Source organism: Lactuca virosa, chromosome 4 (genome assembly GCF_052849685.1).
Source record: "Lactuca virosa cultivar CGN04683 chromosome 4, Lactuca_virosa_CGN04683_v6, whole genome shotgun sequence".
NCBI classification, from domain to species: domain Eukaryota; kingdom Viridiplantae; phylum Streptophyta; class Magnoliopsida; order Asterales; family Asteraceae; genus Lactuca; species Lactuca virosa.
The window spans coordinates 417,473,569-417,545,657 of NC_136429.1; the positions used below are offsets into that span (position 1 = coordinate 417,473,569).

Sequence of the window (72,089 nt, forward strand, 5' to 3'; positions counted from 1 at the left end):
ATTACATGTATACCTCTCAGCTTCAAATGAAGCCATCTCCTCGGTGCTGCTAGTGGAAAGGGAAGGAAGGCAAACTCTGGTCTATTTTGTCAGTCAAGCCTTACAAGGACCAGAGACCAATTACTCTATCCTCGAAAGACTGGTGCTCGCACTCATCTATGCAGCACGACGCTTGAGACGGTACTTCCAAGCACACCAGATAGAGGTACTGACAAACTGCTCGATTAAACAAATATTACTCAAACCATAAATGTCTGGACGTCTGGTGAAATGGGCAATCGAGTTTGGGGAACATGTCATGTAACATCCCAATTTTCAATGCCAAAAATTTCATTTTTGATATAATATTTTAGAAAACATTTATAAGAAAACGTCATCAAGTCATATCATTTCATAAAACTACAATCACGTGTCTCAAAACCATATCATGAAAATAGTAATAATGTCAGAGTACAATCCCAAGAATCTCATAATGTGGAAAACTGGTGTGTGAGTGTGTGTGTGATGCGCTGCTACCGTGCCGACTCCTTCCCCTTCGATGAAGAGGTACCTGAAAACAAAATTGAAAACTGTAAGCACGAAGCTTAGTGAGTTCCCCCATCATACCACATACCACATAATGTATGTCCCTCGGTATCTTTCAACCGGTAACCAGGAGCTAACCTCCCCTTCGGTATCTTTCAACCGGTAACTGGGGACTATCCCGCCCCTCCTACTACTAACACATATAGCATCCTAGCACAGAAAGCGTAACAGATAGTGGCATACCAGATAATTATCACAAAGACAATCATCTAACTACAATTTCTGCTTAGTGGGCCGTCATTGTGGCCTTAGACCCACTTCTACTGGAAGGTAACTCACCTCAAAGTCGTGTAGTATCTGAACTGTCCTCAGCGTTGGAAACGACTCCTCTCAAACTACTACACATAACAACCTTCCTTAATTACCATTTCCTACTCTCAACCCTTTCAAGGGTCAACTCAGGTCAAATTCAAAGTCAAGGTCAACACCTTGGTCAAATTCAACTTTTGGTTGACTCAACTCGCCGAGTTAGTCCACCAACTCGTCGAGTTCCATAACCCACAAAATACTGGAACTTCGATCCTACTCGTCGAGTCTTTCAAGAACTCGTCGAGTTCTTCTTCATATACAGAATCGAGACTTTTTGCTCATGACTCACCGAGTTCATCCCTGAACTCGTCGAGTCCTACTTCATATTAGTTGAAGTGTTTAGTCCTTGACTCACCGCGTTCTTCATGAACTCGTCGAGTTCTTCTTCATATAGTTGGGATATTGCCTTGAACTCATCGAGTTCATCCTTGAACCCGTTGAGTACCTTGATCTTCAGGTCCATATTCATGATCATCTCGTTGAGTCCTCTTCTAGACTCAATCAAATTTCTCAAAAACAGAAAAGGTTGGCGAACCATAACCCGACTCACCGAGTCCCATGAACGACTCGTCGAGTCCCCCAAAGTCCATGTCCATATAGTTGATTTCGGTCGGGCTTAATGCATCCAGAACATAGATCTGACCTCCTAGGGTCCATATTAAATGTAAAGTCACGAACTCCACGTCCATGCATGGGTCTTCAAGCTCAAAAGACCCAAAAATGAATTTCACAAGGTGTATGGGACTCCCATGGCCATAAAGTTGCACCTTTATGCCATGGGAATCCTTAAGGGTTCGAGATCTGAATATACCATCCCAAAGAAACACACAATCCCGAAATGGCTCCACTATGACCTAGAAAAGGTAGAAACTAACCCTAACTAGAGATCTAAGAGTTAAATGGTCAAGGTTGAAGCTTTTTACCTCAAACAAGCTGGAAGTGTGACAAAACCTCTGGATCAACTTGCTTTCTCTTGATATCCCAAGCCTCCTCCTTCTTCTCAAGCTTCAAGGTTGAAGTTTTTTACCTCAAACAAGCTGGAAGTGTGACAAAACCTCTGGATCTACTTTCTTTCTCTTGATCTCCCAAGCCTCCTCCTTCTTCTCAAGCTTCAACCACACACCCAAATGGCACAAAATCTCAAGAACACTCCATAATCAGTTAGGGTTTCGTGAATAGAGTCTGAGGGTGATGGAGGCTGGAGTGGAGACCCTATAATATGTTTAAATAGGGTACAAACCCTCAAACTTAGGGTTTCATCCAGACAGGTCTACTTGTCGAGTTGGGGCCTCCGACTCGGCAAGTAGATTCTTCCACCCGCATCCAAACTTTGCCTCGACTCGACGAGTTGGGACCTCCAACTCGTCGAGTCCCAGAGTAAAAGTGCAAGAATTCATATTTAAATTACGTACCAAGAACCGGGCGCTACATGTCATCAGCTACCATCTATGTACCAGCATCAAAGAGCAAGCGTTAGCAGACTTCCTCCTCAACATCCCAGGAGAAGTGAAAACATCCACCCAGAGGGAAGAGTTACCAGGCCCAAGTTGGCAAAAGAGCAGTCAGGGATGGACCCTATACACCGACGGGTCATCTAGAAAAGAAGGATTAGGGTGAGCCTGATCCTAACAAGCCAAGATGGGGAAGAAATCACCTATGCTCTCCGTTTCAACTTCCATACCTCTAACAACGAGGCCAAGTACGAAGCCTTGATAGCCGGCCTGCGATTGGCAAGACAGATGGGCACGGACACAGTAACAGCCCTGACAGATTCGAGGCTAGCAGCTAACCAGGTAAATGGAGAGGTTGAAGCAAGAGACAAATGAATGGAGAAATACGTAAAGGCCGTTCAGAGGCTCGTCGAGCCTCTCAAGATGTTCACCATCAAGTAAATTCCAAGAGGGGAGAATAGAAGAGAAGACGTCCTCAGCAAACTAGCATCGACATGCTTCGGCCACCTATCCAAGAAGGTTTTGGTAAAGGTACTCAAGGAAAGGAGCATATACGAACAACAGGTGCACACCTTGACACCAGCACGACACACCTAGATGACACCAATAGTCGAGTACATGTAGCATGGCGTCTTACCAGATAGCCATGAAGAAGCCAAAAGAGTAAGAATTAAGGCACCACTGTATACGATCATATAAGGGGTGCTATACCAAAAACGGTTCATGACGTCGTGGTTAAAGTGCATAGATGAAGCCAAAGGTAAAGAAGCGCTCCGGGAGGCTCATGCAAGTCCAGCTCGTGTGCATGAAGGAGCAAGGGCCCTCATGGGGAAGACACTTCGGATGGGTATTTACTGGCCAACCACACACCAAAACGCATTGGAAATAACGAAAACATGTGTGGAATGCCAAACTTATTCTCCGGTTCAATGGGTTCCCCCGGCACCCCTGACGAGAATTTCTAGTCCATAACCTTTCTACCAGTAGGGAATCAACATTGTCGGACCATTCCCAGACTCCCTCGGAAAAGTGAAATTCCTAGTGGTCACAGTTGACTACTTTACCAAGTGGATAGAGGTTGAACCGCTAGCATACATATCCAGAAGACAGATGATCAAATTCTTGTGGAAGAACACCATGATAAGGTTCGGAACACTCAAGGTACTAATCAACAACAATAGGTTACAGTTTACCCAAAACCCATTCCGAAGTTGGTGCACTGAAAAAGGGATTGAACAACGGTTCACATCAGTGGCACACCCCCAAGCCAACAACCAAACCGAAGTATCCAATAGAACATTGCTAAACGAAATCAAGAAGTGCCTGGGTAGAGCTAAAGATAATTGGGTCGAAGAACTATCGGGAGTACTTTGGTCATATAGAACCACACCAAGAACGAGCATGAAGGAAACACCTTTTAGCCTAACTTAAGGCACATAAGCAATGTTACTGGTAGAACTAGCAGTTGGTTTACCCCACATGACCTACTTCGAAGAAGCAAGAAATGATAAGGACCTGAGGTTAAGCCTAGACCTCATCGAGGAGAGGCGAGAGCAATCGAACAATCGTCAAGCGGCCTACAAAAACGTCGTGGAAAGATACTACGACCAGAGAGTCAAAGAGAAAGCTTTCAAGAAACGGAATTACGTCCTAAGACAAAACGAGGCAAGCCATGCCCAGCCACAGGGAAAGCTAGGCCCCACATGGTAAGGATCGTACAAGGTCATCGAGGCTCACCGGAACGACGCATATACACTCGAAATGATGGAGGGGTGGAAAATCCCCAGAACATGGAATGATAGGAACCTAAGGAAATTTCATTTTTAGAAAGAAATTCGTCGCCCGGACTGATCATCCGGGACACCATTCAATATTCAAGGCTTAGCGTACCTTTCCCCCTCCCACTCTTTCTTTTTTCAAAAACAAAATACTTAGTGTATTTGTGAGGCTCATAATAGCCACTTTATCAAAATACTTAGTGTATTTGCGAGGCTCAGAATAGCCATTTCATTAGAAATACTTAGTGTATTCGTAGGACTCTGAACATCCATTTTATTGAAATATTCAGTGTATTCGTAAGGCTTGGAACAACCATTTTATTAAAATACTCAGTGTATTTGTTGAAATAGTCATTTTTAATACTAAATGTATTTTTGGGCTCAAATTAGCCATTCTATTAAAATACTTAGCGTATTTGTTGCGCAGAATAGCCACCTTATCAAACACTTAAAGAATTTGCTGGGCAAAATAGCCATTTTCATCCTCAGTATGCTTGCTAGTTGCTAGGTCCAACACAACCATCTCAAGGGAAGCTACTTAATGCAGACAGTCATTACGAAAGCTTAGCACATCCACATAACTCAAAGTAAACAGCTAGTGCTATAAAATCGTCCTACACTCGAAAGACGAAAAGCGACGATGACAGAGGTTTAGAACCAAACCATGAATAGAATGCAATGAATCACAAAAAACAAGCATAGGCAAACACATATTGCATTATCAAGTTAGAGCAAGTGATCACAACCAAGGCCAAATGGATATCAACACCTGATACTACCAAAATCCATTCAAAGTAAACATAAGCAAACAGGTGAAAGAGAACAACCTTCACATTTTTCTTCAGACCTCGAAGGGAAGCACACGGTACAAAAGTACCTTAAGAACCAACGACATAATCACCACCACTAGCACTTACATCAGCACCACCAACTTTCACACCATCGCCGCTATCGCCAACGTCCATACCACCACTGCCCACCACTACATCATCACCACTATCATTGCTTGCGCCACCCCTACTAGTCACACCAATCAGGATGTCATCAGAAACCTCACCTACATCCTAAAAAGCATAAAGTTGCCGCATCCCATCCATATCCAGATGCCCCAAGCCCAGGAGAGAAGCATGGTCCATTGTGGCAAAAGCAAGTAGTGCATCATTGAGGCTGGTAATGTAGATGAACCGAGAATTGCTACTATTCGGATCATGAACACTGGAGTCTATTTCTGCCTTCAATCCAGCACGGTCGGATTCTTCACGGGAAAAAAAGGTAGCATGTCGGATTCGGCTAATTCCACTGGTAAACTCCGAGTGCTAAATCAGTTTGTCCATGATACGCACGAGCCCCACTTGTAAGAGCCAGTCCCGGTCACGGTGCAAGGCCTCTGCTTCATCTCGAACTTTCCCAAGGAGTTTATCACCATCACTAACATCCCGCTCCAAGCTTTCATTCTAAATCATTAATCCCTCATTAGCTTGGGTCAGGGAGTCCAACTTAAATTCCAGGTCAGATCGAACCTTCTCAACAACAGCCTTCTCTGATGCAAGCAAAGCATACCTCTGGTCGGAGCCATAGATGTCTTTCTCAAGCTCAAGGTAGCGCAACCAGCATGGGCGACCTCCATCTCATGCAACAGCTGGATATGGCAGGAACCGTTGGCCAAATAAAACATCGCCTGAGCAGTGGCATACGACATGTTGTGGGCTAGTGCAGGACTTCCCATGGCATCTATATCAGTAACAACGGCGAGTGGAAAGGCATGACGGGCAAACTCCATGGAGTTAGTACGAATAGATAAGCAGGAATCATTTCACAAATTCCAGGTGGGAACAAAGATACCAGAACCAGGAACGTTTATAACTGAGACCCCCCGTTTGGAGGAGTCTGATGAAGTAGGACCCCACCGGGGCCCCCAAGGGAGGAAAGATCAGGATTGTATTGTGGAACAACTTGAGCTAGAACAATGAGCTGCTTAGTCTCCCTCTGATCCCCATCAGACTATTCACTATTGCGCGTCATGATCAGGGATCACTATAATGGCCTCTGGTGTGGAGGAGATCAAACTCAACAGACGAGTAAAATTACGACTCAATTGAACACGCCTAACGATGTTGAAAACATCATAGGAGGTCTCCCCCATGACCAAGACAACTTTCTCTTAGCTATGGCTTGTCGGACGTCTGAGATAATGTTGTCTTTCTATTCTCTACCATCTCAGCATCGCCAGGATCAATGACCAGAGGTGGGGAAAACGTTGTAATAGGTTTTGTGGCCAAAGGCTGTTCCCCAACGGTTGCAGAATAACCCTCTAAGGACAGCGTAATCGGAGGAGAAGTCACAGTGAGCTGATCAGCACGGCACGACGGAGGAAGAGTTTCGAAAAGATCTGTCTCCTGATGCTCCAGTTTCCACCGATACTGCTTCCGTAAGATGTCGTCCATGGAAAGAGGGGACTTGACACCTACAAAAACAAAAGAAGACAAGAACTCATGAGAAAAGTAACGATCGTCTCTGGACACAAGTCCCCCTCTTTATCAAAAAAATGGGGGGGGGGGGGAGGAGCAGGAAGGAAATAAAAGCAAAACCGCTTACCATCAATAACAGTATAAAAGATAGGCATCTTCCCCCGGTATCTCCAAGAAGGGTTCATCCAACTCCGGCAAGCAAAGCCTCTGACTCCTCAGGCATGACCTTCAGAAGATTAGCGATAGCCTGATTATGGGGAAACATATTGGGAGTAACATCAGAGAAGTTATTTGCCTGGTAGTTCCCGCGACCGACTTGATCCTGATTAACCCATAGCCACTTGTCTTTCCAATTCTTCGGGGTCTTGCCGTCAGGAACGAAGACATGACCACCACATCGAGCAGAGAACGTGTACTTGTCACCGGTTGCGCTGAACCGGAAGAAGAACTTAAAAACAAAGAAGTCAGGGAGCACGCCATTCGCCCGACAAATCATCTCGAACGCCACCACCTTGTTGACGGTGTTTGGGGTAAGCATCTGGACACTACAACCATTCTTATGAAGAAGCTCCTCTTGGAAGTCAGTGAGAGGAAGACGTAAACCAGCATCGAAAGTCTTCAAATAAATGCCGACCTTACCGGCAGGAGGAAAAAGAATCATCGAGTCAACCATCAGAAATTCCACATCGTCGACCAAAGAGAACCCATAAGCATGGCTGAGAAGTTTGAACTCAACTTCAGAAGGAACAATGTCGGGTTGAGCAGCCATTAAAACAAGAGGGAAGCAAAGAAAACCCTAAACAAAGAAGAATGAGAAATAAGAGGAACAGGTTGCGCTGATAGGAAGGACCCTCACCCTTATAAAGAATAAGGAAAGGCGGGATATTCAAAATCCCTGACACAATGATACAACCAACTGTCATAATGGGCAGCCACGTCGCCGGAAAAATCGAAGCGACGATTGAATAAGAACTCAATGTGTGTACCAAGCAGTTAAGTCCAGAACATCATAGCTAGTCTAGCAAAGCTACAACTAATGGACTAGGGGACTTGATGATGTGCCCTTGGCACGAGTGAAGAGTCGTGTCAGAAGCACCAGAGAACTCCCCAAGGCAAGTCGCGCCTAGCAGAGCAAGCCCAACGGAACCTCGTGCCCACGGACGCCCCTAAGAGCAGAGCGCCCGCGAAGAAGGCTCGGCCCTGCCAAGGGTGCCTTCTACTCCACGAAAAAGTATAACGGGTCCATACGACAAGGAAGATGCTCAACGCATTCCAACCGGAAGGTTGTGGCCCAGGGGTAATCCAACCGGGAGGTTGTGGACCCGATATTTGTTTGGTTATACGTTTGTTTGGTGGTACTTTGGTGGAACTTACTAAGTTTTGGCTTACAGTTTCAGTATATTGTTTCAGGTACTTCAAATGATCGTGGCAAGGTGAAGGCGTGATCGTGCACATCTTCCAGTTTTTATGATATTGAACCTGGGATACTCAGATTTTGAATAATACTTTTGAAACAATGGTTTTGTAAACATTATATGAATGAAATGGGTTGTTTTTGAAAATTTTAAATTTTTATGATTTTGAGATGTTATAGAATACAACCTAATTTTTACACATCTGGGAGAAAGAAATGGAATCTTGACAAAGAAACATGTTTTTGTGCTACATACCGATGGGGCTACAAGTAAGGAAGGGTTTGGAGCAGGGCCCATACTCATCGACCCTGAGGGTAACGAAGTAACTTACGCATTGCATTTCTACTTTGAAACATCCAATAACGAGGTTAAGGATGAGGCGCTAATGGTAGGTTTAAGGATATCTCGCAAAATGGAGATAAAAAAAACCTAAAAGTAAGGACCGATTTAATTTTGGTCACGAACCAAGTCAATGGAACATACGATATGAAAAACACAAGATGGAAAAAAAATACGCAGCCATAGTAAACAACATGGCAGCATCATTTGAAAGCTTGACGATAGAAAAAATCAAGAAAAGCAAGAATAGATGTGCAGACGCGTTAAGCAAGCTAACAACCACAACGTACAACCACCTGTCAAAAAAAGTGCTCGGGGAAATACTCAATAGCAAAAGCATAGACGAAACATGTGTATATGCTATCTCCTTAGAAGAAAAAGGATGGATGTCTCCTTTATACGATTATCTGATGCATGGCTTACTACCAAATGACCCAATTGAGGTACGAAAAGTGTAGGTCAAAGCACCACAGTATACCATCAGAAACGTCCAGTTATAAAAAAAGAGGGTACTTAATGCCATGTGCATAACAACAAAAGAAGGAAAGAAAATCATTAAATAAACACACAAAGGTGAAGCGGGAGCACATGAGGGTGCAAGATCCCTAACATGGAAAGTATTGCGCATGGGTTTCTATTGGCCAAGAATGTACAAACAAGCATAGGAGATCACGCGGAAATGTTTCGAATGCCAAACCTTATCTCCAGTGCAACGAGTACCATCTACAACACTAATGAGCATCTTCAGCCCTTGGTCATTTCACCACTGGAGAATCGACATCGTAGGATCTTTTCCAGAGGCCCCAGTAAAGGTAAAGTTTTTGGTAGTAGATGTTGATTACTTCATAAAATGAATAGAGGCAGAACCGGTCGCAAGTATCACAGGAAGAGCCATGATCAAATTTATGTGGAAAAACATTCTGACTCGCTTCAGAACACCAGAGACTCTAATCAGTGACAACGACCTATAATTTATTGAAATCCCATTTCGAGGATGGTGTCAAGATAGACATATAGAACAATGCTTCTCCTTGATGGCTCATCCACAGGCGAACGGGTAGACAGAGATATCTAATAAAACATTGGTGATTGGAATTAAAAACGGTTGGACAAAGCCAAAGAAAACTGTTGACAAAAATGCGTACTCGCAAGTATACGTGGTTGTGCAAGTAATATAGTTGTAAGACCAGATATCGTACCCACAGGAACTATCTATCTTAAAGGAAGATGAATCAAGTAATTGTTGGTTAAAATGATTTGGTTTCGTTAAACTAGGTAAACTAACTAAAAATAAAAATAAAATTCAGCTAACCAACTAATATTTATAAAACAAACTCAAAGGGATTTCAATGACACAATACAAACATTAGAGTGACTATAGAAACATACACAAATTAGGATTTCACAAATAAGAGAAAAACATGGTTTAGTTGAAATTTACGGGTCCATGATTCATCTAATGCAATTAAGTAACTAACACAAATGTCATGGTAATAAATTTGCTAACACCATCTAAAAATATCAATTACCTATTGGTCTTATGATTCAATTTAAAATCGCTCATTTATATCTCTATACATGTGACATCCCAATTTCCAGATATAAGATTTATAGCTTGAAAGACAAAATTGCCCTTGGAACTCATCGAGTTGATGGCCTCAGACTCGACGAGTAGGAAGTTCTCTACTCGATGAGTTTTAGAGAATAACTTGACGAGTTGAGGCTAGATGAGGAAACCCTAATTTTTAGGGTTTGTGCCATATTTAAAGGACCTTAAGTCCTTCCCTCTAGCCTCCCTTACCACCTTCTTGTCCAGAAAGAAGCCCTAATCGAGGCTAACCCTATTTTGAGTGTGTGTGAGGCTAAAAGTGTGTTTTTGTTGCATTTGTTGAAGAAGCTTGGAACGAGAAGGAGCTTGTAGATCTAGCACTTACATCGTCTTGGCTTTCATTTGAAGGTAAAAAGTCATTACCTTGACTTCTCATTGCTTAGATCTTCCCTTGTGAAAGAAAATGGTATTTTCTAATGCAAAATGGAGTCACTTTCGGATTTGAGCTTGTCACAAGGGCATGGTTTCAGATCTGGACTCCTCGAGACCCTTATGGACATAAAGCCTCAAGCTTTATGAAGCTTTGGCCCTCCTCCATATCCAAAACCTCTTCCTAAGGCTAGTATTGAGTGTTTTAGCTTCTTGGAGCGTTGCATGCACGTAAAGTTAGCAACTTTACATTGTAACTACACCCTAGGAGCCTAGATCTACAGGTTGGGGCCTTGGTTTAGCTTAAAAGTGTCTGAATGAGAAAATGACTAAAGTAACTCGAAGAGTTGCATAGCCAACTTGACGAGTTGGATGAGGATTTCCTGCTTTCTGGATTCTACATGAACTCGGCGAGTTAGTGAGATAACTCGACGAGTTGGTTAGGGTTTACCTGACATTTTGGACGCTGCATGGACTCGACGAGTTGTCTGGAAACTCAGCGAGTCAACTAAGGTTTTCACGATTTTTTGAGTTCTGAAGGAACTCAATGAGTCAGCAAGCTGGATTCGATGAGTTGGGTTAACATGGATTGTTGACTTGGACTGTTGACTTGGACTTTTACCATGGTTAACCAAGTTTGACTTCTGAGGGTATTTTGGTAATCTAGGTCTTGACGGAATTGGTTCTATGGTGACTATAGGTGGTTGATTTTGGAGATGTGTTTCGGGAGCTTGATTTCTTTAGTCCAGTTCGACATTGTGAGGTGAGTTCTCCTCACTATATCAACAGGGTCTACGACACCAAGGTCGGCCCTTTTTGGATTGTTATCCTGGTTATTGCATGATGTTATGATAGTGACCTGTTAGGTCGGTATCTTGGTATATAGGATGATGTCATGTTCATGACCTGTTAGGTCGGTATCCTAGTATATAGGAAGATTCTATGATTGTGATCTATTAGATCGGTTTGACAGTTTCTACATGCTATCTAGCATATTATATTTATGTGTTGATTGTGTGATTGGGGGTGGGTTGAGGCGGTCCTACTTTGTGCTGGAGGCCAACAGACCCAGGGCGGCCCGGATATACTGAAGGCCCTGTGAGACGTACCAGTCAGGCTAAAAGGCCTGGCGAGCGGTCCGGATAGGATGTCGGCCCTATGAGGCGGTCCAGACGTGCCGAAGGCTCGGAGAGTGGTCCAAATAGGTTGTAGGCCCTGTGAAGCGTTCCAGTTAGGCTGATGGCTCAGTATGCATCATATTGTTAGGATATTGATCTGGTTTGTATGGTGTTGGTATTTTGGGGGTAACTCACTAAGCCTTCAAGCTTACATTTATCGGTTATTGTTTCAGGTACTTCTCATGATCACGGGAAGGCGAAGGCGTAACCGTACACATCCTCACATGTTATGATTTTGATTTCTAGGATACTCTGATATGAAAACTATTTTGAAAACATTGTAATAAGTAATGATTTTTGAATGCTTAAAAAGTTTTAAATTGGCATGATTTTTTATGGATGTTACAAGTTGGTATCAGAGCCTTGGTTTAAGTGAATTTGACGAACGCTTGTGTGAATCCGATCTCAAACTAAGGAAAGAATTTCAAAATGATTTTCAAATGGTTTTTAAAATACTAAAGGGGGGATGCGATGTGTAAGATCAGCCGGAGCCAGTAAGTAGACCCCAAAATACCATACGGTTATTTGACATTGTGATGTGTTAGAACAACATGCTAGTGATAGGCTAGGGATCATCAGGAATTTCATGATAGAATTGTCTGATTATATGATGTCTGCTAGCCTAGGGTTTTTCTTATATGAGATTGACATCATTACTGTAGTTGCCTAGTGTATGCATCACAGTTGTACATAACTAAGATCTTATAGCCTGAGAATGCTTGGTTTGGCCTTATTTCATGTTCTTGTTTGATAAAGGGCTTAGGGTAGGATCAGATATTCAAATGTCTATAGGGTTCAACGTTATGTATGGCTAGCATACACTAGTGTTGCAGGGTTGGTGGAAGTTTCACGGATGGGTTGTACGAGGGTCAGTCGACCAGTTGGGAGATATTTAGCCTCCCTCTAGGAGTGATGATTGAGCGGTCGTCTATGTTTATGTATGTGGTTAGGGTGTTGTGATGATACTTGAGACAAATATGGGTAGGTGTGGAAGGTAGTATGGCCCATACTACTAAAAGCACAGGACTCATACGCATAGCAAGGAAGTCACAACCCCTAAGGTTTTGTTGGGAGTGGTTCCCGTTATATATGAGATGTCTGATATCTTACTGGTATATTTTCAATATGGTGGTTACGAGGCAATTTCTGATCGGATCTGGGTCTGGATCAGGAGAGGGAAGCCAGGGTGGATCAGCGGTGCCCGAGACTATTGGTCAGATGACACCAGCCGACTTGGATACCAAGATCCGGGAGATCCTGCATGGTGAGGTTGCTACACTATTTTGGGAGGAGCTACCGGAGATGTTTGGGTATATCAAGACCGCCATGGTTGAGTACTTTGATGAGCGCTACACAGCCCTTACTAAGGCGGTTGTTGCGGCAGGTACTACAGCTGTAACAACGATAGGGGGTGGAGCCAGTCGGGCTTTTTAGTACTGGGACTTCGATAACATGAAGCCCCTGACTTTTGATAGGATTCAGGACCCGATCATAGCCATGAGGTGGCTATCTGACGTGGAGGGATGTTTCTTCACATGCTCATGTCCTGCTAACCAAAGGGTCAAGTGTGCTCTGAACCTGCTGAGGTCCGGAGCAAAGGACTGGTGGAGGTTGATGACAGGGTCGTATTCGGATGAGCAGAGAGTTGCGGTTACTTGGGATCAGTTCAAGGAGATGTTCCGTACTCGTTATATTACACGGGTTAAGCGGGAGAGGCTGTCATAGGAGTTTTTGGATTTGAGACAGAGTACGGAGTCGGTGACGGAGATCACCCGCATGTTCACTGAGAGGGCGATGTTTTGCCCGGAGTTTGCTTCTGAGTAGGCTCAGATGACACGTTATATGAGCATCCTCAAGACTGACATTAGATAGTTTGTTTCTACCCAGCACTGTGATACGTTACTGGAGTTACAGGAGGCCGCTAGGGGGTGTGAGCTGGAGATTGAGTTACAGTTGCGAGAGCAGAGACAGGCCCCGACGCAGTCACAGCCGGCACCGAAGCGATCCAAGACCGTTGATCCTAGGTCTGTAGGTCAGAGCGGCCGCACTTGTGAGAAGTGTGGGAAGGGTCATTCCAGAGTTTGTATATCCGGTGGTGCGTGTCGGAAATGCGGAAAGGAGGGGCACTTTTCGAGGGATTGCCGCCAGTTAGCCCCGACTCAGGATATGAGGATCTGTTACCACTGCAATCAGGTTGGTCACGTTAAGACCAACTGTCCATTGCTCGCTGCCCGGCCGGCATAGGCTCCAGCGCCGGCTACACGGAGGATTACGGACGGGAGGCAGGGTAGAGCAGAGCCCCCGAGGGCTCAGGGACGCGCCTTCCAGCTTACTGCCGATGAGGCCAGGACAGTACCTGATGCAGCGACTGGTATGTCTTTTTCTCCTATCTTATCATTTATGATTGTATTATGAACTTTTGTTTGCCTTTTTCATGAGTCGTTAGGACATAGGAGGTGTCAAAGGAATTTGTTGTCAAAGGATGGTAGATGATTAGGATCCAGAGTTGCTTTCGAGGATGAGAAGTTAGGGTAGAGAATCGTCGGTTCAGGGTAAGTAGTTGTAATTCGGAAATTCAGAGGTCTTCAGCTGGAATTCGGATTCTTTAGAAGTTCGATTACTCTGTGTCAAAAGAATTATTTTGCATGGGTTATTCATTCTATGGTGAATTATGGTAATACTTGGTTAGGACGGTTAATTCGTGTATTGGTTTCGCCACCAGAGGGTAGTGGTTGGTGTTCTAATCAGGGGAGAATCGGGAATTATCAGATGGGGCGTTAGCCATTGAAGGTGTTGTCTGTTGCGGTTCGAATAATGGTTTCCGGAATGGTTGGGCGATCAAACATGAGGTTAGGGTTGAATCGGCTCATGGGCATGGTTAAGCCGGGATTATAGTCTGCGGATTGGATCAGGAGTTTGAAACCTCAAATGGGGGAGAACTGGCTATATGGAAGAGGGCACTAGGATGGGTCCCGGGTTTTGCTCAATAGACCTAGGGCGGGATGGATAGATTGAAGGCCAATAAGGCATACCAGTCAAGCCGAAGGCCCGAAGAACGTTCCAGACATGTTGAAGGCCCGGAGAGTCGGTCCAGACATGCTGAAGGTTCTGAGAGTGGTCCAGATAGGCTGAAGGTCCGGTGAGGCGGTCCAGTCATGCTGACGACTCTCTATGTATTTTGTTACAAATACATTCGGGTATTGAGTATGCTGCTATGCTAGAGCAATCAGTAGGTCTGTCTTATGGTATTGAACATGTTGCTAAAGGATGCTGAAGACTCTGGTAATTTTTGTTGTTCACAAGATTGTTGTTAGGGGATCGGATGAAATACGGAAGTTCTTGGTTTGATCGTATTCTTTCGTCGATTCGGAGGATGGTAATGGCATAGCAGGGAGTCAAGGGATTGCCAATGTTTTGGTTCATCATATGGCTCGATTTTGGGTTAAGTGAGCAGTCGGAGTGTTTCGAGGATCATTCTTCTTGGATTTGGTAATGCTCCAGTTGGGGATTGGAAGTGGATCCGAATGGATATTCATCAATTTTAAGGAAGGTTTCGTGAGAAGCCATCTTGGGTAGCCGCTTTTAAGCAGGTTTTAGTGGAAACTCGCATTTAAAATCGTGAGCGTATTCGTACAAGGTCCGTGTTCTGGGAGACTATGACGTAAATGGAGGACCCTTTGATTTGTGGCGCGAGACATGAGTTTCAGACAAAGGGTGTAGTGTCATTGCGATGACGTAATCAAAGGATTGTTTGGGTTAGAATGTCCTATCGTTCAGGGTTTGGGAACCTAGTGGCTGGACCAAACGAGAGATTGGTAGTCTCAGCAGCGGTTGAGAGAACCTCTACACCCAGGTTAGTGAGAGGTTGCGATGAATCAGAAGATTTTGGATGAAATGCAATGGTAGAACCTTGGATCTCGAGTCGTGAGTTTAGAACCGAGTTGGATTTTTCTTCGGGTATTTAACATGTTGCTTCGTGGTATCGCCTACAGGATTGTATGTTATGGGGAACTAGTAGGCGATAGGGAGCGGTATGACTGCTGTTGGCCGGTATTATGTGCATACTTGATCTTGGTTGTCTAGCTGAGGACATATTGTGTTTGGTTGGGTTGAGGCGGTCTCGCTTGTTACGGTAGGCCAAAAGACCCGATGCGGGCCGACGGTAAGTCGTAGGCACGGATGCTCAGGAGGAAGGATAGGATTGGAATGGAAGGCCAACGGACCCAGGGCGGTCTGAATAGACTGAAGGCCCTATGAAGCAGTCTCGTCAGGTCGAAGGCCCGACAAGCGGTCCGAATAGACTGAAGGCCCAGTCAGGCGGTCCAGTCATGTCGAAGGTTCGGCGCACTTTGGTTTGAGGAGTTAAAGGAGGCAATGAATTGTCGCAACAGCATGTAACCTGTGATTCTATTTTCTGGTGGGAACCACAAATGATCAGAAGTTAGATAGTCTGTCTGAGGGATAAGTGGAATGAAGTTAGCAAGGGTTCAATACGAACAGTCTGTTAGGGAGTCAGACTGGTTTCGAGATTTCAGGCTTCAGATTTCAGATGAAGTGGAATTGGTTGCTACGTGGAATTATGGATTTGGATGTCTCTGAGGTGGAAATTTTCTGCTAGGATTGATCGTCTTGGGAAGGTCGTTGTGAGTACGAGTTGCGGAGGTGCCCCTCAGGGTGTCGGGCTTGCCAGGGATGGCAAAGGATAATTTCGAGGACGAAATCAAATTTAAGTGGGGGAGAGTATTGACATCCCAATTTCCAGATATAAGATTTATGGCTTAAAAGACAAAATTTCCCTTGGAACTCATCGAGTTGATGGCCTCAGACTCGACGAGTAGGAAGTTCTCTACTCGACGAGTTTTAGAGAATAACTCGACGAGTTGAGGCTGGATGAGGAAACCCTACTTTTTAGGGTTTGTACCCTATTTAAAGGACCTTAAGCCCTTCCCTCTAGCCTCCTTTACCACCTTCCTATCCAGAAAGAAACCCTAATCGATGCTAACCCTATTTTGAGTGTGTGAGGCTAAAAGTGTGTTTTTGGTGCATTTATTGAAGAAGCTTGGAACGAGAAGGAGCTTGTAGATCCAGCACTTACATCGTCTTGGCTTTCATTTGAAGGTAAAAAGTCATTACCTTGACTTCTCATTGCTTACATCTTCCCTTGTGAAAGAAAATGGTCTTTTCTAGTGCAAAATGGAGTCACTTTCGGATTTAAGCTAGTCACAAGGGCATGGTTTCAGATCTGGACTCCTCTAGACCCTTATGGACATAAAGCCTCAAGCTTTATGAAGCTTTGGCCCTCCTCCATGTCCAAAACCTCTTCCTAAGGCTAGTATTGAGTGTTTTAACTTCTTGTAGCCTTGCATGCATGTAAAGTTAGCAACTGTACGTGGTAACTACACCCTAGGAGCGTAGATCTATAGTTTGGGGCCTTGGTTTCGCTTAAAAGAGTCTGAATGAGAAAAGGACTGAAGGAACTCGGCGAGTTGCATAGCCAACTCGACGAGTTGGATGAGGATTTCCCGCTTTCTAGATTCTGCATGAACTCGGCGAGTTAGTGAGATAACTCAACGACTTGGTTAGGGTTTTCCCGACATTTTGTTCACTACATGGACTCGACGAGTTGTCTGGAAACTCGGCGAGTCAGCTGAGGTTTTCACGATTCTTTGAGTTTTAAAGGAACTTGACAAGTCAGTAAGCTGGACTCGACGAGTTAGGTAAACATGGACTGTTGACTTGGACGTTGACCATGGTTGACCAAGTTTGACTTCTGAGGGTATTTTTTTTAATCTGGGTCTTGATGGAATTGGTTCTATGGTGACGATAGGTGGTTGAGTTTGAAGCTATGTTTCGGGAGCTTGATTTCTTCAGTCCAGTTTAGCATTGTGAGGTGAGTTCTCCTCACTATATCAACAGGGTCTACGGCACCAAGGCTGGCCCTTTTTGGATTGTTATCCTGGTTATTGCATGATGCTATGTTAGTGACCTGTTAGGTCGGTATTGTGGTATATAGGATGATGTTATGTTCGTGACCTGTTAGGTCGGTATCCTGGTATATAGGATGATGCTATGATTGTGATCTGTTAGATCGGTTTGACTGTTTGTACATGCTAGCTAGCGTATGATATATATGTGTTGATTGTGTGATTGGGAGTGGGTTGAGGCGGTCCTGATTTGTGCTGAAGGCCAACAGACGCAGGGCGGCACGGATAGACTGGAGGCCCTGCGAGGCGTACCAGTCAGGCCGAAGGCCCGACGACCGGTCAGGATAGGCTTTCGGCCCTACGAGGCGGTCCAGACGTACCGAAGGCTCGGAGAGTGGTCCAGATAGGTTGTAGGCCCTGCGACGCGTTCCACTCAGGCTGATGGCTCAGTATGCATGCTTTTGTTAGGATATTGATCTTGTTTGTATGGTGTTGGTATTTTGGGGGTAACTCACTAAGCCTTCGAGCTTACATTTATCGATTATTGTTTCCGGTACTTCTGATGATCGTGGGAAGGCGAAGGCGTGACCATACACATCCTCACATGTTATGATTTTGATTTCTAGGATACTCTTATATGAAAACTATTTTGAAAACATTGTAATAAGAAATGGTTTTTGAATGCTTAAAAAGTTTTAAATTGGCATGATTTTTATAGATGTTACAATGCAGTTCATGAAATTAAAAAGCATTAAGTTTAGTGGTTTTGTTAGAAGTTGATAGCTTCATTTTATTACTTCTTTTCCTAGTTTATTTTAGTTCATTCCATCTCATTTTAGTTAATCTATATGGATATTTTCCCTTTTTGTTATTTTTCACCTTTATCAGGTACTTTCTAGTCTTTTAAGCTTAATTGCAGGATTTACCGAAGACTATTCAACCTAGAGGTATGAAAGGAGTGCGGGACCTTTGGAGGCTTGCGGTTTGCTTATGGAGTTGAAGTGGTGCGATTGGGCTTGTTGTCAACATGATCAAGAGAGCGAGTTGGACTTAATTTTTTTGATAAAGAATGATGATGAAGTGAATAGAAATCGAGCTATGGAAGATTAATGGAGCAATGGAAAATATTGGGAGAGTCAAGAAGTCACAATTGGGCTATCAAGAACCTTTACATGTGGGTTGGACCAAGAAATAAAGGAGCAAACTAGAAGTCCATTCAAATGGGCCAAATGGCCCACTCAGCAGAATCCACGCGGTCCGCGCGGATTTACAAATGGTCTGCGTGGATCGCACTGTGAAGGATCCGGATTTTTGCATTAAGCCTCTATTTGGGGAAAGTTGGTGGAATACTTTTGGGCAACTTTTGGATCCGAGTTTGGTTGAATTTTTACTAGAGTTTTTTAGGAAGGAAAAAGAGAAAACTCGAGAAAGGAAGAACACACTTTTTGCTCTCTAGAAGACCTTGAAGATTTGGAAGCTTGGAGCATTTTTCTTTCATCTTTACATCTTGAACAATGTTTTGTACCTCTAAACCACTTTGTATTTCTTTCATTTTGGCCATGATTGGCTAGATTTATGTTTGGTTGATTAGGTTTTGACCCATGGATGATTAGTTGCTTTGAAGATTTCATCTTATCTTGTGTTTCAAATTTATGGAAATGTTTTCTAGTCAAAAATCCCCTTGTGTTTATTTATCTTTGGTCATGAGCTTTGATTAGTAAGCAACAAATGGTTTCTATGTTTGTTTTCATTTCATTTAAACCATGGAAATGTTTCCTCCATAATGATAATGTAAGCATTTGATTATCTTTTGGACTTAGTGAATCTTAAAGCTTAATGCTAATTGATTTTCACAAGACTATATGCTTCATTGGTTTTGTTGCTTCAATTAAGGAAATGTGTTTTGAGATCCTCTAATCATTTTAATAACAAAGAAGAGTTGAGGTAATTTGTGCTTATGAATTGCTATAGCCAAGTTAAATTAAATCACAAGTGTTGTTCCATTTAGTCTAATGATAATTCAACTAAGATATCCATGTGGTGTATTCCAAAATCAACCAACTTTCCTTCATTGTTTTTAAATCAAATCATATGCTTGTTTATTTGTCATCTCTACATTCTAGCATAGTTTTAATTTTCTCAAACAATCAAAAAGATTTAAACCCCCATTTTACTTGTATTTTTGTTTTAAAAGTATTTGGACAAGTGATTTTCATAGAGATATAATTTGAACCAATCTCCATGGATACGATCCCTTTACCATTATACACTATTTTAATGTAAAAGATTTAGGGTTATTAATTTTGTTGGCCTTGACAACCACCAAAAGTGCACCAACACACATCTATGTTGATTTTAAGTGGGATCACGAAATCACACACCCATGTTTAAATGATTTCCCAACTAAAGCTTCTCTCAAAGCCAGAAGTTGCAATTAATTATAAAATGAAATTCAAATTAACATCTAACATCTATTATTAGCCAGATAATAAACATTCAATTAGTTAATTAAATTTCATAAAATAATTTTGGCATCAAACACACATTTAAACATCAAATGATTACCACACATTATGCTAATTAAGTTAAAGCATAAAAATTTACCATTTTTTCAAGTTAACTAAACCCCAAAAATAAACTACTCTCTAAAACTAAAATTGATAGCAATCAAGAAATAGATTTTAAACATCGTCATCTTACTTAATTATAGTTAGCACAAAATGATGTTAAGGGAAATAAGATTACTCCCCTTAGTTTTTTCGTTTGAGTGTAGCCCAACAAAAAGAAATACACATCCGAATATTTAGCCCAAAAGAAATAAGATCAGCAGCCCACTCGTGTATATGTTAGTGCGTGTGTCTTATCCTAGTAACAGGAGGAATTCGAACCCTCTCCTCAAACTCAATCGCGCCTTTCTCTTTTTTTATTCTTCCCGCTCTCGCTTCAAACGACCATAGCCTAAAAAATCCACCAGGTTCACTCCTAGAGGGTGTTTAGGATTACTTTTTAAGCTCAAACGTTCTTTTTGTAAAAGTTCTTTTTGATTTTAGCTTTTGAGAAGGAAAAACCCAAAAGTTGTTTTTAAAAAGCGTTTGGGTTGCATTTCTTGACTTTTGAGTGTAATTTAGCTTTTAAAAGGCTAAAAGTCACAAAAATTCATACTTTCCTGACTTTTGAAAACCCATCTTTTTCTTCTTTACAAAAAGTTACTTTGAAAAGAAATTTTGTATTTCCCAAACATCTTTTTTCATTTTTTGATTTTTTGGAAAAGTTAAAAGCCAAAAAGTCATTTCAAAAGTAAACCTAAACACCCTCCTAATTCTTGTTGATTTCTTGAAATCGATCACACCCCACCAAAATTTGCAGCTCTCCTCCTATCTTACAATCGATCGAACACATCCCCACCCCTACTCTGGATCGATTAATAGGTAAATTTTACTGCTTTATTGTTCGTTTCTCACCCTTTCTTCTTCCTTTTCTGATTTAAATCGCACCAAGCTACCCCCTTTTCTTCTTCTATGTTCTGAATCGAGACTCGTTTTTTTATTTGCAGGTGTGCTTTTAGTGGAAGCGGATCAGTGATTTTAGTGGTTTATATGGATGGATGGAGGTGGGAGATATGGGTGGAGAATGGTGGAGTTGGGTGGTGTTTAACGGAGGTATAAGGTGGTGAGGATATGGTGGATGCATATGTGGAGGTATAAGGGGTTGGCTGTGAGGATGGATTGGAGTGATAGATGATGGTTGGGTTTTGGTTGTTAAGGGTGGTGGGATCATGAATAAAGATGGCTGATTTGGGTGATTATGATGGTTAGGATGAATGGTGAGGTTGGTAACTAGTGAGATAAGTGTGGTGTTTTTTGGTGATTTTATATCACTAATGTTATTTAAGTGAAATGGGGTTAATTTGTTGATCAATGTCACTTTGACAATTATTGAACAAATCGGTATGGTGCGGAGTGCATATTTGTTTAATTTTGTCTTTGTTGAAAGTATACTGCTATTTAGGGGCGAAGCCCCTGAACCAACGGGGGTCCAGGGGAAGCTCCCCTGGGAGCGGGGTGCAAGGGGCGGCAGCCCCTGGTGGGGTCCAAGGGGCAGAGCCCCTGGCTGGGGTTGAAAATTTTTATTTGGGTTATATTGTTGTATTAAAAATGCTTCAGAAATCCGAATTTTTGGTAAATGTACTTGGTTTTGTGATCTATATTTTAGACCCAGATTTAAGTTGGTTTATGACCGTTTTTGGATAGTTTTAGGACATAAAACTATCATGTGGCAATTTTAAGACAGGAAGTCTTTCTGGTTATATGATCATATTCGAAATCAGTTGTTGGTACACTTATTCTTCATAACATCTTGAACATTCTCTCTTTTGTTTCTCTCAATTTTCTGAGTCTTATCCGATTAAATATTGGGAGTACCACCCAAATACTTTAATCTGAAAGTGTAAACACGATTCTCAGAATTTTCAAGCCTTTTATTACCCCAAATTTCTAATAGTGTTTGGTGATAGAATATGGATGAAGATGGTCACGTGGTGGATTGCTCAAAGCTAAGGCTATGGTGGTAATGGAGAAGGATTGTGAAATAGGGAATGGTGGTCACGGTGGTGGAATAGAGAAGAGGGTGATGGTTTTTATGCAACCAATAAAATCACAAGATCCAGTCAAAATCTCCTTTAATCTTCATTATTAGATGCAAACTCTTGTTTATTTCCTATTTTCTTGAATGCACATGTGTAAGAAACCAAAAGATGGATGAAGACTTTCCTTTATGAATTTTTAGATTTGACCTTTCAATACTCAACTTTTGTATGTCTCTTTTGTCACATTGTTGTGTGATTAATCAAATGGACTTGAACTAGGTTAAAACAATGGACTAGCATTTTGTTGGGCTCCTTTATCTTGCAATATGATAAGCTAGCCTTCATTGTATGTATTTGTGGAATGGTTGTAAAATAATTTTATTTTAATCACGTCTTCAACCAAACCCGAAGATCTCCAACATGAAATACACCATTGATAGAATTTTGAGCGTGTGAACCAAATCCGTTAATTCCTTATTAAAAACATATTTGGACTTCATAAAATGAAGACCACCGCACCTTCAATTCCTTAGAAAATTTTGGACTTTATAAAAAGAAGTCCAACTTCCATCATCTCGTCGAATAGGATATGGGGGACCCACCAAGTAGGTCGCACTTGCTTTAACAAGTGAAATAAATTTCGTCTATTCGTTATAAAAAGAATTTGGACTTCATGAAAAGAAGATCAAATCCTATCAAAATCTGTGGAATAAGCAGTTGGGAACCCGTGAAACACATGTTTTACTTGCAATAACAAGTGAAAGAAAACTGTCAATTCAATTGCAAGCACAACATTTTATATTTTGATTTTCATAAAAAGAAAACCAACTCCCACCAACCGGTCGAATAAGCGGAGGGGAACCCGAAAGACTTGGGTTGCACTTATGATGACAAGTGGTTATCCAAGCCGTCAATTCATATCAAGTAGCCTGTGAAAAGCTATATTTTGATTTCGTGAGATGATAATCAACTCCCACCAATACCCGTCAAATAGGCGGTGGGGACCTAAGAAACTTAGGCGAACTTGTAAAAACTAGTTAATGAGTCGTCAATTCGTTTAAGAGCTTTGAACTTCATAATAGGAAAGCTCAAAAACCATGTAAAAATTTTAAAATTAGGGGTAAAAATAGGTTTTTTAATGTATTTAATTAACGTAAAACATGCACTAAACACATCCCCAAACTTTCAACATTGTTGGTCCCGAGAAATAAAAAGAGAATTAAGCATTAAGTGCCAAAAACTCCCTGATGGCGCGTCATCTCCAAAATAAACTGATTTTCCTTGAACGCACAATGTCAATGGTTGATTTCTCATTTAGCTCATCTCGATTACCTGTGTTTGTTGGTTATTGTTTATTTGTTTGCATATGTCGACATAGTGCGGTTGGGTTGAGGCAGTACGACTTTGTGATGTCGGCCAACAAACTCGGGGCAATCCAGCCATGTGTTGTGGGCCCGGAGGCCATCCAATCTAATGATTTTGGGCCCAGTGGACATCTAATCTTATGATTATGGGCCCGGGAGCAATCCCATCTGATGACTGTGGGCCCGGGGGCAATCCAGTTTTATACTGTTGGCCTGGTGTGCATACATTGTATATGTATTGTTGTGTGGGATATTTTGAGGGAACTCACTAAGCTTTGGCTTACAGTTATGGATTTAAATGTTTTTTAGGTACTTATGAGGATCGGGGCAAGGTGAAGGTGTGATCGTACACATCCCCCTGTTGATTTATGTGTTGAGAGATTATTTTGATACTCTGATTTCTATGGATTTGATTTGAAAACAATGTTGACTACCTTATCGTTTTATTGAAATGTCTTTTAAAAATGAAAAATTTTATCATAGTTTTGGGATGTTACAAAGACCATGTGAACATAGAAATCTTTTCATCTGCTACTTACCACATGTGCATGTGGTTGAAAATAATGGTATGTATGTGTTTTCCCTCCTTTTCTATTGATCTGAAACTTCATGACAATTCCATAGACACCTTCATTGTAGTCAAACTCAGTCATATTATGGCTTTGTGTATGGGTCTCACATTTCAATAAAAGACGCCACATATGTGATGGTCAGTGTTCTAAAAGGCGCGCCATGGCGTGCCATGGCGTGAAGCGTGGCTTCGCCGTTACGAAAAGCTTCATAACGTCGCTGTTAGGCGTGGCGCGTAGCAAGGCATGATATGGCGTGCCATGGCGCGTTATGGCGTGTTATGGCGCGTGTTTTTTCGTATGAGACACGTTTTTTTGCTCTTTGTTATGTCTTTTCTAATCGGGGATACAAGTATTGTGTTTTTTGTTAACTTTTTATTATTAGTTATTGATATAACACTTCTAAAAAGTAGTTATACTTAATATAAATTTATATTTATGTGGTAATATAATTATAAATTAATACAAAATCGCCGCCTTACATCACGCCTTGAAAAACGCCATAACTCGCCATGGCTCGTTAAGCTTGAGGCTTGACCTTGCCGCCACGCCACGCCTCACGCCATTTAGAACCTTGGTGATGGTAGAGGTGTATTATAGTTCATTGCAATAGCACTACGCTTCCAAAATAGTTGCGCAGTTCTATTGAATGTAAGATCAATACATGCTCTAATCGGTAATTGTCTTGCACCTCGCAATGTATTATTCATACTCTCAGAGATATTTGTCGTTAACAAATCCCATCAACGATTTTCATCATATAAAAGACACCATTGACTTTTATGAATTTGTCTTAAATATTGCCAAGCTTCAAGATTGATTGTTTTTAGTTATTTGATGCACTTGACAAGCTTTATTTTCTGTTTCGTGCTTCCCATAGCCCAACAAAATGTTTTTAGACTCACTTTGTTGTACTTTTTATGAGATTACTTCTAATTTTTCGGAGACAAAAGCGATGGTATGCTAATGGCTCTTTCCATTAATCCATATTTTTTATTGTATGGATTATTCTAATACTTGATGTCTGTCTGAAATAACACAAAGTTGCCTATCTTGAGAAACATATTGCCTAAATTGATATAAAAACCAACACCAACTGTGTGAAGTCTCCTCATCAACGATAACATAAACAATCAGTAATATATTATTGTTGGCATAATTTGTAACAGCAACAAGCATTTTTCCCTTGTATGAACCCTTCAAATGGAAACCATCAGCAAAAATAACAGGTCGACATAGATGAAATGCATGAATAGCAGGTCCAAAATCCCCAAAAACATATTTAAATATTGCTACATCTGATGAGCCATTTGTGTTATGAAACCATTTAACAATTGTACTAGGATTGGAAGTGTCACAACTAGCATTTTTAGCTAGGAAATTTTGTCCTCATGTAAACATCAACTATTGTAAGACTTGCAATCCAATTGGATATTATACTCTATGCTCAATCAAAATCATTTATTTGAATCAAAACTCCTGAGTGAAGTTCAAAACCTAATACAATGCATCTCATATACTTAACTATGGGTCTGAAACCCTAAATATCCCGGTTCAAATTTATTATGGATTAGGATCCTCTTCTTGGGCCTAATGGGCTAGTAAACCTTCTATTTGATGATTTTGGACCAATGAAACCCATTTGGGCTCTAGTTGGGCTCACATTCGTTAAACCATAGCAATTGGGCCATGTTGGGCCTAAAATAACTCACTTGTTTATCATGGGTCATGATGGACCGTGAACCATTCTAATGAACCATGATGGGCCGTGAACCCATCTTCTCATGGTAATTGGGCCGTAAACCCCATCCCTTTACCACTTTTGGGCCGTGAACCCTCAAGAAGGGCCCAATGGGTCGAAAATACTCAACTTGGGCCTCATAATGTCAAACATGAGCTAGTATGGCCAAGTTTTTCTCTTCTCTTTTCTCCTCCCTTATTCTCGGCCCAACTTCAAAAAAAAAATATCAAGATGATAATTAAGGGTTGCCACCTAATTATTATTCAAAGGATAACTAAGCAAATTGTACACCATGTCTCTAGAAAGTCTCATGTCTCCATGCAACAATCTTATCATCTCTCTCTTCCCTCCCTCTTCTTCTTACTCTCGGCCCAAACAACCCACCACCACCCTCATTTTATTCTCAAATCTACTCAAGCATTTCTCTCTAAGAACACTCAAAGAAACCTCCTCTATTCTTCCTATAATTCGTGTGTACTTAGGTGTGTCTCAAACAAAATCTCTTCAAACTTCATACTTAGTTAAGATCACGTAAACTCAAAGTGATTTATTTCATTTTATGATAGATCCATCCTCATAAGCACATGTCTTCATGATCATGCTCTTAAAACTTCTTCGAAATCGAATATCTCCTCTCAAGAAGACTTCTAGGGCCGAGATCCTTCTCAACCTTCATCCAAGACCGAAAACAACAACCCAAAGTGAGTTCATACCCCTATTTTTGGTTTTTACTATGTTTTGGGGGAGAATACAAGTTGTTTTGTGTGGATCTATGTGTGTATGCATGATTTTGTGTGTTTTTCATGTTATATATGTGATTATGTGTTTTAAACTCCATGAACTTAAATATCTACAAAAAGATGATGCTATTTGTAGAACATAACACTCATTTCAACTTATCTTACCAAGAAATGGTTTTAAAATACATACAAGTTAGTTAAAACCAAGAAAATTGCATAAGAGCGCCGAAAGTGACAAAATGACCAAAAATGGGTATATTTGGGTAACTCACGGTTAGTAGGGGTCAAAAAGGGTTATTTTTGCTAAACATGGCTAGTTACGGAATATGAGACCCCACAAGGACTAAAAATGTAAAAAATTTCATAATTGGGCCTTAATTGGGCTTTTCACGGCTTTTGGGCCAAAATTGCAAATTTTTGGACTTTTGTGGGCTTAAGTGTCATTTTAAAACAAAGTTGTGCCAAAAATGTAAGTTTTCGATAAAAGGGCTGGAAATGTAAATTTGTTAGAACTTGGGCCAAAAAGATAAAATTATTTACAAATGGGCCAAGAATGCACATTTTCATAAAAATCAAGCCAAAATGATATTTTTGACAAAAAGGAGTTAAAAATGTTATTTTTACAAAAACTAGCCTTAAATGCAAGTTTTGTTCATAAAAGGGGCCCAAAATGTCATTTTTATCAAAAATGTGCCTTAAATGTAAATTTCGGCTTAGTGCGCCAAGAAAGTCATTTTTACAATAAGTGGGCCTTTTATGTCATTTTGGTAAAATAATTGGGCTAAAACAAGAAATATAATAACAAACGGGCTAATTGCATCATTCTCATGCTTATTGGGCCTTAGTGACCCATTTCTATGTTTGATAGGTCATGTATACTCTTTGTTGGGTTTTGAGCATTCTAACACTCCTAAGGTGTTCATGCAACCCTAAATACCTTGGATCTATGTTTTCACTAATTATACATGCAATAGTGTTTCCAAGGTATTAAACCTATAACTAGCATATAATTATCATATACCACACAAGAATCTAGTTAAAATAACATACCTTATGGTGGAGATTGAAGTCTTGATATATCTAGCCTTAAGAGCTTAGCCCCAATAGTGTGTAAGCCTCAAGTGGAATCACAACAAATCATGGACAAAGGAGGAACTTGAGAGAGAATCTCCATGCACCCAAAAACCACCATGAACTCTAAGAATACACAAGTGTTGATTTTGGGCAATGAAGTATGTATTTATATGTGGTATTTCTAGGGTCATGGATATAACCCAAATCCATACTCATGGGTCTTATGATCCATGGTTCATGTGGCCCAACTCTTTATGTATCCATACATAAACTTGGTCCAACATGGATCATAAGCCCAACACACATAAATATAACTAATTAACATAATTAGTCCCCATAGATTTAATTAGTCTCTTTTTGATCACTAAATCAATTCTAAATTAATTCTTGATCAATACTAATTAAAACCATATGATTTCATATTAATATATTAGTACTTATAATATATTAATAAATCATATATAACCTTCTCTCAAGAGTCCATCCTAACAAATTGTCCTGATGATATGCAACCCAAATGGACCATGCTACTCTCGGGTCAAGTATACACCAATAATAGTTATGGGCTTAGACATCTAATCCAATAGTCTCCCACTTGGATAAGTCTAAAACTATTATTGCAAGTACGACTTCATAACCAGACTAGCAATCGTAGCTCTTAAAGCCGCTGTCGAACTCTAAACAAATCAATGACACGTCCATTAGATAAGTGATCATATATTCCTCCATTCTAGATATCATATGGACTGAGACATGGATTATAATCATTCTCTCCGTCCATTTGTTGTTTCCTGATTTTCGATTTACGACAACTGACTAATTGAACAAATCAAATTAGTCCAGGCTTGGCCAAGCACTTAGGGGTGTCATCACTAAATCATCGAGGGGCCCACATATATCGCTTTTATCCATATAAGGGTAAAAGGAATGGATAATCTTTGACTCATATGCTTGTACGAACTACTTGTTGAATCATACACAAAGGCATGTTTTATAACATCGAGTTACCAATGCGTTTTCGTGCAATCAATGTATAACCAACTCATAGTCAACAACTCATATCTCTAGTTTTGAAGAATATAAGATATTATCGTCTCATGATTCACTCGTGATAAAATCCATGAAGTGATTCAAATGAGCGTGGGTTTAATCCAATACTCGAATCTTATTCCAGGAGCACTCATGAACACTGCAGCTAAGTCTAGCCACCTAGACAAACTACAGACCCATTCATGACAGTCTTGCCTCAATACCTACTTCCAAAGTATGATTGACTGTGGATGGTTTGAATAACCTAGTTATTCAGGAAGTCAAAACATGCAAAGTGAAACACAAGAATAATACTAATCCTATATGGCCCCAACACTTTGAGTGTAAATAAAAACCCTTTTATCTAAGTACCATATTGATTACTCATTATTCATTGTATAATGTTTCGATTTATCAACTTAATACTTGAATTAAAACAATAGTCATGCCATGCTCCAAGCATGTACACTATGTTTACATATGGTCCTTTCTTTTGTGAAATAGATCAATTGAACACGACTCCAATGATGCTCATTTCACAATCCAAATCCCTTTTGTAAATGTAAGAATACCAAACTCTTGCCATTTACTGTAATATGTTAGATTCTAAACTTATATGCAATGATTCTCTTGTAATGACTATGCACAAAAGTCACAAAGACTTGGCAACAGACATTACAAAGTATTCCAATGGAGATCAATTCCATGGAAACGAAGTCTCATATTCAAAGTACATTCCTTTGAACATCCTTCTTTGCATTAAGTTTTCTAATCTTATACAGATTCAGAGAATAACTTCCACCTATGGAAACAATTCCACATTTCCATTTTTACCATCACTTCTGAACAAGAGTTGCCTCTTTTCAAAATATGTCAATATGGTCCTTTCCAAAGTTTACATTATACTTCCAATTGTCCACGAGCAACCAATCTTTGGTAAACCTCAGATTGTCCTCGACAATTGTTTAATCATTTTAGTCATATCCAGTTCTATTCCTTTTCCCTCTTAATTCCCTAAGCATTTGGAAAATTTAGAATGGATCTAATCGATCCTATACCCGAAGCATATGGGACACGATTCATGCTATAAAAATTTTATTTGCCATGTTCTCACAATTCGAACTATGAAGAGGGATGTCGTAATCATAATCGAATTTTAAGAACGCCACATATATAGAATTTCCTTATGTTGAACCATTCCAACATAACATTCATATATATCCTTGACTAAAGTTGATTAAAATCTCAATCTAAGCTTGTAGAATTGGAATGAAGTATAAAATCCTCTCCCTTAATTATAGCAAAACAACTTTTCAAAGCAAATTGAAACTTTTGTTTTCTATAATAAACATTGCTACCTTGCAACACGTAACATAATAATCATGCTCCCGCTAACATGATAATTATAATTTAACCAACATAACACTTTATGCTCCCACTAGCTTTGACATGTACCCAAAAATCAGCTGGACTTCTAGAAATCAATACTTTATTGACTTTCATACCAAAGTTCAGTTTTCTGATACGAGATGCTTTGATAAGACTTTATCAAAATCATACACCTTTCCTTAAGTAGCTTACATGTGTGTCTAAACAATTTCAGAACTATGAAAAGGGATACCGCAATCATAGTCTCAATTGTTTAGACCTTTGCCATTCCTCACAAGTCCATGTTAGTGTGTCGGTCAACCACACACGCTCCACTAACGACTTTGAGAATACAAATATCACACTTGCTACCTACCTAAAATCTACTTAGTGAAAGCGTTTCCTCACCATCATTTTCATGAATCGGAGAGAAACCTTATGACACTTATATTTTATGGTGTATGTGTTCCTATCCATGTGAGTTTGTCAAAACCATAATCTTAAGACAAGGTTAGTAACAAATCTAAACTCATATGGACTGAATTTGCCCGATCTCATTTTCTTGCCACTTAGTAGCACAAGGGCCTACCATTGTTTCTAGGTTGTTATTCAAACAATTGAGAACTTATAGAACTCACAAGCATAGTCAACTTAAACTGGAGTGGGAACAGAAATATGCCAACACAATGGGTTACAAACCTCAAGTTGTGTGCTAGCGATTAAACAATGGATTTTATTCTTGATTAGTTCTTAAAACTTTTCCAAGATCTTTAAGACTCCCATTGTCCTCTTGACATATAAGATTCTCTTGTCAAGAACCATTCCTTGACCAAACAAATATTCAAGAGTTAGTGCGGATTCTTATCAAGATAAACGCTTCTTCCAATTGGTCTTAGTTGGTTTTTGTCTTATCCAAAACATCACAACTTACCAATCTCAAATGTACAAGAGTAAGAAACATGTTACTCTACATTTGATAAGTGTTATAAACCTTTCTTAAAATTATATCACTCAAGTTACAATCTTAGAGTATGACTCTAAGACTTGTTTTGATTTATCTTTTGATTTGACCATTTCCACACTTAACGATTCCTCTCCTTAGGCCAAACAAATGCACTAAGGTTTTCTTAGAGGATCAATTGTGATATGGTTCCATAATCACTAAGATAATCATAAAACAAGATACTCAAGTACTCTCCCATCTCTTCAGATTGGAGAAACTTTTACCTTTCTGCCTTATTTGATTCTTCTTATCTGTCCTGCCATAGATTGAAACTTTTCCAATGTTTCAGAATTACACTTAAACTTGTAAGTATAACCATATTTACTAAACTTTAGTAAATCATAACGAATAATCTTATCGATCTTTGTGGTAGACCTGACCAGCGCATAACCAAGTGTACCCAATCCTTTAGTCCTTCACTTGACTTACACATGCATGTGAGCAAGGACTTAGTCTTAATTTCCCAAAGAGGAAAAATTCTTATTCATCATACAATACAAGTTGCATGAATCCAAGTTTCTATCCAACTGAAACTTGGGTGATGAGAATCTTTCCTTATTTGGAAAATAGTGACACTACCACAAACGAAAGAATCAAATCCATTTTCTAATATTGCTATTAATGAAATCATATAAACAACAATTTTTCACAAATGCCATCGTAAGGATACTTAAAATAAATAAAATCAAAACTTTTCTTTTATTTTAAAACTTGCGGAAAAACTTATCCTTACAATGAAAATACATATGATAACATGTTGTTATCTATTCCTAAGCAATATATCATAACTCTTAAGCAGCAGCTCAAAATTCTGATCATCGAACCATGCGATCGAAATCCATCTATTCGCGATCAGAATCAACTTACTCTTTCTTTAAGCTTCCTTACTTTTCTTTGATTCTACAAAACATCAAAATGTAATTACATTACATCATGTATTAAGAATCTCCAAATAAGAACTTAATAGAGTTAGATAGTGGACTTTACCTGAAGTAGAGTCAAACCCTTTTTGACTTTACCATCCTTATGATCTTTCAGGTAAAATGGGCAGCTTCTCAACCAATGTCCCTTCTCTTGGCAATAGAAACATATGGACTTTTTGGAGATGGTGCACGAGACTATCTCAGAATTAGCCTTTCTCTTTACCATTAGGTCAAATGACTTGACCATGGCCGATCCCTTTCCATTGGGAAGAGAAAGCTTTTCTGGACTTTCAATGTTACCATTACCAATGTCCATGGAAGCATGGGAAGTAGATCTGCCAATCAAATTTGCTTTACCATTGCTCCAACTCATTGCTGATTCAGTAGCATCGAGAAAATATGTAAGATCATTAAGGGTCATGTCATGGTCTGTCACATAGTAGTCCTTAAAGAACTCACTATATGACTTGGGAAGTAATTGAAGAACCCAGTCAACAGTCAACTTCCTAAAGACTTTGACACCCAACTCTCCCGGCTTGCCAATATGTGACTTAATCTCCAAGATGTAAGCACATATAGACTTTGGTTTCCAAATAAGGATTGAGTGACCTTGAACTTGTGGGTCAGGGAGAATTATTGGAGGAGGTGGAGGAAGTCAAGCTCTATCCAAAAGGATGAAGAAGACCATAGTTGTCTGAACTTAGACATCTATGAGGGAGAAATTCAAGTTTCAGTTGATTTACGTCCTTAACATAACACCCAATATGAAATATTAAGGCTAGGACCCAACAAAATATTTTATAACTTGGAAGAGAGATGCCGTAATCCAAGCTACAAAATATTTGAAGGTATGTAAATGACGATTTACCAATTTCCACCATGAAAAACAAAATAAATTATTAAGTTTTAATTGGATTGAAACTCCTAGATCTTTTGAGATTCATTGAACTTTCAATGACATGTTTAAATCTCGATTGTGCCCTCTCAAGTTTGTGACTGGGATGCCGAGGATCACAAACAAGGTGTGAATAACCATGCAAATTGACTTGGTACCCTTAATTTTATCACCCAATCGATGTGCCGGTTAACCACACACGCTCCACCGATCTATGATAAAACTTAACTCACCCTTTGCCACACATTGTCAGTCCGATGTTAGTGTGCCGGTTAACCACACACGCTCCACTAACGACTTAACAAGGGTGCAAAGTGTAATTTCATGGGTTAGCACCAAATTCACATTTTCCTAAGTAACTAAGATTGGGAATTTATAAGTGTTTAGTTACTTAGGGTTTATCATTATACTTTTAATGAAAGGAGAATTAGAGTCTTATCCTACCCGTTCGGCTAACGACCCTCCACCAGTCAAGGAAGCGGTGGGTGAGAGTGGACACCCATTAAACTGCCATTTTATAGGCAGTAACCTTATACCCCCCCCCCCTTAGAGACTGGCTTCGTGAATGAGGCCTACTAATGGTAATATTGACTTTATCTTATACATATATATAACCATTAACTTTTAGTATTATAATAGTATAAGATTGAATTTTAAACTTTTAAAATTCTAAGGTTTAATTTGGAATTAAAGTATACATGGGGAGGTAACTTTGAAAATTCCAAAAATTGAGGGCAAGTTTTTCAAACTTTTCAAAACTCTTAGATTTTCATAACTTATGAGTTTAATTAAGGTTTTAAAAATCTTTAATGAAGAGACTCTTGAACATATAACTTGAGGACAAGTTATGGAGTTCATAAAACTATTTATGACAAAAAGACTCTTCATTTTGTAACCTATGGCAATTTTATGATTTTTAAGAGTCATAAATGTGACTTTTCATATAATCTTGAGGACAAGTTACAAAAACACATTTTATGAACTACTTTAGGTCAATTTAGATTGAAAACAACAAACACATAATTTTTTTTCCATTAATCTAAATTAACTCATAAAACAAGGTAACATGAAAACTTTTGGTGTTCCATAACTTGAGGACAAGTTATGGAGTCCATCCAATATCATTGAGATCAAAAATTACACTAACAAACAATTTTCACATAATTCCTATGATCTACCAAAAATCATAAGCATGAACAATCCATATCAACAATTTTCAAGAATAATATAAACATATATAAAACTTGAAACTTTGATAATAACTTTGAAATTGGTTTACCATAATCATTACCACATCAAAAACAGGTTTTATAAGTCCAAAACAGTTTAAGGTAATGATTCTAGACCAATTCCAGCCTTAAAACTCGAAGATATGCTGTCTAGGGGTCCAACTCGTCGAGTGCATGAACCAACTCGACGACTTGGATGAATTTGTGCATGGACTCGGCGAGTCCACTGTCCAGAACAGCAGAAAATCGATTTTTTCAGCATTTTTCAGCAATTTGCATCAAGTATAAATGAAAACAAGCCTAGGCTCTGATACCACTGTTGGGTTTTGAGCATTCTAACACTCCTAAGGTGTTCATGCAACCCTAAATACCTTGGATCTATGTCTTCACTAATTATACATGCAATAGTGTTTCCAAGGTATTAAACCTAGAACTAGCATACAATTATCATATACCACACAAGAATCTAGTTAAGATAACATACCTTATGGTGGAGATTGAAGTCTTGATGTATCTAGCCTTAAGAGTTTAGCCCCAATAGTGTGGAAGCCTCAAGTGGAATCACAACACATCATGGACAAAGGAGGAACTTGAGAGAGAATCTCCATGCACCCAAAAACCCCCCATGAACTCCAAGAATACACAAGTATCGATTTTGGGCAATGAAGTATGTATTTATATGTGGGATTTCTAGAGTCATGGATATAACCCAAATCCATACTCATGGGTCTTATGATCCGTGGTTCATGTGGCCCAACTCTTTATGTATCCATACATAAACTTGGTCCAACATGGATCATAAGCCCAACACACATAAATATAACTAATTAACATAATTAGCCCCCATAGATTTAATTAGTCTCTTTTTGATCACTAAATCAATTCTAAATTAATTCCTGATCAATACTAATTAAAACCATATGATTTCATATTAATATATTAGTACTTATAATATATTAATAAATCATATATAACCTTCTCTCAAGAGTCCATCCTAACAAATTGTCCTGATGATATGCAACCCAAATGGACCATGCTACTCTCGGGTGAAGTACATACCAATAATAGTTATGGGCTTAGACATCTAATCCAATAATTGGGCCTTGTTGACCCATTTACATGCTCGACGGACCTTAGATACTCATTGCGTGCTTATTGGACCTGTAAATAATATACATGTGAAATGGGCCTTAGTTGTCCTTTTACATATATATATTGGGCCTGGGATATATAATCTCATTCCTTATGAGCCTAGAAATGATTTACATGCTTAGTGGGCCTTAGTTGTTCACTTACATGTTCATTGGGCCTGGAACGTACCTTATATGTTTCTCTTCGCATAAATTCGATTAAGGATCTAGTGAGATGTGTCGGTTGACACCTATTGAGTGTACGATCTTAGCCTGTAGTTATAACAGAGTCTCTTAGAGGGAAAGCAGGGGTTTGTGTATAGATCTATACGGGGATGACACCCCACACCTGAGCTGTTCGCTACAGCTAGACTAAACCAGTCTAGTGTGACGAAAACCTTACCTTATTCCGTCGGCGTCCATAAACGCCAAGACAGGCGAAATTGTCATTATCTAGTATGGTTATAACGACTCACTTAGAGGAATTAACGTTATAAAATTTACGGGAGACCATTCTCTTTTCTCATTGGATTACTCGGGAACATACTCGCGCCAGTACTCAACCTCGGGGGTTGATATACCAGCATTCTCTTTCACAGACAACATCGGGTTGTCTGGAGGGATTCTCTTTACATTCTCTTCACTCTCTTTTTGCATTCCAGTAAACATTAACACACATGCATTAATACAAGATCGGACACAAACATACTAAACTGTTTTCAGAAAATATAGGATTTTCTGGTGGTTACAAAGTTATACAAATCATTTTCTCAAACATGCTTATGAACTCACCAACATTTTTATGTTGACCTTTTTTTTGAATTAACTTGTATTCTCAGGAAACCGTTGAGCAGGTTGGGCGGAATGAACTAATGGATATTTTGTTATATTTTGTTCCATCATACTTTAACTATTTTGGCATGTAATATTCAAAACACAATACTCGATGTAAACAATGTATGTTGTTATATTACATGTGTAATGATGATGATGTTATGTATCAATTATATACTATGTGATGATACTACAAAGATGAAGTCACACCAAGCCTCCGGATGTTTCCGCCGTCTGGTTCGAGGGTGTGACAGGAAGCCTGTAAAGCTGCAATGTACTTAGGAAACTCAACAAAGTTACTCTCCCAATTTCCATAAATATTATCAATGGCTCTTATTCTACCACGCCATGCCTTCTTGTACGTAACATCGACATGCAAAACATTTTTAATATCTGCTTGTATCTGTTTCATTAGATAAGAAGCATCCTTTTCAATTGAGTGGGTTATGTATGAGGCAATAGTTTCAGAGTTCAAATTGTTATTATTACCTATACATGAACTAAAACAATTGTGTGCACCCATCCAACATGTAATCTTTCACATATGATGATTTTTCTTCTTAAATGCACAAACATACCATAACCTACTTTTACTTTCATATACTTTGAACTCTCAATTTTGTGAGATCGACCAAAGTGAGACCGCTTTTTTTACTTCTTCCCTACTTCCAAATAGCATTTTTAACCTTATTTTATTTTCTGACTCTTTCCAAATATGCATATGAACCGTGTCTGCAAAAATTTTTATGCCATCATCTCCTGCATCTCTAATATCATTCATAAAGTTCACAACTGGAGTTTCACTCAAATCATCATAATCATCCCAAGTAAGTGATACTGAGTCACTTGCATTATCTTCACTACATTGTGAGTTGGGATCATCAAACCCAAATTCATCGTCTGCCTCAAATCTATCATCATTGGGCAAAAGCAATGATACATTTGAGGGGTTGGTCAGTTATGGTTGTACCGGTTATGTTACATCAAATTATGAAGAAGATCTAAAAAAACAATACTTGTAGGCGCCCTTGTTCGTTCATGAGATATTTTTTCAATTTCAACAAGAACTTGCACACAATAATTTTGGTTATTCTCAGCTAAATAATACATCACGTCTAGACTTGAATCACTTACGACTCGTGATATATTACATATGCCACCAAATTCGTAACATAGTGAGATACTCAACTTATAGACTATCTTGTCAACTCCAACATGTACATAAATCAACTCTTTAAATTCCTCGTAGCCCATTCTAAGTCTAACAATATTTGAAGAAGACAAAGTTGATTGATTATCCTTTATGAATCCATTCACATATTCAATATTACCACCCCCAGTATAAATTGATAAAAAAACAGACAATCTAGAGCCACAATAATAATATATACAAAAATGTCGTTACATGATAATTCATAACATATAATAGATAAATTATTATCTCATATATAATATTTAATATCAAATACATGCAAACATTTTTAGAAAAAAATATATATATACCTTATACTAAAGGAACGTGATTTTTTGTATATTCAAATGTGAATGCGAGATGAAAGAACTGATAATGAAGAAATAATGGTGAAGGTTGTGAAGAACGTGTGAAATATTATTCCATTCAGTGAGACGAATTTATGAAGTAAAAATGAAATTAAAAAGACATGATTTGACAATTAATAGAGTTATTTTTCTTATTATTGGCGTGAATAGTGACTTTGCTTTTCTTATGAAATAACAATTCAATAATTAAAAAAATTATATTCAATATTGGTATAAATTATAATTATATAGATTATTTAATTAAAATAAGTTCAGATATTTTTAATAAATAAAATTATATAGTTCATATAATTAAAATAAGTTGAAGGACTAAAAATATAATTAAAATTGTTTATATATTCATAATAAAATTTAATATAAGTTGATATAAAAAAAACTAATTTTTTTAAAATTAAAAGTTGTAAACTGAAAATATAAAATAAATTTAACGGTTAAATTTAAAATTTGATAAGGTTAAAAGTATAACTCCTTAAAAATAATGGATGAATTGATGATGAGACCACCAAATTTTTGAAAGACAAATAAAAACGGTCCTATTTTTAAAATAATTTTCTATATGTCCTATTTAAAAATAAATTAAATTAAATTAAATTAAATTTAAAAAAACAACTCTGTGAAAAGAACATCCTCCCACATTTACCAACAATGTTCACATCAAAAGGCTGTGTTTGATCAAAAATATGGTTTATACTTTATTTTTCTAGGCAATTATATTTTTTCAGTCTAATTTACGGCTGTATGGGTGTTTACGGCCGTAAACGTGTTTACGGCCGTGAACGTGTTTATGGCCGTGAACCTATTTACGGCTCATGTCCACCATATAAATAGGGTTAGTAGAGTCATAAAAGGGTGTAAGGCTAGGAGAGAGTGTATGGCTAGAGGAGCTTTAGTGTGTGTATTCTAAGGTGTTCTAGAGAGAGAAAGGAGAGAAGGTGCAAGTGTGTGTGAATCTTGTGTATTCTTCATCATTCCAATCTTGAATACATCATAGATTCATATTATTCTTCTTCTCTTTCTTCTTCATTTGATATGACATCATCCGTTTGATTGTGATTCCACACTATCAAACGGATCTGATTGATACTCAAGCGAATTTGGGACCTTACAAGTGGTATCAGAGCTTTGATTGTATCAATCAATTTTTGCAGATCTGGAGCGTATTTGATCTTATTTTTGAAGGATTTTTGAGTTTTTGGATAGATCTTTGAAAAATAGGGGGGTTTGTTCTTTGCATTTTTCCTAAAAACGAGTTTTGGAGCAAAAAATGTGAAAAACGTCGTTTTTTTCGCGATCTGAAGTAGGGTTCACGACCACTGAAGGGTTTACGGCCGAAGAAGCGTTTGCGGCTAGGGTTCCTCGGAGTTCACGGTCCTCGGTTTACGGCCAGCCTCGCACGTGTTCGGTCCGGGGTTTGCAATCCGAGGTTCACAGCCGGTCTTCGCACGTTCACGGTCCTCGGTGTGCAGCCAGCCTTGCACGTGTTCGGCCCACTTTCGTTCAGCATTCAACAGGGTTTGAGCTCCGAGGTTCACGGTCGGTCTTCGCACGTTCACGGTCCTCGGTGTGCGGCCAACCTCGCACGTGTTCGGCGGCCTCATTCAACGTTGAGCAGCTTCGTTCAACATTCAAAAATATTTGGGGTTGCCAAGATTCGAACTCGCGCCACACCCTTCCTCAAACCAGCGTCTTACCATCTGATCTAGCATATCACACGCTAATCATCTTCCATTTTTAAATCTTAAGGATTCGCTTTCTCAATTCCTACTTTCGCATTTTTAACATTTTCAGCCCAAAAATCAATTTCTTTTCATTTTTTAAAATTCCATTTTCAACCAAAATTTTTGGTTTTTATTTTTTGACTTTCTAAATTGTCTTTTGACTTAAAATTTTTACTTTGAATTTTAAAGTTTGACCTTTGACTTTAAACTTTGACTTTCTCGTTTAACCTTCAAATTTTCAAATTTAGCTTTTCAAGTTTGACTTTTAAGTTTGACTTTTTAAATTTGACTTTTAATGTTGAATTTTGAGGTTTTAAGTCAAAGGGCATATTTTTAAACAATGAGTTCCTCAAACATTTCGGTCAATGAAGTTTCATGCTCTCAATCTTGTATTAAAACTATCAAATTTTTACGTGAACAGGCTGATTTGATGCGTAGAGAGATAGAGGAACTAAAATATGAGGGGTATCAACTTAGGAAAGGCCTGAAACCATTAGAAGAACAACTAGAGGCCAAGACTAAGGACTTTGGGAAATTACAGGCAGAGTACAGTGACAAGTGTGTCCATTATAGATATCTTAAGAAAGATTTTGATGTTGTGACTGCCGAGCTTGACACATTGAAAAACAAATTTGAAAATGCAGATTTTAATTTCAGAAAATATGATGTGTCAAGTGAGGTAGTTGCATCCATGATTGAAAAACAATTAAAATTTAAAGATAATCAAAATAAGGGTCTAGGGTACCACAATGTTCCACCTCCCTTTAGTGACAACTATAACCCACCCCTTGAAACCAATGAGGAAGAAATTCCTGCTCAGTCCGGCCCACTCCCCTGAAGCTAAGACTGAACAATCTGGTCCAACTGAGAATGTTGAGGTGAACGTTTCTGATGCTTCTACTTCATGTGCAGGTAAAGTAGAGGACAAGGAGAACAAAACTAATTCTAGTTCTGCAAATTCTGTTGACTGTCAAACCAATGACTCCTTGAACTCTGAATCTGCTGCTTCTAACTCAGTTACTTCTAAACTTGCTGTTGGAAAATACAAGCCACCAAAACAAGCGAAACTGACGACTTGCTGCAAGTGTGCTTGTGGGAACAATAAGAAACGAGGCAAGGACACACCACCAGGGGCAGGAAGAAACAACTTCCCAGTGAAGAAAAAGACTTGCTTTCACTGTGGAACACCTGGACACATTGCAAGAAATTGTCCTAATCGCTCATACGTTCCCTACTATGAACAAGAGTGGCAAAACGCACCAAGAGGGAGAGACCCCAAAAGAAGCCCTTCTAGGCCGCGTTCAAACAATGATAACTAGAATGCGCAGAAGGAAAAGAATCCAACTCCCAAGAACAAGAAGGGTATGCCGACCAAGAAGTCCAATCCAAGAGATGCTCCAGCGAAACCAAGACCGGCTAGGTCAAAGTCATCTCGGCAGCTACTTCAAGTTCAAAATCAAGTGCCGAGGCACTCATCGGATCGAAAAAGAAATGGGTTAAACCAAACTACAGATGGGTACCAAAGGTTCAATCTCCCAAATCTTCTAATGATTCTAATATTTCTTCATCTTCTGTTTGTGATAAGCAGGACATGTCATGGGAGAGAGTACCTTGCGTTGATGACAAAGGTCAACCCAGTTTCAAAATGGACTGGGTTCCAAAGACCAACTGATCCCGCTCTATGCTGGAGCAGCTATGGAGGCATATCATCAGACTTCAGTTTGTTGGTAGTGGCTGCTCCAGGCACATGATAGGGGACATCTCTCAACTGTGCAACACTCAGAACTTTAAGTGAGAGTATGTGTCCTTTGCGGGAAAGGAAGAAAGGAAGGGATCACACATGGGGTTAGTACTTAATGACATGAAGAATTTTCGGATCTGTTCTGAGATTATGCGTGCTGTTCTGAGACCTTCTGGATGCAAATTCAATCGGTGAATTACGGTTTGAGTTCTCTTCTCTATACTCCTGAGTTTATCTTAAACTGATTCGTTTTGAAGACAATCTTTTATTTTCTTATAGTTTTTCGTTAGTAGGTATTATTGGGAAGTGATATCAAGAAAGTGATAACGGGCAGTCTAAACATGTGTAAGGGACTGAATCTGAATTGTCTAGACTCTATGTTCAATGTGCTGGTAGGCACGAAGAATTTGACAGTGTGGATTTAGATAGGATTGTTTGGACTGACCATACGATGCTCGGGTAGATTGAGCAGTGAGATAAACATGGGAACCCACAGGATACACTAAATTAATATGCATCTAGAATTGTGGTTCAACTTTTCCTTGATGTACGGACTTATGTCTTTAATTCTGGTTCTGATAGGGCGACTGGGGGTTCTAATAAAGTAGGTCTGTAGGAAATTATTTTCTAGTTTTCTATCTGTTAGTCATATGTTGCTTCCTCTGCGTGATTGGAAGAGATCCGACCTAGAATGCAACATATGCAACTCTATTTCTACGCACCTCTTTATCTATGAAATTCTTTCTATCTGTTAGCCATATGTTGTCCCCTCTGCGTGATCGGAAGATCTGACCTAGAACACAGTATATGCACCCTACTATCTCTATAACCCTCTATCTCTATTAGTCATATGTTGTCCCCTCTACGTGATTGAAATAAATCAGACCTGGGACACAACATATGCACCTATTTCTAAATCTGACTTCCTCCTTAATAATTGTTTACTCACCTAAAGTAAGGAGTTCTTTGGAAGTTCTTGATAACCAGGGTATATAGGGAAGTGGGGAACACGTTCTAGTGCAACTAAAATTGAATCATTTAGAGGTTGTCTGTAGATCTCGCTGCTTAATTTAAGTGGACAACAATACTCGTGGTCGTCCTCAGCTAAATGGTTTATTTGGAAAAGTTTGTCGATATCCTTCGTGTTTAAGTGGACCACAATACTGGCAATTGACCAGATCTATTCATGAAGGTGAAGGTATTGATAAACAAAGTTAAGACTGTCTCACAACTTTGATCCCAAATATTTTTGTTTTTGTTAAATTTGTTCATAGTTTTTCTCTATACACAAATTTAGGGGGAGAATTAAATATTTCAAAAACCAAACAAAAATCAGAAAATTAAAAATCCAAAAATAGTGTTATTTCTGTTTTATTTCTTGTTCAGAAAATATTAAAAATCCAAAAATTTTGTTTTAAGTTTTCTTTTAGTTTTGTTTTGTCTTGAAAAGTGAATTCAGGTGTAGATGAGACTCATGAAGACTATATCGAGATTTTCTAAGCCAAGGCTTCATTAGTGATCATCGAAGAATTCTCATTCGAAGGAGCAAGAAATGAAGACTATTCTTTCAACATTCAATCCTTCAACCCTAGAAGCAAGGTGAAGTTGTACTTGAAGATTATGTGACAAATTGCATTGAAGCCTCCTCAATCAATTTGCTGCTATTCTTGTACCTGTTGAAGTGATCCAGAAGATTAGATCTCTCTATTGTTCTCTCTGAAGATTCTCAAGCTGAAAGCGCCATCTTTCAAGAATCTCTGCAAGAAGCCTCCTCACCCAACATGCGTTCAAAGCCAAATTCTGAAGAAAAGCCCCAAGTGCTCAAGATGAAGTCATTTATTGAAGATTCATCAAGTTCATCTTGAAGCTGTGAAGAAATCAAAGACAAAAGCTGAAGTCAAGCTCCAAATGAAGATTGACAAGAAAATCCAGCTACTTTTTAGGGGGAGCTTGTTGGGTCAATTAGAAAAAGAAAGCTATAAACCAAGGGGGTGATTGTTGGGTCAAAAATATGGTTTATACTTTACTTTTCTAGGCAATTATATTTTTTCAGTCTAGTTTACGGCTGTATGGGTGTTTACGGTCGTAAACGTGTTTACGGCCGTGAACCCATTTACGGCCCATGTTTACCATATAAATAGAGTTAGTAGAGTCATAAGAGGGTGTAAGGCTAGGAGAGAGTGTACAGTTGGAAGAGCTTAAGTGTGTGTATTCTAAGGTGTTCTAGAGAGAGAAAGGAGAGAAGGTGCAAGTGTGTGTGAATCTTGTGTATTGTTCATTCCAATCTTGAATACATCATAGATTCATATTATTCTTCTTCTCTTTCTTCTTCATTTGATCTGGCATCATCCGTTTGATTAGGATTCCGCACCATCAAACGGATCTGATTGATACTCATGCGAATTTGGGACCTTACAGGCTGTTATCATGGAAAAGAAGTGCATGCGCATATCATTGTATCCGAGTTCGAACACATTGTTTTCATTATGAATTGTTTAATCCAAATGCACATAAAGTGTTCAAACATCAAAACATGGAGTACGCCCATAAAGTGTTCGATAGAATGCAAGAGACTATGTTCTTGGAATGCTATGGTTTTTGGGTATGTTGGAAGTGAGCTATTGAGTATTGCTCCGGAGATGTTTGATTTAATGCATTAGTTTTAGGGTACTTACATAATGGAAGTTGTTGGAAATCCCTTGAAGGTTTCCTGTCTATATGAAGAGATGGTGTGGCCATGTGGGTGGGATGTGACAACATTTGTCTCGGTCAAACGCTTATCAACCAAAGCATTCATAACACCAAATCCATCATGATCACATATTCAGTGATTTCTTACAACCATAAATTAAACTAGCAAGAGATGAATCAATTACTTCTCTTTGTAGTCGATTCCTTTGCTTTTTGTAGTCGATTCCTTTGCTTTCTCCTTCGATGAATCGAGATCCCAAACCAAAGATCCTTTTTCATAGCAACACCCAAGAACAATGATCAAACAACAATGGCAACTTCTTTTATCTTGTTATAAACTTGAGTTTTGCATGACATTCACACATACTAATGATGCAAATACTTTGTTTCAACACAATTATAAGATGTAATTATTACCATATATAACCATTTTCATACACGCATACGAGATATCTTTAACTTTATAAACTACAATCTTATTGTCAACTGAGACACACTTTGGCTTTATCCATGTCAAGTCAAAGCAGTAAGCATAAATCATTACGCTCTAAATCTAAAAAACAAAGTTACAAACACAATCTACCAGAGACAACTTATGTGCAGGTTTTTAGGGTTTTGCATCAAACGACGAATGCAACAACAATTTATTATCAAAATTTTGCATAATAAAATAATTCTTGATAATGGTTAACCCAGCAAATTCAATCCATGTGAGAGGATTTTATTAATACACGCAAGCCTTTGGTGGAAAAGTCTGAACGTCATCATCAAGAGTATTCATGTGAACTGGCCTGTAGTCTAGTCGCACCTTCTCATTCTCCCAGTATCTGCACATATTTTAAGATCATCATATAATGTCATGAAAAAAAGTAAGATGTTATTTCTTGAATTTAAGAGAGAAATAGAGATATTTACCCGAGTGTGTGTTTCATCCATTTCTCATCATCTCTTTTCTGAAAAAGCATCAAATCGAATATTTATGAGAAAAGATGAATCGAAGAGAAGAATGAAATTGAAAAAGAAGATATGAATGTGAGCAAACCGTAAAATCTTCACGAGCACAAGCTCCTCTACTCTCTTTCCTGGCTTCAGCTGAATGCATAGTGAGGCATGCATTGATCAACAGGTTCACCAACTCTATCGTCTCTAGCAAGTCAGAGTTCCTGAAATATGACTTCACATAAATACATCTTTCCAAAACAGACCATAATAAAAAAAAATAAAAAAAAAAAAAATACTAAATCTTAAAAGTCCAATCGAATTTACCATATCAAGCTTCTATCCTTCAATTTGACATCATGATAACTCTCCCATGCTTTGTCAATCAGATCACAACCTGTATTACAACACTCAGACAGTCATTAGTCAGCCAATATGGTGACAAGGAAACATATATATATATATATATATATATATATATATATATATATATATATATATATATATATATACACACACACACACACAAACACACCTTCTTCTAATGTTTCTTGTATTCCACAATAAATGTGTGTTATGTTTCATGTCCAATTCTATCAGCACCATGCGACGATAAGCTTGCCTCTCTACAAAATAAGATGAAGAAAGTTACAGGCGGAAAGATTTCCTTTTACAGTATATTACAAGTCACCGGATTAGGATTAGCTGAAACTTTAATTACTGGCATCATCAACAACATCAAAACCACCTTATCAGATCAAAGTACGGTCATCAATAGAAAGTACCTCATTTGACAATAGTTCCGTGCCTCCAGAACTTCTCAAAATCATCCCTGGAGCAAAGTAGAGGAGACTAGCTAATGCATTATATGGGCACTTATACGTAGCAGAATGCATCTTGATCTAAGGGGTGTATTTTGGATTTAAACCCACACGCCTCAAGAAGCTTTCCCGGACCAACAATAAGCAGACCTTCCAACAAATGAATGCTCCGGGGAAGATGACTTATTCTTGTACCATCTATATATAACTCTTCTAAACATTCCAAACGTCCAAGTTCCTCAGGCAATTTCTCAACTCGAATACAATCTCGGAGACAGAAAAAATTGAGGCGTTTCATCTCACAGATGCTATTCGGGATATCTTGTAAAAATTCACACTTCCATAGGCGTAGCTCCTCTAAACATTCTAATTGGCCAAGATCCTCTGGTAACTTCTCAAGCAGCCAACAATTAGAAAGTATAAGATATTTCAGGCGTTTCAACATGCAAATGCTATCTGGAAGATGTTTAATCTTTGTAAATGACAAATCTAGCTCCTCTAAACATTCTAATTGGCCAAGATCCTCAGGTAACTTCTTAAGCAACAAACAAGATCGAAGCTTTAGAGATTTCAGATGTTTCAACCTATAAATGCTACCTGGAAGATCTTTAATCTGTGTATGTGAAAAATCTAGCTCCTCTAAGTGTTCTAATCGGCCAAGATTCTCAAGTAACTTCTCAGGAAACCAACACGATGTAAGTTTGAGGTATTTCAGATGTTTCAACATATAAATGCTATCCGGAAGACGTTTAATCATTCTAGATGACAAAGTTAGCTTCTCTAAACATTCTAATTGATGAAGATCATCAGGTAATGTCTCAAGCAAAACACAAGAACTAAGTTCAAGAGATTTCAGATGTTTAAACATATAAATGCTATCAGGGAGGTGTTTAATATCTGCAGACAACAAACCAAGCTCCTCTAGATATTCTAATTGGCCAAGATCCTCAGGTAACCTATCAAGAAGCCGTAAATCATCAAGTTTAAGAGTTTTCAAACGTTTCAACTTACAAATGCTGTCTGGAAGATGGTTTATATTTGTAGACAACAATATTAGCTCCTCGAGAGATTCTAACTGGTCAAGGTCCTTGATCACCTCTAGAAAACTGCCTTTGAGTTCAAGCTTTCTCAAACATTGTAACCCACAAATGCTTTGTGAAAAAGTCTTGAGGTTTGTGCAAGAACACATACCTACAGATAAAAGCATCTCAAGATTTCTAGTCAGTGAGGGACGGTCTTCTTTATAATCACAGTCAAACCGAAACTTTGGCAAGTTATTGTCAGGGTGAAGTGGACATCTTTCTAGAGACTGTACAAACAGATGTAACTCGGCTAAAGGACCAACCTCAAGTGATTCATCAACACTACAAGAAGTATAATCCTCTATGTTAAACTTAAAAGATCTAAACCTCAAACAACCACTTAAATCTACATGGGCAAGCTTTTTTAGACATCCAAAGGGAGTGTGAAGTTCTACCAATCCACTACACTCTTTGAGATCTAACTTCTTGAGATTTGGAGTCATCCTAAGGTCAAGGGTCCTCAAATTTGAATGGGTAATGATGAGTTCGGTGAGCTTTTGACATTCATTGGCCATGTGAAGTTCTTCCAAACAATAAGACTTTTTAAGATCTAACTTCTCGAGGTTTGGAGTCATCCCAATGTCAAGGGTCCTCAAATTTGAATAGGTGAGTAGTAAGCATCTTAGAGTTAGACAGCTTTCAGGAAAGTGAAGTGTTTGCAAATATTTGCATTCAAGAAGAATCAACTCTTCAAGATTTGGAGCCAGCCCAAGGTCAAGGGTCATCAAGCTTGAACCTTCAAGGTTGACAGATGTCAGCTTTAAACATCCAGCAGTCATGTGAAGTTCTAGCAAATTATAACAATCTTTAAGAGTCAACTTCTCAAGATTTGGAGAAAGCCCAAGGTCAAAGGTACTCAACCTTGAACGACTGAGGTCAAGGAATCTGAGCTTGTTAAGAACCTAAAATAAGCAAAAAGCAAAATGAATATTGGTGTAATAACAAAACAATGTAGGAAAAACATTATAATGAATCATGCAAAATGATCAATCAACCATAATTTTACCTTTCTTTCTCCCCCTTCCCAAAGTTGTACAATTCTGCTGTCATCCATCCTAAGTGCAACAAGATTATTTGCTTGAAATGTTGTGGGTAAAGACCTGAAAGGGTAACTGCTCCAATGCAGATATCGTAAAGTATTTGGGAAGACAGCTGGAACGACTATGCTAAACTCCAAATTACTGGAAAAATCTAACTGGTGGACTGCAGAAACGGAAAGAAATCTAAGTTCCTTCATCTTTCTCAGTCCTTTTGAATAAATATGCGGACTGAATTTCTTTGTGTGGAATTGTATATATTTTGTTGCTTTAGTACCCTGCAATCCAAAAGAAGTCACCGTGAAACTTGTGTCATAAATCATAATAACTATAAATGTATTGGTTTTTCCTAACATACAAATAAACTTAATCCTTACCAAATCATTAGCCAATACATCTTCAATTTCATCGATTTTCCACAATCGGCTATGCTTATGAGGCTCGTCGGGATGTGCGCGACGAACAATATTCCTACCCATTTCCTCAACATGATCATGCATGCCCACCCGCTCATCACCATAAGAATCACAATAAATAGCTACGAGAGATTTTTGCTCAAGAACTCGTAAACCAATTATAGCACAAAATCCACAACTTTCAAGTGCTCTGATTGCATCGTCCTTCTCCCAACCTTTCAGGTTACATGCAATATCTAGGAATATTTCCTTGTAATCGTCGTCTAGACTGATATAGCTAATTTCCAATTTTTTCAAAGTTTCCGTTAACGGGATTGTTTCTAGTCTTTTTAGGGCATCTACCCATTCAAGCTCATTTTTACCACAAAGAGACGAACCTAAAACTTTGATCGTTAAGGGAAGTCCAGCGGCATAGCGTACAACTTGTCTTGATAGCTCTTCATACCTTGGAGATGGAACCTCTCTCCAAAATGTATAAGTCTTGAAGAGGCAAATTGCTTCCTCATCCGATAACAAACTGACATCACGAATGAATTCCACTCGGTGTGCTACAAGCACTTGCTCATCTCTTGTTGTAATGATTATTCTACTTCCCAACTTGAACCAAGTAAGCTCACCGGCTAAAGCCTCAAGCTGGTCTATATGATCCACATCATCTAGAACAACAAGAACTTTTTTATCACGCATCCTCCTCTTCATCATGTGTTTCCCGTCATAAATACTACTTACACGTATGTCTTCATTTAAGACATCTGATAAGACTTGCTTTTGTAACGACTTTAAACCAGACAAAGAAGCATTTTCCCTAACATTTTCAACAAAGCTTTTACCTTCAAACTGAAAGGATATGTGATCAAAAACAGCTCTTGCCAAAGTTGTCTTTCCACCACCTCCCATCCCCTTGATACCGATCATTCGGACATCATCACAACCAATTCCTAAAGATGGAGCAAGATTTTTGATCCGGGTCTCCATTCCTACCAACTTTTCATCAATGTTGAAACTGATTGAACGTAACTCTAGTGATATCTCTTCAACTATTCTTTTGATAAATTTAGCTTCATGCCTGTATTTTAAAAAAGATTCGATTAGCTTACTCAAAACCCCATATGACCGGTCACTTTCAGATCTATAACATACAGCCCCACATGAAAAATAACATAGTTACATAATCATATTCCATGGTTATTCTTTGGACAAGACTTAAAACTTGAATTAAAATTTGACAATTTAAGATGCCATGTACGAGATTTTATATCCAGGTTATATGCTAAATCAATTACCCATCAGCAGTCTTCTTCAACTCCCATCCAGAGAGATCCGCTGATTCTTTCAGAGCCTCTCTCCATTTCCCAGCAGCTTCTTCTTTTTCATGTTTTGCAAACGCTTCCGCCACTGGCCCGCTTTGTTTGCGGACTTCTGAAGGTTCCACGTCATAGAAGACAGGGTAAGCGATATGCTCGTTTGTCCTGTGGCACTCCATTATCTTAACAAGTTCATCCAAGCACCAGGATGAAGAGGCGTAGTTCTTGGAGAAAACAATGATGTAAAATTTGGAGTCTTGAATGGATCCGATGAGCTCATCACTGATGTTTTTCCCTTTTTTGATTTTCTCATCGTCCTTATAAGTATGGATGCTTTTGTTCTGAAGAGCATGATAAAGATGATCAATAAAGTTCGTACGAGTATCTTCGCCCCTGAAACTCAAAAATACATCATATTTAAAGCTCTTGTCAAGGGATGAAGTTGAAGAAGACGCCATTTGAAGGTTTGATCGATGGGTCCTAACAAAAATCAAATCTTTGTTGGCGAAGTTTATGCAAAATGACTGTAAAGAAAATTTGGATGCGATGAATCGAGTAAAGAAACACTTCGATCCGATAAATTACTTGTAACTTGCAAGCGAATGTGAACGGAATATGTGTGTTTGGAAAAGCTGGAATTGGGTGGAAAAGAAAAGGCTCTTGTTTGGGTGTAGCTTTATTTTAAACGGCAAATTTTATTGCCTTTAATACGTTTTGTATTTCCCTTTTGAAAAAGATTGCATTATGCGATTATGTCCATCCTTTTACTTATTATTTTACTTGTTATAATGCATATCACGGATAAAAAAGATAAAATTAATTTTTATTAAATTATAAGTTAATTATTGACTGATGATAATAAATAATTAAATAATTTGTAAATATAAATGTTTTATCTGTAATTTGATAATAATATAATGATAAGTTGAAACTACAAAATCATAATAGTTTGAATATCTAATCAAAATTTTGTATTTGTAGATATGTTATAAAATTATGATTTTGTAAAATACAATAAAACTATGAATGTAGTTTTAAAAAATTGAAATATTCATGAAAATGACATTATATGAAATTTAAACTATATTGTAATATAAGAGAAATAACTATATAGAAAAAATAATATATATATATATATATATATATATATATATATATATATATATATATATATATATATATATATATTGTTTAATAATGTGGATTGACATATATTGTGCGAACTTGTGAACAGTGCTATTTTGTGAGAATGACAAATAAAATATGTTGTTTAATAATGTGAATATGTTCAATCTTACATAACTATTGTAATAATCACACATTCTCACTAATTAAATCGTCTATAAGGTTATTATAGAATTTTTTTATTATTCTCATTCTATCATAATGTTTATTGAGTCGTATATAGTAATAATGAAAATAAGTGAAAAACGATGTGCAAGAACAAAAATAAATAAGAATAGTTGTGTAAGATTGAATGTATTCACGTTATTAAACAATCTATTCTCTTAGTAATTCTCCTAGAATAACATTGTCCACACGTCCGCATAATAGTTGTCCATCCACATTATAACCTAGCCCTATACATACATACATATACACATGCATACATATATATATATATATATATATATATATATATATATATATATATATATATTAAAGAAGTTTTTTTTTCTTTTTTGGGAAAGAGGCCAAAGCCCCGGCAAAGATTATATTAAAGAAGTTAAGAGTTAGGAATAGTGAACTTGCTCTGTTTTGGTCGCTTATTGCCCTACTTTTTTTAAGAATTACAGTTTACCCCCTGTAATATGGTCAGTTGACCAATGACTATTAATTAAAGGTCAAGTTTGCTTTTTCATATTAAAAGTGGGAGGAGTGGATTAGTGTCCAGAACACGTGTTATGTCCCCTCTTCTACCTCCCGACGTCCATTCAGATGTCTACACCTTTTCTACCGTTTAAGAGTTCCTCGCTTTTGAGTCTTCTTTCAATCGGTTTCTATCTGATGGTAGACCATTCCACTGTCTCTCTCACAATGTCGCAACTTATCGGCTTATGCTTCTGGATCGACGCCGCCAATTACCTTCTAATCGACCGATGAGGTCGACGCATACTACTTCTTCGATGGCGGTTTAGGTAGAGGACGGTGGTAGTCGGATTTTACTACAATCAAGCAGGAATCAGCAATTTTTTACTGGACTCAATCTTGAAGGTAAACTTGAAACCCTAGAATTGATAATTTCTATTGAGATCCTGAAATTTGTGATTATGACATCCCCTTTTTCACGGCCAGAAAAGACCGATTTTTGGTTATGCTTTATAAAAATCAGAGTACCTCTTTTAATAAAAATGTTGCGGAATTTGTTCCTAGAAAAACATGATAAATACGTTATCAAAGCATTTCCGAATAAATGTATTTTTATTCCTTTTAAAACCTTGGGATGTCATCGTCAATACAGAAACATAAGCATAAACAAAACTTACATTCATTTACACTAGTGATCTACATCTCTTTTAAATCTCTCAGTGTAAAGTAGCTTCGTATCGACACCTGTGATGCAAATAAGCTTGAGTGGGTCAGGTTGGGAAACCTGGTGGGTACATAGGGTTTTCAACCCACAATAATATAATTATTATGTTTTAACATCAAACAATCAACCTAATTATCCATCCCCATTATCTTACTCTTAAGGGTCTACCCTAAGAGTCATCTATCATGCATTTGTTCATTCGGAAGTCCCTTGCTTCCAGGGTTTATAAGACAGGTGTAACATCCCAAATTTCGAGTCCAAAAATTTCATTTTAATTAACTGATTATAAAAAACATTCATAAGAAAACTACGTAAAAATATATCATGTCTGAAAACCCAAATCATAAAATAGTAACATGTCAGAGTACAATCCCATAATATCTCAAGTGCGGAAAATCAATGCGTGTGTGTATGATGTGCTGCTACCGCGTCGGCTCCTTCCCCTTCGCTGAAGAGGTACCTGAAACCAAAATTGTAAACTGTAAGCACGAAGTTTAGTGAGTTCCCCCATCGTACCACATACCGTACAATCATATAGCATACATACTGTCGGGCAATTCTAGGGTGCCCGGCCTACCAGGTACGTCCATTCTGGGGTGCCGACCTACCCGTTACGGCCGTTTTGGGGTGCCGACCTACCCGTGTCAAGCCATTCTGGGGTGCCGACCTACCCGTATCAACCCATTATGGGCTGCTGACATACCCATGTCAAGCCATTCTGGGGTGCTGACCTACCCATGTCAAGCCATTCTGGGGTGCTGACCTACCCGTCGGTCCTAACAACCGATCCTCGGGGACTATTCCACCCCCTACTGCTACTATCACATATATCATAACATAAACATACTATCAGACATATCTGGGGTGTCCGAACTACCCTTCGGTCCTAACAACCGAACTTGGGGACTATTTCCATCCTACTACCACTATTACATATAACATATCAGGCCAGCATATAAACATATCATCACATACTGTCAGACATATTTGGGGTGTCTGACCTACCCTTCGGTCCTAACAACCGAACTCTACTACTATCACATATAACATATCATGCCAGCATATAGCATATCAGGTAGTAGCAAACCTAGATGATATCACAAAGACAATCATCTAACATACAACTCCTACTGGTGGGCCGGCATTGTGGCCGTAGACCCACCGCTACTGGAAGGTAACTCACCTCAAACGAGTAGCTGCTGATAATCTGTACGGGAAGTCTCTGTCTGCTGCTGCTCCGGAAATCCTCCGGCTATAATCCCCACAAAACACTTAGTCAGAATCTGATATCCACACTTATCGTTAAATGACTATTTTACCCCTGACCAAGTCCAAGTCACAGTCAAAGTCAAAGTCAACCCTCTGGCCAAAGTCAACTCTCACTTGACCTGACTCGCCGAGTTGGCCGCCAACTCGCCGAGTCCCTGTCCGTGTTTCAAATCCTCTATACGCTTCTACTCGTCGAGTTTAGCAAAGTCTCAACGAGTCCATATTCGATACTAACATCGAGTCCATCTTCATCTGACTCGCCGAGTTGTATGAACAACTCGTTGAGTCCTCCTTCATCCTATGAAAGTGATCAGTCCTTGACTCGCCGAGTTGTATGAACAACTCGTCAAGTCCCTCCACTACTAGATCTGAGCCCTAACTCACCGAGTCCATTACCTACTCATTGATTCCACCCTAAACTCTCAAATGGGGAAAAACTCGGCAACTCGCGACTCGACTAGTCGAGTCTGAAGAACGACTCGTCGAGTCCTATGCATGCCATTACTATACAGTCGATTCTGCTCGAATCCAGTGCATTCCATTCATAGATCTGGGCTCCTAGGGCTGGTTTTTCACGTAAAGTTTCTAACTTTACGTGCATGCATGCTAATATGAAGCTTAAATACCCAAAATAAGCTAAAAGAAGAGATCTAAGCTTGGAATGGAAACTTGGCTCAATAAAGGTGGCAACCTTGAGCTTAAGAGGCTCTGGAAAGCTTATATCTGAAGTCCATTCATCATATCAGCTCCTAATTCGACCTTAAAGTCTAGAAAGGGCTCAAAATCAACAAGAGCAAGCTTTTCAAGAGATCTAACTGATAATAAGAAAAGATTCGAGCTTGATACCTCAAAGGGGACTGAAATGCAACCAGAAATCCGGATCTACTTGCTCCCCTTGAATACTTCTCTTCTCTCTTCTTCCTCAAATCCCCAAGATGCACTAAAAACCTTCACAAGTGAGAAAATGCTCGAAAATGCTTAAGAACGACTAGGGTTTCGTATGGGACTCTTTGTGGGTGAGGGAGGCTGGTCTTGGGGCACATAAGATGTTTAAATAGCGTGCAAACCCTTGAAATTAGGGTTTCATCCAGACTGGCAGACTCGCTGAGTCCGGGAATATGGACTCGTCGAGTCGTCAACTTAAACTGCGTGCAATCCCGCCTCTACTCGACGAGTCGGGCTACTGACTCATCGAGTACCTCTTAAGAAATAAAAAATTACTTTATTTAAATCACATACCAGAAATGGGGCGTTACAACTCTCCCCCACTTATATTAGACTTCGTCCTCGAAGTCTGCTGCTGCTGAATCTATAAATATCTTTGGATAATGCTCCCTCATTTCCTCCTCGGCCTCCCACGTCCATTCTGAACTCTTCCGGTGTTGCTACTGCACCTTCACTAGCTGGACTACCTTGTTCCTCAAGGTCTTCGTTTTCCGATCCAAGATCGCAACGGGCCTCTCAATATAATTCAAGCTGCTATCAACCTGAATATCCTCCAAGGGTACAACTGCTGACTCGTCCACCAAACACTTCCTCAACTGAGAAACATGGAAAATGTTGTGGATCTGGCTAAGCTCTGCTGGAAGATCCAACCGATAAGCAACCCGACCCACCCGGGCCAAAACCCTAAAAGGACCAATGAACCTGGGGCCCAACTTGCCCCTCTTCCGGAACATGATAACACCCTTCCAGGGTGATACCTTTAGGAGGACCATATCGCCCACCTGAAATTCTAAGTCCGAACGCCTCCTGTCGGCGTAACTCTTCTGTCGAATTTGCGCAGTCTGCAGTCTGCTACGGACCTACTGGATCAACTCTGTGGTCTTGAGCACCACCTCGGTACTCCCGATGACTCGCTGACCGACCTCGCCCCAACAAATCGGGGTCCTACACTTCCACCCGTAGAGCATCTCGAAAGGAGGGCGGTCTATACTAGCGTGGTAACTGTTGTTATACGATGTCACACCTCCAAACCAAGGATGGCGGAAATGTCCGGGGGTGGAGGACTTCATGTATAGTATCACAACAACGAGTATAATAGTGCTCAAAGTAAAAACAACCAACATAAATATAATTGAAAAAGTTACACCATAGTATGAGTTTACATGTTTCTAAATCAATTACATTATGTTGACAAAATGAAATGTTTAACGCCTTAGCGTTCCATCCTCAAAAGCCGTTGATTTCATGTTTTACTGATTTCCTGAGAATACAAGTAGTTTTGAAAAAAAGTGTCAACAATTAAGTTGGTGAGTTCATAAGAGTTTTATTTGATAAAGTTGTCATTTTCCTTGTAAAAGCGAATGAATATAATTCCAGAAAATCCAATATTTTCTTTATAAAATGTGAAATGAAAGCTCCTATGTTATGCAATAATGTACGCTAGAAAGACCCATAGATTTCCTATATAATCACCCAGTGTGTATAAGTTATATAAAATTTAAGTTAAATAAACCGTCGAATATAATGGGTCTACCCTAAGTCCACAAACAAACAAGGAACAGGAAGTAAGGCGAGCCCACCAATTCTAAGTTGATCGCGACGAAATTCTTATATAACTCTAACATATACACTTAGCGATTATAACCGGAAACTAACAAATTCTAGATGAATTGTAGTTCTAATATCATAAAACCATTTTGTGTAAACCCGGTACTTTGTAATGTACCCCCTTGTATAGACCCGGTACTTTGTATTTGTACCCCTTCTATATGAAAACCCGGTACTTTGTAATGTACCCCCTTGTATAGACCCGATACTTTGTATTTGTACCCCTTCTATATGAAAACCCGGTACTTTGTAATGTACCCCCTTGTATAGACCCGGTACTTTGTATTTGTACCCCTTCTATATGAAAACCCGGTACTTTGTAATGTACCCCTTTGTATAGACCTGGTGCTTTGTATTTGTACCCCTTCTATATGAAAACCCGGTACTTTGTATTTGTACCCCTTTTTATATGAAAACCCGGTACTTTGTAATGTACACCTTTGTATAGACCCGATACTTTGTATTTGTACCCCTTCTATATGAAAACTCGGTACTTTGTATTTGCACCCCTTTTATATGAAATGAAAACCTTTCGTAATGAGTTTGAAATGTAATTATAACATAAACTATACCTATTATAGTTTATCGTAATGTTTGTAATGCATATGCAACCTAACTATACCTATTATAGTTTAGCATATTTGTTTGTGGTGTATAATAGACTCAACTATACTTGTTATAGTTTATTATAATTATTCGTAGTGGTAGAAACCCTTTGTATATGATTCGTACCTTTAGACCAGGGTAAATAATATGTACTATCAACAACTTGTATATATATATATATATATATATATATATATATATATATATATATATATAATAACACACACCTTGCTCAGCAAGCTACAAGGTGCAAATGAAATTGTTAACCATTTTCTAGTTTTTAACCTTGTTGTTCCTGTTCTTACAAAACTCATAGAAAAATCGTTTGAAGTCGAAATCAGAATCCGTAATTTCTGAGAGTTGGGAAAATGTTTCTAGTTTGTTCCTAATTTTAATTATGATTTTTAAAGACCTCTAACTTGTGTAAAAATGTCCATATTGCCAGACTGGTCCGGATTTGCTCTTGAAATGATAGGCAGTTTTGTAAAAATCGTCATAAATTGTAGAAAAATCGTGTGGAGATGTGCAAGTAGTCATTTTAAAGGTATTATCCTGAACTATTTACATATTAAACAGTTTTGGAAAATAAAAAGTATATTGAAGGTCAAAACAGTCCGTTAATGGGACTCAACTTTCCTGTTGAAAGGTGATGATAGAGTTTAAGTTATATTATGGTGATTTAACTTGTATCACCCCACCCCTAAAACTTGAAGAAAACATGAAAATGTAGGGGTATGAACTCACCTTGTGTGATTTCAATGGATGGATGTCGAAGAAAAGAAGTGTTCAACTCAAGAACACTTAGAAGATGCCTTGAAGATTCGAAGATCTAACACAAATATGAAGGAGTTTGTGTAAGAAATCTATGATTTGAGTAGAAAGGAGTGAAATGATCATATGGAGGATGATAATACTTACCAAAAGTAGAAGAAAAACTTGGAGAATAGCCTTGAATCTCGAAATTTAGAGAGAGAAAGTGAGAGAGAATGAAGTTTGTTCTTTGGTGGAAAATGAGAGAAATGTGAGGAGAGAGGGGAGTTTTCCAGCCTTTGATCAAGGATGTGGCTGGAAAAATGATGGAAATAGTACAATGAAAGGACTAGGTATGGTGGAAGTACAAGGGCTGGTCATGGAGTGGGCAAGGGTGGTTGCTTGTGTCATACACTAAAGTAAAGTCAACACTCCACCAATAATATCCCACTATAAGTCCCCAATCTGCTTGTGTATCAATCAGATTGTGTATCAATCAGATTCGTTTAATGGTGCAGAATCTCAATCAAACGGATGTTGTCAGATCAAATAGAAGAGAAGGAGAAGAAGAATATGATGAATCTTGTATGTATTGATATGAATGAAAATCCGGATACAAGATTCACACACACACTAACACACACTTTCTTTTCTCTCTCTCTAGAACACCTTCAAATACACACACATAAGCTCCTCGATTCTCTTATGTTCATCAATCACTCCTTAACCACCTAACACCTATATATATATATATATATATATATACTTGGGGAATATGGGCCCAATGGGTTTACGGTCGTAAATGGGTTTACGTCCGTAAACCTGTTTACGGCCGTAAACTCAACCGTAAACACGTATACGGCCGTAAACACCAAGCTGTTTACGGTCCAAGACACAAAAATACATTTTCCTAGAAAAGTAAAGTATAAACCATATTTTTGACCCAACAATCTCCCCCTTGGTTTATAACTTTCTTTTCCAAATTGACCCAACAAGCTCCCCCTAAAAGTACCTGATTTTTCTTGTTAATCTTCAATTGGAGATTGGCTTCAGCATTTATCTTCAATGAATGACTTCATCTTGAGCACTTGGGCAATTCTTTAAGATTTGGCATTGAACGCACATTGGGCGAGGAGGCTTGACGTACTGATTCTTGAAAATTGGTGCTTTCAGCTTGAGAATCTTCAGAGAGAACTTCAGAGAGAAATAATCTTCTAGATCACTTTAGCAGGTTCATAGATAGCAGCAGATTGATTGAGGAGGCTTCAATGCAATACGTCACATAATCTTCAAGTGCAGCTTCACCTTGCTTCTGGGGTTGAAAGATTGAATTTGAAAGAATAATCTTCATTTCTTGCTCCTTCGAATGAAAATTCTTCGATGATCACGGATGAAGCTTTGGCTCAGAAATCCTCGACACAAACTCCATGAGTTTCATCTTCACCTGAATTCACTTTTCAAGACAAAACAAAACTAAAAGAAAATTTAACACACAATATTTTTGGGTTTTTCATATTTTCTGGAAAAATAAAACGTAAACAAAAATATTTTTGGATTTTTGATTTTTCTGAAAAAGAAATAAAACATAAATAACACTATTTTTGGATTTTAACTTTCTGATTTTTGTTTGATTTTTGAATTTTCTGATTTTTGTTTGATTTTTGAATTTCTTTTTTTTTAATTCTCCCCCTAAATTTGTGCATAGAGGAAAACTATGAACAAATTTAACAAAAAGAAAAATATTTGTGTAACGCCCGTAGATCCGGGCTAGTCAATTTAGAGATAATAGGGGTCGAAAACGACTTTTCGACAAAAGATTATTTAGAATAAATAATCTTAACCAAGTTGTAGAATATTTCTCAAGGGTTTCATACATGTAAAGAACGCCGAAATCCGAGTTATAACGAAGAAGTTATGGCCCGTCGAAGTTTTACGGCAAAACCGGCACGACACCGGGAGACGTAAATTGTGAATTTACGATAGAGCACTTTTTAGCCTTAGTGATCTAAACAAAAGTTGTAGTATATGTTAAACCGAGAACATACAAAAAAAGAACGCCCAAATCTGACTTCGTATGAGGAAGTTATGATTTTTCTAAGATTTGGCATAGCAGTGCACAGCCTGAAACTCGAATTTTAGTTCGAGCGGTTTTTGGCTTACGCAACCTTAATGAGAGTTGAATATCTCATTAATAGGAACTCAACGGTAAAAAGACAGACGGAAACGGAGTCCGTATGAAGGAGTTACGAATTCTTCGTGGTCATTTAACAGTCTAATCTCATCCTACTGTTAAATTTAAGATCGGTCGAGAATTAGCCGATGGAGTCTAAATGAAAGTTGTAGATCTTGTTTTTACCTACGCGTGGAAAAAGAGAACGTCAAAAACGGAGCTGGTATGCGAAAGTTATGGGGTTTAGAAGTCGGCAGGGTGCTACTGCAAAAGGGGTGATGTGGCTGATTATGGGCCAAGGCTTTCTCCCCAAGGCAAGCCACCAGAAGGTGACATGTGGCATGGACTCGATGAGTAGGAGGACCTACTCGACGAGTAGATCTGTTTTCCAGCCTATAAATAGAGGTGTCGGGTTCCCTCATTCTTCAAACCATTCCAACCTCTTCTTTCTCTCTCTAGAACCTCTCTCTAGCCCCTAAACCCCCAAAAAAGCCTAGGGAACCTCCCTAGCACCCGAAGGAAGTCCCGAGAAAGGAGCCTTTCGGCTCGGGAACGCTGCTCCGGCGAAGCCCGGTTTTTGAGAAAAACCCGCTGTAAGTGCGCTACGCCTAACCTATCTTTAATATAGCTTATGTTTTAATATAGTAATGTTATTAGGACCTTATAATAATTATTTGGGCTATTATTATGAGTTATATAGTGTTGTTTAACGTTTATATAATAATAATAGCTAGACTATTAATTAGTCTCGGTTAACGTTAGACTAAACCCTAGTGGTATTGATACTAGGTTTTGTCAAGGGAAAATTGTTTTGAGATAACGAAGCGCTGTGAGAGTTCCGAGTCACCACCTTTCAGGTGAGTGCATAGTCCCTTTCATATTACACATAGATATGAAGTATTTAATATAAATTACGTGCTATGTGTGCATATTGTCTGTATACTTGCCGTCTGGGCTGGGTGAAAGATTTTTATACATGTTTTAAATGATTTAAACTGTATATGTATTTTATATCTACAAAATGTGTTGGGTAAAACATGGGTAGATGAAATAGTTGCCATGTGACAAAAATAAAATGATGAGAAGTGATATAGACCATGAGATAAGGGTGAGAGGTAAACCATGAGAGAAGCCTTTTATCCATGTATTGGCCCCATCATTCAGCAGAGTATGGATGACAACCACGGACTATTGTAGACAGTCCAGTGGACACTAGCAGGCTCGCAACCTGTAGGTGTTTTGAACTGTGTATTCACCAGATGTACTCTAAAAACCCACTGACATGTATTGCGAGTGGATTCTCGGAAATGATATTGTCGATAAACGAGATAAAAACCCATTGACATGTATTGTGAGTGGATTCTCGGAAACGATACTGTTGATAAACGAAATAGCCCTGACAGCTATGGATTTAGTGCCTGTTGAGCAAACCCTGACAACTATGGATTTAGTGCCCGTTGAGTAAACCCTGACAACGATGGATTTCGTGTCTATTCCTTAGGATGATCCTTAGGAACGAATGAACAAGAAATAGTTGATTCTTAGGGTAGATCCTTAAGAGTAAATAAGATAATGGGGATGTGTAATTGGGTTAATTGTTTGATGATTAAACATAATAATTATATTATTGTGGGTTGAAAACCCTATGTACTCACCAGGTTTCCCAACCTGAACCACTCAGTTTATTTGTATCACAGGTGTCGATATGAAGTTACATTTGTTGGGTTATGAGCATTCTAACACTCCTAATTGTACATGCAACCCTAAATACCTTGGATCTATGTTTTCTCTATTATACATACAATTATGAACATCCAAGGTATTATCCTAATCTAGCATACAAAATAATAAATATAACAAGATAGAATACATACCTCTTTGATGTAGAATGTCTTCATGAAGCTTGAGTGCCTAGTGCCCCAAGTGTGACACCTCAAATGGTTCACACAACACCAAATACACTTGGAATAACTTGAGAGAAACTTGAACACTCCTTGAAATCGTCTAGCCCTCACACTCACACATTAATGCACGATTTCTTGAGCCATGGGATTCTTTTATATGGTGGCTATTAGGGTTACACCATGTAACTCATAACTTTACCCATTCCTTATGCTCCATGGATTTTAACCTCCATGGAGTATCCATGGGTCACCCCATGGACTTAGTCCAACATAAGGAATCTTGGATCACAAGCCCACATATATAAGAATGAATGATTTACACAATCAACCCATATATTTAATTAGTCTCCTTTTGATCACTTAATTAATTCCAAATTAATTCTTGATCAATACTAATTAAATAACCTTATTAATATATTAGAACTTATAATATATTAACCAACCTTAAGTGTTATTTCTCTCATTATAGTCTATCCAAATGCATGATGCCATGCAACCCAAATGAACCATGCCGGGTCGGGTCAAGTCTTACCAATTATAGTTATGGACTTAGACATTAATCCAACAGTCTCCCACTTGGATAAGTCTAAAACTATTATTGCGTATGACTTCAGGAACCGATCAGCAATCGTAGCTCTCAAAAGCTTCTGTCGAACTCTGACCTTGTCGATGAACTCTGACCTTTGTCAATGACTTGTCCATTAGATAAGGGATCATATATTCCTCCATTCTAGATATCATATGGACTGAGACATGGATTATCAATCATTCTCTCTGTCCATTTGTTGTTTCCCGATTTCTGATTCATGATGACTGACTGATTGAACAAATCAAATCAGTCCTGGCTTGGCCAAACACTCACATGTATCATCTTTAAATCATCGAGGGGCCCATAAATATTGCTTTTATCCCGAAGGTAAAAGGAATGGATAAACTTCGACTCATATGGCTTGTTCTACTACTTGTTGAATCATACACAAAGGCACGTTTTATAACATCGAGTTACCAATGCGTTTTCGTGCAATCAATGTATAACCAACTCATAGTAACAACTCATATCTCTAGGTTTGAAGAATATAAGATATTATCGTCTCATGATCACTCGTGATAAAATCCATGAAGTGATTCAAATTAGCGCGGGTTGAATCCAATACTCAGAACTTATGAGCACTCATGAGTGTTGTAGCACCACTTTTGTCCACCAACTTGGACCTCTACAAACCAACCCATGACAGTCCTGATTCATATCTACTTCCAACATATGACCGACTGTGGATGGTTTGAATAACTTAATCATTCAGGAAGAGCGACTTAGTTATTCTGGAAGTCAAAACATGCAAAGTGAAACACAAGAATAAATGAATCAAATATGGTATCAAACACTATGAATATAAATAAACACTTTTATTTATCACCATACTGATTACTTATTATTCATTGTTTCGGTTTTATCAACTTTATACTTGAATTTAAAACAATAGTTGTCCCATGCTCCAAGCATGTACACTATGTTTTCTAAACACTAGTCATGCCATACACCAAGTATGCATACTATGTTTGTCTATGATCTTTACTTTGTAAAATAGATCAATTGAACATCACTCCAATGATCCTCTTTTCACAGTCCCAAATCCTTACTGCAAATGCAAGAATTCCAAATTCATGCCATTTACTGAAATCTGTTAGATTCTAAACTTATATGCATTGATCCTCTTAATGATTATGCACGAAGTCAGAAAGACTTGACAACAATCATTACAGAGCATTCCAAAGGAGATCAGCTCCTTGGAAACATCCTTCTTTCATTAAGTTTCCTAATCTTACACAGATTGAATAATTTCTAACTTTGAAACATTTCCATATTCCATTTTGACTATCACTTCTGAACAAGAGTTGCCTCCTTACAGATTATGTCAATATGGTCCTTCCAGAATTAACATTATACTTCCAACTGTCCTTGAGCAACCAATCTTTGGTAAACCTTAGATTGTCCTCGACAATTGCTTAATCATTTTAGTCATATCCAATTCTAGACATTTTCCCTTCATAATGCCCCAGGCATTTGGAAAATTTTAGAAAGGATGAATATAGCACATGTAATCGATCCTATATCCGAAGCATATGGGACACGATTCATGATGTCTCACATAAAGACTAAACCAGTCTTTTGCTATAATATTTCCATTTCAATTTGCCAAGTTCTCAAAATTCAGATTATGAAAAGGGATGTCGTAATCATAATCGAATTTTAGAACGCAAATAATGGACCCATATATAGAATTTCCTTATGTTGAGCCATTCCAACATGAAATTCATATATATATATATCCTTGATTAAATACAATTAAAATCTCAATCTAAGCTTTTAGAATTGAAATGAAGTATAATTTCCTCTCCCTTAATTATAGCAAAACAACTTTTTCAACCCCTGCAACCTCACGAATTGAAACTTTTGTTTTCTATAACTAACATTGCTAACTTGCAACCTTTGTCATAATTATCATGCTCCCACTAACATGATGATTATTAGCATAACACTTATGCTCCCACTAGCTTTGACATGTACTCAGAAATCAGCTGACTTTCTTACCAAAGTTCAGATTTCTGATACTAGATTGTTTTGATAAAACTTTATCAAAATCATACACATCTCTTAGATAGCTCACATGTGTGTCTAAACAATTTTAGAACTATGAAAAGGGATGTCGTAATCATAGTCTCAATTTTTTAGACCTTTGCCACTTCTCACAAGTCCATGTTAGTGTGCCGGTAAACCACACACGCTCCACTAACGACTTTGAGAATGCAAATATCACAATTGCTATCTAGCTAAAATCTACTTAGTGAAAGTGTTTCCTCACCATCATTTTCATGAATCGGAGAGAAACCTTATGACACTTAGATTTAATAGTGTATGAGTTCTTATCCATGTGAATTTGTCAAAACCATAATCACAAGACAAGGTTAGTGACAAATCCAAACTCATATTGATTAACTTGTGCAATCTTAAATTCTTGCCATTTGGCAGCTCAGGTGCCTGCCATTGCTTCCAAGTAGTTGTGCAACCAATTGAGAACTCTCAGAACTCCTATGCAAAGCCAACTTGAATAGGCACAAAAATTTCAACACGATAGGTTATAAACCTCAAGTCGTGTGCTAGTGAAGGACTTTAGGTTTTATTCTTGATTAATTCTTGAAACTTTCAAGAGCTTTAAGACTCCCACTGTCCTCTTGACATATAAGACTCCCTTGTCAAATATTCAAGAGATAGTGCGGATTCTTTATCAAGACTAACACTTTACACAATTGGCCTAAGTTGGTCTCTGTTTTATCCAAAACATCACAACTTACCAATTTCAAATGTACAAGAGTAGATAACCTTTTACTCTTACATTTGACTAGTGTTAACAAACCTTCTTGAAGATATGTCACTCAAGTTACAATCTTGGAGTATGACTCTAAGAATTGTTTTGGAACGAAGTATGACTCATCTTTTTGATTTAACCATTTCAACAATTCATGACTCCTCTTCTTAATCATAAGAATGCACTAAGATGACTTTAGAGGACCAATTGCGATATGGTATCTTAATCATTAAGATGATCATAAACATGATACTAAAGTACTCTCCCATCTTTTCAGATTTGAGAAACTTTTATCTTTCTGCCATACTTTGATTCTTCTTATTCGTTCTGTCTCACATTGAAACTTCTCCAATGCTACAGACTTATACTTAAACTTATAAGTATAACCATATTTACTGAACTTAAGTAAATCATGACGAATAGTCTTCTTGATCTTTTGTGGTGGACTTGACCAGTGCACAAGAATGTGTACTCGATCCCTTAGTCCTTTCCTTATTCACATAAGGAATTAGTCTTAATTTTCCAAGCTGAAAGTTCTCATTCATCATACTATACAACTTGCATGATTCCAAGTTTCGGTCCAATTGAACCTTGGGTGATGAGAATCTTTCCTTATTTGGTAATATTAGACACTACCACAACCGAAAGAATCAAATCCATTTTTCCAATATTGCTATCAATGGAATCTTATAAGCAACAACTTTTCACAAATGCCATTGTAAGGATACTTAAAATAAATAAAATCAAAACCTTTTTATTTTATTTTAAAACTTTGCGGAAAAACTTATCCTTACAATCCATATGAAAACCTTGTTGTTATCTATTCCTAAGCAATATAAATATCATAACTCTTAAGTAATAGCCCAAAATTCTGATCACCGAACCATGCGATTGAAATCCATCTTCGCGATCAGAATCAGCATGTACTTAATAGAGTTAGACAATGGACTTTACCTGAAGTAGAGCCAAACGTATTGACTTTAACATCCTTAGGTAAATTTGGCAGCTTCGTAACCAATGCCCCTTCCTTTGGCAATAGTTACCTATGGACCCTTGATAATGGGACTATCTCAGACTTCGCCTCTCTCTTTACCATTGGGTCAACCGAGTTGACTATGGCCGATCCTTTTCCATTGGGAAGAGAGAGCTTTACTGGATATTCAATGTCATCATTGTCAATGTCCATAGCGTTTTAGGAAGTTGATCTTAGCAAATAGATAAGATCATTAAGGTCTTGTCTTAGTCTGTTTCATAGGATTCCCAAAAGAACTCACTATGTGACTTAGAAAGTAGTTGAGCCACCAACTTTCTCAAGACTTTGACACTTAACTCTCCCGGCTTGTCAATATGTGACTACATCTCCAAGATGTGATCACACCTAGACCTTGCCTTGCCAATAGGGCTTGAGTGACCTTAAACTTTTTAGGAACTTGTGGGTTAGGGAGAATAATTGGAGGAGGTGAAAGAAGTATGATATCCATGGGACATCATCTTCATTTAGGAAAGCTTGTTTCAAGAGATTTGGGAAGATCATAAATGTCTAGACCAGACATCTTTTTGGGAGATATTCAAGATAGTTGATTTAAAGTCCTTAATATGACACCCAATATGAAATATTAAGGCTAGGACCCAACAAACTATTTTATAACTTAGAAGATGGATGCCGTAATCCAAGCTATAAAATATTTGAAGATAGGTGAATGACGATTCACCAATTTCCACCATGAAAAACGAAATAATTTATTAGGTTTTAATTGGATTTGAAAGTCCTAGATCTTTGAGATTCAGTGAACTGTTCAAAGGCATGTTTCAATCTCGAGTGTGCCCTTCAGGTTTTGTGACTGGGATGCCGAGGATCACAAAACAAGGTGTGAATAACCATGCAAATATACTTGGTACCCTTAATATTTACCCCTTAATCAGTGTGCCAGTTAACCACACACGCTCCACCGATACTATGATAAATATTAAGTTACCCTTTGCCTACCTTGTTAAGTCCAGGTTAGTGTGTCGGTTAACCACACACGCTCCACTAACGACTTAAGCAAAGTGCAAAGTGTAATTTCATGGGTTAGCACCAAATTCACATTTTCCTAAGTAACTAAGATTGGGTATTAATAAGAGTTTAGTTACTTAGTATTTATCATTAATACTTTTAATGAAAGGAGAATTATAGTCCTTGTCCTACCCGTTCGGCTAACGACCCTCCACCAGTCAAGGAAGCGGTGGGTGAGAGTGGACACCCATTAAACTGCCATTTTATAGGCAGTAACCTTATACCCCCCTTATAGACCGGCTTCGTGAATGAGGCCTACTAACGGTAAGACTGACTTTACTCTTATACATATATATAAATATTATTAACTTATAATATTATAAAGTATAAGGGTTGAATTTTAACTTTTAAAATTCTAAGGGCTAACTTGGAATTAAAGTATTCATAAGTGAAAACTTTTCAAATTCCAAAACTCGAGGGCAAGTTTTGAAACTATTCAAAACTAATTAATTCCATAACTTATGAGTTTAAAGTAGTTTTAATTAAAAAAAAAAAAACTCTTCAAGTTCCATAGGGGACAAGTTATGGAAGACTTTAAACTAATTAATAAAAAAAATAACTTTTTTTTATTGTAACTTATGGAACTAATTAAGGTTACACTTTTTTTTTAATTTAATGAAGAGACTCTTGAACCTCCATAACTTGAGGACAAGTTATGGAGTCATAAAACCATTTAATTAGAACTAGACTCTTCATTTTGTAACCTTTGCCAACGTTTATGAGTTTTATGATTCTTAAATGTGACTTTTAATATAACTTGAGGACAAGTTACAAAAACACACTTTGGAATCAACTCTTAGATTAAAATGGATTGAAAACAACTATTTCACACAACTTTTCTATTAATCTAAGAACCTCATAAGAACAAGATAATTCAAATCATCAATCTTCAAGAAATTAGCATGAACATACAAACTAATACAAATCTTGAAATTATGACAATTATCTTAGAAATTGGATTAGCATGAACATTACCACATCAAAAACAAGTTTATAAGTCCAAAAACATCTTAGGGTAATGTTCCTAGTCCAATTCCAGCCAAAACAATCGAATATATACATCCAACTCGATTTTTCAGCTACTTTTGCAAGTATAACAAGAAAACAAGCCTAGGCTCTGACACCACTGTTGGGTTATGAGCATTCTAACACTCCTAAGTGTACATGCAACCCTAAATACCTTGGATCTATGTTTTCTCTATTATACATACAATTATGAACATCCAAGGTATTATCCTAATCTAGCATACAAAATAATAAATATAACAAGATAGAATACATACCTCTTTGATGTAGAATGTCTTCATGAAGCTTGAGTGCCTAGTGCCCCAAGTGTGACACCTCAAATGGTTCACACAACACCAAATACACTTGGAATAACTTGAGAGAAACTTGAACACTCCTTGAAATCGTCTAGCCCTCACACTCACACATTAGTGCACGATTTCTTGAGCCATGGGATTCTTTTATATGGTGGCTATTAGGGTTACACCATGTAACTCATAACTTTACCCATTCCTTATGCTCCATGGATTTTAACCTCCATGGAGTATCCATGGGTCACCCCATGGACTTAGTCCAACATAAGGAATCTTGGATCACAAGCCCACATATATAAGAATGAATGATTTACACAATCAACCCATATATTTAATTAGTCTCCTTTTGATCACTTAATTAATTCCAAATTAATTCTTGATCAATACTAATTAAATAACCTTATTAATATATTAGAACTTATAATATATTAACCAACCTTAAGTGTTATTTCTCTCATTATAGTCTATCCAAATGCATGATGCCATGCAACCCAAATGGACCATGCCGGGTCGGGTCAAGTCTTACCAATTATAGTTATGGACTTAGACATTAATCCAACAACATTACACCGAGAGATTTAAAAGAGATGTAGATCACTAGTGTAAATGAATTTAAGTTCTGTTTATGCTTATGTTTATGTATTGACGATGACATCCCAATGTTTTAAAATGAATAAAAATACATTTCTTCGGAAATGCTTTGATAACGTATTTATCATGTTTTTCTGGGAACAAATTCCGCAACATTTTCATTAAAAGAGGTACTCTGATTTTTATAAAGCATAAACAAAATCGGCCTTTTCTGGCCGTAAAAATGGGGATGTCACAATTTGGGATCAAAGTTGTGAGATAGCCTGAACTTGTTTATCAGTACCTTCACTTTCATGAATAGATCTGGTCAATTACCGGTATTGTGGTCCACTTAAACACGAAGGATATTGACAAAATTTTCCAAATATACCATTTAGCTGACAACGACCACGGGTATTGTTGTCCACTTAAACTAAGCAGCGAGATCTACAAGCAACCTCTTAAATGGTTCAATTTTAGTTGCATTAGAACGTGTTCCCCACTTCCCGATATACCCTGGTTATCAAGAACTTCCAAAGAACTCTTTACTTTAGGTGAGTAAACAATTATTAAGGAGGAAGTCAGATTTAGAAATGGGTGCATATGTTGTGTCCCAGGTCGGATATATTTCAATCACGCAGAGGGGACAACATATAGCTAACTAGGATAGAGGGATAGAGAGGTAGAATGTTGCATATGCTGTGTCCCAGGTCGGATCTTCTAATCACGCAGAGGGGACAGCATATGGCTAACAGATAGAAATAGTTTCATAGATAAGAAGGTGTGTAGAAATAGAGTTGCATATGTTGCATTCCAGGTCGGATCTTCTGATCACGCAGAGGAAACAACATATGATTGACAGATAGAAAGCAAGAAAATAATTTCCTACAGACCTATTTTATCAGAACCCCCCAGTTGCCCTATCAGAACCAGAATTAAGGACATAAGTCTGTACATCAAGGAAAAGTTAAGCCACAGTTCTAGATGCGTATTAATTTAGTGTATCCTGTAGGTTCCCGTGTTTATCTCACTGCTCAATCTACCAGAGCGTCGTATGGTCAGTCCAAACAATCCTATCTAAATCCACACTTTCAAATCCTTCGTGCCTACCAACACATTGATCACAGAGTCTAGACAATTCAGATTCAGTCCTTTACACATGTTTATGTCTGCCCGTTATCACATTCTTGATATCACTTCCCAACAGACACCTACTAAAGAAAAACTATAAAAGATTATCTTTAAAACGAATCAGATTAAGATAAACTCGTGAGTATAGAGAAGAAAACGCAAACCGTAATTCACCGATTGAATTTGCATCCAGAAGGTCTGAGAACAGCACGTATAATCTCAAAACAGATCCGAAATTTCTTCATGTCATTAAGCACTAACCCCATTTGTGATCTCTTCCTTTCTTCCCTTCCCGCAAAGAACACATACTCGCAAACAAAATTATGAATGTTGCATAGTTGAGAGATGTCCCCTATCATGTGCCTGGAACAGCCACTACCAACAAACCGAAGTCTGATGATATGCCTCCATAGCTGCTCCGACACATAGCGGGATTAGTTGATCTTTGGAACCCATTCCATTTTGAAACTGGGTCGACCTTTGTCATCAACACACGATACTTTCTCCCATGACATGTCCTGTTTATCACAAACAGAAGATGTAGAAATATTAGAATCATTAGGAGATTTAGGAGATTGAGCCTTTGGTACCCATTGGTAGTTGGGTTTAACCCATTTCTTTTTCGATCCGATGGGTGGCTCAGTACTTGCCTTTGAAATTGATGTCGGCCGTTGAGATGACTTTGATTTTGGCTTCACGGGAGTATCTCTTGGATTTGGCTTCTTGGCCGACATTCCCTTCTTGCCTTTGGGATTCAGATTCTTGGCCTTGTGGGTTTGAGTCTTGGCCTTCTGCGCGTTACAGTCACCATTGTCTGAACGTGACCTTGAGGGGTTTCTTTTGGAGTATCTCCCTCTTTGTGCGTTCTGCCACCCTTGTGCATAGTAGGGAACGTATGCGCGATTTGGACAGTTTCGGGCAATGTGACCAAGTGTTCCACAGTGAAAACAAGTCTTTTTCTTCACTGGGAAATTGTTGCTTCCTGCCCATGGTGTCGTATCCTTGCCTTGTCTCTTATTGTTCCCACAAGCACACCTGCAGCAGGCACTCTATTTCACTGGAATTGGTGGCCTGTATTTCTCAACAACAGGTTGATCAGAAGCAGCTGAGTTCGAAGCAATAGATTCAGAGCTCAATGAGTCATTGGTTTGTTCAGTAGTGTTCTCCTTGTTCTCATCTTCTGCTACTTTACCTGCACATGAAGTAGAAACATTAGTATTTTCAACCTGAATACCTCCTGACACAAATCCAGCTGCTTTTCCATATTGAAGATGTGCCTCCCTGTCAATTTCTTCATGTGTCATAGGGATGGATGCGTAGTTATGATTGAAAGGTGGAGGAACACCATCATACCCTAGACCTTTTTGCTGGTTATTTTTAAATTGCAAACAATGGTCTATCATGTTCGCAACAACTTCGCTTGATACATCATATTTTTTAAAATCAAAATTTGCAGTTTCAAATTTGCTTTTTAATGTATCAAGCTCAGTAATTAACTCAACATTTTGTCTCTTGATATAGTCATAGTTTTCACATTTGTTACTGTAGTCTTCCTGAAGCCTCCTAAAGTCTTTGGTTTTTGCTTCTAATTCATCCTTTAGGGGTTTCTGTCCTTTCCTGAGTTGATATCCTTCATATCTCAGGTCCTCAACTTCTCTTTTTAATAAATCAATTTGTTCACGAAGAAGTTTAATCGTAGATTCCCATGATGGAGAGCATGAAACTTCATTGACCGGGATGTTTGCAGAACTCATTGTATTTCCACACTTCAAAGCGTCAAGTTCTTCAATTATAGCATCAAGACTAAGATGATTGAGATCTTTTGTCTTCTTGATGACAGCCACATTCATATCCCACAATTTTGGAAGTAAATTCAGTAGCTTTTTGTTTATCTCCGACTTGGTCAAGAAGACCCCAGATATATTCATCTCAGTAGTGAGAGTGGTGAATCGCTGCAGCTGAGCTTCCAGGGTTTCTCCAGGGATATAATTGAACATGTTGAAATTTTGTCTTAACATCTCCTGACGACTGTCTTTCATGTCTTTATTTCCCTTGTTGACCTTAAAAGTCATTAAAAGCACAACTAGAAGCCAAAATCAAACTTAAAAATCAAACCCTTTGACTACAAACCTCAAAAGTCAACCTTAAAAGTCAAATTTAAAAAGTCAAACTTGAAAAAGTCAAACTTAAAAGTCAAACCGAAAAGCTAAATTTGAAAATTTAAAAGTTAAACGAGAAAGTCAAAGTTTAAAGTCAAAGGTCAAACTTGAAAGTGAAAGTCAATTTTTGAAGACAAAAGTCAAAAATTAAAAACTATTAATTATTATTATTATTATTATTATTATTATTATTATTATTATCATTATTATTTATTTATTTATTTATTTATTTATTTATTTATTTTTATATTTTGGATGAAAAAGGAATTTAAAAATAAAAGAAATTTAATTTTGGGGTTAAAAGTGACAAAATTTCGAAACTGGATGCGACAGGGAGTGGTTTTGAATTAAATTTGCGAAGGAAGTATCAACAGGTAGCCTAGCTGAGTTGTGTAAGGCGTTGGGTTTATGAACCAGTGGTCCCGGGTTCGATCCCTGGCACCCCCAAAATTGATCCCCTCCCTTTTTTTAATGAAGCGCGGCTAC

The 72,089-nt window shown here is 38.2% G+C and overlaps 2 protein-coding genes across 2 annotated transcripts; both read right to left on the reverse strand.

The window, feature by feature from the left end:
• Positions 1-44,343: 44,343 nt before the first annotated feature.
• LOC145106551 (succinate dehydrogenase [ubiquinone] flavoprotein subunit, mitochondrial-like) lies at positions 44,344-45,285 on the reverse strand. The gene is made up of 5 exons (XM_079043506.1): positions 45,243-45,285; positions 44,886-44,955; positions 44,662-44,782; positions 44,535-44,572; positions 44,344-44,446 (listed from the first exon to the last, which is right to left on the reverse strand). The coding sequence occupies exons 1-5, from the start codon at positions 45,283-45,285 to the stop codon at positions 44,344-44,346; spliced, it is 375 nt and encodes a 124-aa protein (XP_078899632.1).
• On the reverse strand, positions 44,662-49,881 carry LOC145108957 (TMV resistance protein N-like). Its single transcript, XM_079046050.1, has 7 exons — positions 49,198-49,881; positions 47,876-48,980; positions 47,468-47,776; positions 45,344-47,363; positions 45,094-45,184; positions 44,886-44,955; positions 44,662-44,782 (listed from the first exon to the last, which is right to left on the reverse strand). The coding sequence occupies exons 1-4, from the start codon at positions 49,674-49,676 to the stop codon at positions 45,435-45,437; spliced, it is 3,822 nt and encodes a 1,273-aa protein (XP_078902176.1). The 5' UTR covers positions 49,677-49,881; the 3' UTR covers positions 44,662-44,782; positions 44,886-44,955; positions 45,094-45,184; positions 45,344-45,434.
• Positions 49,882-72,089: the final 22,208 nt, after the last annotated feature.

What these genes read in the sequence shown, in the direction of transcription:
- LOC145106551 (XM_079043506.1), bottom strand. Translation starts at nt 45,285, where the DNA reads ATGCCAGTAATTAAAGTTTCAGCTAATCCTAATCCGGTGACTT. An exon ending in GTGCTCGTGAAGATTTTACG is followed by an intron (nt 44,573 to 44,661) that starts GTTTGCTCACAT and finishes ATGCTTTTTCAG; the next exon opens with AAAAGAGATGATGAGAAATG. An exon ending in TGGATGAAACACACACTCGG is followed by an intron (nt 44,447 to 44,534) that starts GTAAATATCTCT and finishes AAATATGTGCAG; the next exon opens with ATACTGGGAGAATGAGAAGG.
- LOC145108957 (XM_079046050.1), bottom strand. Translation starts at nt 49,676, where the DNA reads ATGGCGTCTTCTTCAACTTCATCCCTTGACAAGAGCTTTAAATATGAT. An exon ending in TTGAAGAAGACTGCTGATGG is followed by an intron (nt 48,981 to 49,197) that starts GTAATTGATTTA and finishes TTTAAAATACAG; the next exon opens with GCATGAAGCTAAATTTATCA. An exon ending in GGGAAGGGGGAGAAAGAAAG is followed by an intron (nt 47,364 to 47,467) that starts GTAAAATTATGG and finishes TGCTTATTTTAG; the next exon opens with GTTCTTAACAAGCTCAGATT.